A 72089-nucleotide genomic window follows, 5' to 3' on the forward strand; every position below is an offset into this window, starting at 1 on the left:
CCAAAAGACATAAACTGGCTTCCCGAATGGGAAAAGATAGAAATAACTGAGGAAAGTGAACACACAACTTAGAATTTTTGAGAGAGAAGGGGAAGGCCAGACATAATCTGAAATGTACTTTAAATTTTGGAAAGATTTCAGAGCAAACATAAATGTAGATGAGACACTCAACAAATTTACAGACGACACAAAGCTGGAAGGGGGTAGTTAGCACATTTCATAATGGAGTCAGAATCCTGATATGCTAGCACAGTGAGTCTATTAAGATGAATTTAACTTTACTAAATTTCAACACATGGGTTTAAAAAAAGTACCTTTACAAAGTATGGAAGGTATGGAAGTATGGAAGAAGTTTGTCTTAAATTTTCACTAGGAAATATAATACTAATGAGATAGAAAAAATGAGTAGTTGTTTGAAGAGAAATTCGGATATTCAGAGATGGATGTTTAGAGAAATTGACAACCTACTTAAAATTATAAAAGATATATACAGATGTATTCAAGGGCAGGTAAAAGGGAATTTATACAAAATCATGACACAATACTTTAAGCATATTAGGAGTGCTAAAACTCAGAAGAGATTGAAGCTGATAGGAAAAGTCATCAACCACAAAAAGGATGTCTTTCTATCTTTGCTATTTTTGAGGAAAAAAAGATCAAAGAAAGGAGGGTATGACTGCTTCAGATGACAGAGTTGGTGATAACTAATGACAGAGGGAGAATGGAGGTGAACATCTATTATTTTGCTTCTAAGCTCTCTGCCAAGGAGAACTGGTTTTGGACTAGAGAAAAAATAGCAGATAGCTAGCTGATACTTAAATTATAAAGGTAGATAGTCAGAGTGCATTTAGTTGCCCTTGAGTTCAAGTCACCAGGCAGGGTGACTCAGGTCCTCTGGGGCAGCTAGGTGGTACAGTGGATAGAGCACTAATGCAGGAAACAGGAGGACCTGAGTTCAAATCTCACCTCAGACACTTGACATTCACTAGCTGTGTGACCTTGGGCAAGTCACTTAACCCCAATTGCCTCATCCTGAGTCATCTCTAGTCATCCTGATGAATATCTGGTCACTGGATTCAGATGGCTCTGGAAGAGAAGTGAGGCTGGTGACCTGCACAGCCCTCCCTCACTCAACACAAAGTCAAGTGCAAGTCATGTCATCATTTCTCTGATGGCACGGTCTTCTTCGGCAATGAAGGATGTACACACACACCAGGCAGGGTAAATGAAATTCTACTAAAAGAATTGGCTGATGGAATTACTGAGTCTTGTCAATGGTATCATCTTTGGAAGAGTATGGAGAATAGTTGAGAGACTGCAGGACTGGAAAAGTGAAAATGTCTCTTTTCTTTTTAAAAGGTACGAAGATACAGTTTGAATTCTATAGACCAATGAACTTGATATTTTTCCTTGGAAAAAATTTGAAATGTTCTATTAAAGGGATTGTTATCAAACATCTAAAAAAGGAAATGGTGATTACAAAAAGCTAGGATGACTTCATCAAGAATCGGTCGTGCCAGATTTGCATAGTTTCCTTTTTAGCTTGGGGCACCAGTCTGGCAAACCAGGTGAATACTGAGAAAATATTTGTAAAGCACTTTATAAACCTTAAAGTACTAAATAAATGCTAATTATTACTATTATTTTAACATAATGTTTGACAAAGTATCTAATGCTATCTTTGTACATAAGATGTAGAGATGTGAGACCATAATTAACACAAGAGAATAGTCATTAATGGTTCTGTGTTAACTTTTAGGGAAGTCTCTAGTGGATTTCCAAAGGAATCATTCTGGACCTTGGACTATTTAACAGTTTAATTAAAGGCATAGATGGCATACTTATCAAATTTGCAGAGGAGCAAAGGAATAGCTAACATTTTGGATAATGGGTACATTACAAAAAGATCTAAATAGATCTCAGTAACCTGGAATTACAAACTGAATTTTAAAAAAGAATGAGATTTAATAAGATCATATGACCTGTAAGGGATCTTAAAGAACATCAAATCCAACCCACTTAATTTAAATATTAGGAAACTGAGACCCAGAGAGGTTTAGTGTCTTGCTTAAAGTTCTGCAGAAAGTTAGTGGCAGAGCTGGAGGTTAAGCCGGGACTAATGCAAAAATCCTGTGATTTATTTTTTTAAAAAACAAACCACCAAATAGGGAGACATGGCTAGGCAGAAGTTAATGTGAAAATGTTCTGAGAGTTTTACTGGAATGGAAACTAAATATGAATCTATAATATGATATGTAAGCTTAAAGAGGACAAGACCTCTCTCCCTTAGTCAGTCCCATTGTTTTCCATGGCATTGTGTCTAGTTCTGAGTGTCATATTTTAGGCATGATGTTGACAAGCTAGAAAGCGCCCAGAATTAATCAGGATTTTGAGGGAACTTGAAATCATTTTATTGGATGAATGGTTGAAGTAACTTGAGCTATTAAGCCTTCAGAAGTCTTGGATGACATGATCACAGATCATAGGTCTAAAGCTATAAGGGACTTCCCAAAGATATACATACTTTCATGTGTTTAGATCAGGGGTGGGAAACCTGAGGCCTTGAGGCCACATGTGGCCTTCTAGGTCCTTCTAGGCATGTGGCCTTTTGACTGAGTCCAAGTTTTACAGGACAAATTCCTTTATTAAGGGGAATTTGTTCTATGAAGTTTGGATTCAGTCAAAGGACCACACTTGAAGACCTAGCGAGCCCTCAAGATTGCAGGTTCTCCACCTCTCTCCTAGGCCATTGATTCCTTCCAACCTCTTCACTTAAGGACTATTGGGGTGAGTGGGTGGGCCCATCTTTCTATATGACCATATGTGTGATTATATCATTTGTGAGTTTTTGCTCCACCCCCTTCTCTACCTCTGAATTATATAATCTTCAGTACAGTATAATAAGTTTTGACCAAACCCTGGTAACATTTTTGCCACAAGTGAAAAATTCCTAGTTACGGCTCTTACTTTTCATGTGATCTTGGTCAAGTCATTCAACTTCTCTATTACTCAGTTTCCTCCTCTGCAAAATGGGGATAATACCCATGCTAATTATTTCACAAAGTTGCGTGAGTATCAAGTAAGATAAGGCATTAAACAACTTTGTATGTCATTTTCAACAACTACTCTTCTTCATCATTATCATCAATGATATGTTACTGGACAGGCCATTCATTTGTGGATCCAGAAAATATTTGGACCCTAAAACAACATGCAGCCATCTGCCTCTTGAGCAATCCACTGCATGTCCCCCAAAATATGATACTCTTGTTGCATTGGGTGCTTTAGCAGTCAGCAAGATGTTTAGTTGCTATACAATTTTTATCCCCTTTTACTGCAAGCTGGCAAAGAGGCCTTTTCTCCTTTCTCAATAAATCTCCTGAATGGTGGCTTTGTTCAGAAAGTCTCATTTCATGTGGAGTGCCAGCTGGCATCAGAGTTGAACGGCAAATGTATCTCCTTCATCAGCATGCCTTCACTAATAACATTGCCATTCCTAGGATGATGATAGGAGTGCAGGATTTAGTGCTGAGAGGGTCCTTAGAGATAATTAGGTCTAATCCTCATTTTGTAGGGAAGGAAACTGAGACTCAAAGAACTTCAATGACTTGTCCAAGCTTACAAAGGTAACTGGTGGGAGAGCTGGAATTCCTCTAAGTCCATATCCAGGGTACTTCCACCAAACCACAGATGCCTGTGAAATTGACAAGAACCTCATAAATCCATCTCAACAGGCTTTCTTTAACCACTTACCATGTGCCAGGCTCATGAGAAATGAAGAGATGATTGGGTAATCTGGGCACCCTCTTTAATTCAAAGTTCTGGGAGGATCTATCTAAACAATATGAGGGATAGAGAATGAGGTAGACAGTGTGTGCAAAGGCACAGGCTCAGGAGATAGAAAGTTGGATATCAGCAAGGATATCAGTTTGACTGGGTCTAGACTGTAGGAAGGAAAATAATGTGCAATTAGCCTGGAAAAATAGGCTGGAACCAGATTGAGAAGGACTTTAACAATTAAAGGGAGTATCAAGTTTTGGAGCATGGGATAACTGATGGTACCACAGACAGAAATAGTATAGTCATAAGAAGAAGGGGAGGGGAGAGATAATGATATTGTCTTTGGACACCTGCAGTTTGAGACGCTGGTGGAGTATACAGGTAGAGATGTCCTGTGGACAATTAAAACTTGGTTCCAGAGCTCAGAAAAGGTGTCAGGACTAGAGATCTAGATTTACAAATCATTTGTGTAGAATTGGTAGCTGAAGTCCTTAGGAGTGAATGACATTGACAAAACAGAGCATCTAGAGAAAAGAGAAGAGGAATGATAATGAGCCCTTGGGAAATAACTTCATAAAGACCTGGGAAGATAAGGTACCAGTGGAGGGGAAAGAGATGGCGCAGTAAAGGAGGATGAAGAACCAAGAGAGAACTCATGGAATGACAAGCCTGGTTCAAATATCTAATCAAATTTTTAATAACTACAGCAACCATATTATCTATATGATTTTTCTTAATAACATTTATTAATCAAGTCAATATTCTCTGTGTCATTTTAATAACACATTGGAAATAGGAGTCTCCTTAACATCTCTTGGGAAAGACCAAGACATAAGAATAAATTTAGTCTCTCTGCTCTCAGATTCTGGTTTCACTCTGTGAACTATGTCCTTCCCATTGACAAATTTTCTTGGTGGTGCTCTCCCTTTAGATGGATGCATAGAACCTTGTTGCAAGGAGTCTCTTGAATTCATTTGGAGCTACCATCTTTTTAAGTTTGTACTTCATCTATCATACTTTGTGGGTTGCTCTGTTCTCATTTACTCAGTCCTTCTCCTAAGAGGACTAAAAGACTATTTTTGTAACATTTTCATCCCATGATGAAGATGCTTCCTTTGGGTTTCTCTCTTGGAAAGAGTAGGAGATGAAGAATAAGAAGATCCAGTTTCCCATCTGGCTTCCTCCACTTATTAGTAGCTGTGTGGCTTTAGGTCAATCAACATCACCTCTCTGAGCCCAAATTTCTTCATCTATAAAATGGGAAATAATAGTACTTTCACTAATTACCATGCCATATATTGTGAGGAACAGAAATTAGATAACATATTTAAATCACCTAAGAAGTTTCATTGAACGTGGTTTTGATCCCTTATCAAGTAACAAGCATATGAAAGTAATTGGTATCTGTTCCCTCTCTCTCTAGCCCTAATTTTTGCTAATTTAATTTCTCAATTGATAGAGCACAAAAGCTTATGACTGCCACTTTTTATAGAATCACAGAATATGAGAATTTGAAGGGACCTACCTCAACAGTCATCTAGTTCAATTCATAAAAAGAGGACTATTCACTATAACATAGTCTATAAGGGGTTAATCAACCTCTGCTTGAAAATCTCTGAGGGTAGCTGATTCTACTTTTAGACAGTTCTAAATATTAGAACATTTCTCCTAAATTCTCTCTTTGCTACTTCCACTTGTTAATCCTAGTTCTGCTTTCTAAGGATAAACTGAACAAGTCTAATCTTTTTTTTTATGATAGCCCTTTAAATACCTGGACACTCCTGTTATTTCCTCCCAGCCTCAATTTTCTTTTTCTCCAGGCCAAACAAGTCTATATCTTTTAGATAATCTTCATATGATATAGACTCAAAGTTCTTTATATTCTGGTTATCTTCCTCTGGATAACCTCCAAGTTCTCAATATCCTTCTTAATCTGTGGTACACAAGGCTCCAGATTAGATCTGAGGGTTTAGAGTACAATGGGACTATCACCTTCCTCCTCCTGGAAGCTGTGCACCTTTTAACTGCAGGCCAAAATCATATTAGCATTTTTTATCTGCTGCATCATACTGGTGACTCATATTGAATTTACATTCAAGTAAAACTCTTGGATCTTTTTCAAAACAACTGCTGTTTCTCCATGCTTTCTCCATCTTGTATTGATCATAAATTTTTATTCTTTTTTGGACTCAGGTATAAGATTTTACGTTTATGCCTACTGAATTTAATTTTGTTAGATTTAGTCTAATGCTATAGCCTGTCAAGATCCTTTTAGATCTTGATTTGGCTATCCAGTTTATTAGTTATTCATTCCAGCTTTAGGTCATCTGCAGATCTGATGAGCATTTCATGACCATCATCCAAGTTACTGATAAAATGTTAAGTAGCACAGTGCCAAGTTCAGATCCCTGGCATACTCGAAAGAAGAGTTACTGCCATAGTGACATTAACAATTCCTTGAGTTAGGTCATCCAACTATATTCTCATTAAATCACATCTTTTCCACAAAAACAGTAGGAGATACTTTATCAAAAACGTTGTTAAAATCAAGGTAATTGATAAATTAACTGCATTCTCTTCATCTAGTAGTTTAATAATCCTGTCAAAAACAGGAAGCAAGGTTAGTCTGGCATGACCTGTTTTTGATGAAGCAATGCTGGCTGCACATCACCAGTACTTCCCTTTCTATTTTCCAACTCTTTTCTGATAAGTTTAAAAACTTTCCATGTGTCAAGGTCAACCCTATTTGTCTATAATTTGTATATTCTGCTTGCTTTCCTCTTTCCTTCTTTCAAAAAAACAAAATAACTCTAAGACTTTTGCCCTTCTCCAATCTTGTTGTACCTTTGCAGTTTTAAGTGATGACACTGCCTAACTTCATGTTAAACTGTATTTCTCTGCTCCGTGTCTGTGATCTGCCACTTCAGCTTACAACCTGAGGCTCTGTGATCCTGATAAGTGAGGGTTAACTACATATTAACTCAGTCCCATCCCAAGCCACCATTGCCATCTCATTCTGTGTTTTCTTGTTCCATCTGTTGCCTTTAAAATCTCCCACTATAGGGGCCTTGCAGTTTTTGATTGGTGAGAATCTGTCATATCTAGGAGACTACAGGGCTCACTTTCTCTCTCTCTGTCTGTCCATCCATCTATATTTATATACATATACATATGTATTACTTATATGTACACAGATTTATATTGATATATGGATATTTCTGTATATGTGTTTGTATATATACTTATACACATATATGTGTATGTGTGTGTGTGTGTGTATTACTCCTTCCCTATCCCCCAAACTCTCCTTATATTTCTAGTTCTTGGAACAGTAATCAACCAACAATATTATTACTAATAGGAGATGTCAATAAATTGTTCTATGACACTATTCACCATGTCTGTAACTTTTCAGAACAAAACTCCCTTCTTTGGCTGCTACTCCCCTATATGTGTGATCATATCCTTTTAACATGCAAGCTCCTTAAGAGCAAGAACTGACTGTCATGCTTTGTATTTGAATCCCCAGTAAAGAGCACAGGAATTGATTAAGAAATCTTTTTTCATTCATTCTTTTATGAATTCTGAAATATCACTGACAGTGGCTCAGCAATTATAATTGCCAACTTAAAAAAAATACTTGATACAGCAGTTATTTTTGGGCAAGATTTACCAGTGATAGTTAGGTGCTTCCTTACTATCTCCTTATTTATTTTGGGTTGGTCTTCTTCAAAAACAAAGGATGAATAACAACATTTATTTTGGGTATCAATTCTGAGTTATTTATTTTTGTTCTGCCATATCCAATGCAATATAAGACAGCCTTTCTCCTTGGCAGAGAAAGCAGAAGCAGCACTATTTTCCGTCTGTTTTTAGTGATCATTAGTCTATCCACCCCAAGCAAAGGTCATATCCTTTCTTTGAGCCTCTTTTTTCTCAAAAATACCTTAAAGAATACATTTTTGTTATTGTTGTTGTCATATTTAGCTTTTCTTGACAACCTCATGTCCTTCCAAGCATTGGGTAACAGGTAATGGCCATTGAAGTCCCAGCAGCATATGAGTTTGGTGAATCTACTTCTGGAAGTGGCTGATAACATGAAATGGAAGGGCCCTGATCCCTAATTCAGAGCATGAACATGTTGGTTCATTAACTATGAGGTAAAGAAATGGACTTTTGATCAGTTGCTGAGCTGGAAGTAGTTGTGATGCATTCAGAAAGCACTAAATGACTAAAAAGTTTCTGTCTTTTGTTTCCTGCCTTGCTTCATTCAGTTGAGTGAGAAGGCAACAGTTGCTGTAAGCCTCCAGATGGGGAGGAAGAATTAGTGCTGCTAGCCTACTCTCCATATCCAATTTAACATGAGGCCATGAGTTCATGGCTCAGGTGTTGCTTCTGTCCCTGTTACATCTATCCTTACCTGCTTATGTTGACATATTGGCAACTGAATAGCCTAGGCCATGATTTTTGACTTTAAAACATCAGGAAGGTCACCAGTGGTCTGGGAGCTGGAATCTATTCCAGAGTTTGTGGATAGCCAAGGCTAGTCTGGCACCATAGCCCTAAGGAGCTACTTGATACAACCCAGCAGTGAATTGACCCCAAAGCCACGATGCTAGATCCTACAGGGAAGAATTGGTTGGAAGTGAAGTTGGTGAGTAGAAGGCTTTGTAGCAACTGCTTTACTTTGAGCCCAATCTCCCCAGGGACTGATGTGGTACATGGAAACATATGTCCTTGTTTTAGAAGGATGAGTTTGTGCACATATTCTTGATTTGCTCCTCAGTAATTATCCCTATTGTAAGTGATGTTAAATTATTTAAATTAGTTAATTAAATTAAATTGGTTAAATAAGCTAATTCATGTTAAATGATCCTGGGGTGCTAAGCACTGACAATTGACATTATAGAGAATATACCAGGATGAGGACCTGAGCCAATAGCATTAGAAAGATGCCCCAATCCCTCAAGATTATCCCTAGAACTCTGAGGGGAATATAGAGCCTTGATCTGGGATCCAGACTTGCTAGTTTAAGTAAGAGTTGGGATAAGGACATCCAGAATCTATAGTTAGTTGGCCCTGTGGAGATCCATTTTGTCAATGAGAATGTGAGTTGGGACAAGGACTCCCTGAGCTTATAAAGGCTACATTTAGCATTTATGACATTATTATTATAGGATAGTGACATGCTCATATATTTATCCTCTATTATTTGGTTTTGCTTCTGTCTTCCATAAATTTCTTTTTAAAAACTAATTTAGTTGATGAGTTTTTTGGATATACACGGGGAGTTCTTCACCCAAATTCTATTTTTCTTTTTCATTGGAATTGATTCCCTTCATGTACTAAAATTTTCATTCTTGAGTAGCTCTTCACCTTCCTGGGCTGACTTCTCATGTGTCTTATTGGTGCATGGGATATTCTGCCTATCTTTCCTTCCAACCCTTTGAAATATGATTTTCCAAAATCTATGTCCATACCGTATTATGCCTGGATTTTCTTGCTTCTCTATAAATTTAGGAGTAATTAATCACTTCACCTCAGAGGTCTAATTTTCACCTTATTAATCAATTTCCTCCTTATAAGTGAGTCTGAGATTCAGAGAAATAAAATTTCCCCTTGCTGGTTTCACCACCTTATTTTTGAAGGATGAAGTTATCACTAAGTCAATCCAAGAATGATTAACTACACTACTTCTGAAAGAGAGGGAATTCTAGCAATCATTCAATAAATAATTGTTTATAAAGTGATTACTATGTGCCATCTAAGTGTAGGGTATACAAATAAAAGGGGAAAAAATGTTCCCTGACCTTAAGAAGCTTATATGCTACTAGGAGATACATTTATATACATGTGAGACAAATAGGTACATACAATATACATGCAGAGAAAATGGAAATTAATCTCAGAAATGGAGGTGCCTACCAGCTAGGGCCACCAGCAAATAATTTTTGCAGAAGGTGGCAATTGAACTGAATCTTGAAACAAGCCAGGGATTCTAAGAGGTAAAGATGGTAAAGGAAAATGTCTAAGACATGGGGGATAACCAGGGCAAAGGCACAGAGATGGAAGATGGAACAGAGTTTGGGAGAACAGTAGGTCAATATAGCTGGCTAGACCATAGAATTCAAAAGGAATAATGTGCAAAAATTCTGGAAATATTGGAAGAGTCCAGGTTGTGAAGATCATTGCAGAATAAATAGGAATATGCGTTGGATCCTATGATTAATAGGGTCATTGTAGATTAATGGGGAAGGAGGATGGCATAGTCAGACCTGTGCTTCAGGAAAATCACTCTGGCAGCTATGGTGGAGTGGGCAATCACTTTAGTCAAGGAGACCAATTAAAAGGCTATTGCAATAGTCCAGGTAGAAGTGATGATTGCCCGAACCAGAGTGGGGACTTTGTGAATGGAGAGAATGAGACATGTGAGAGATAGGTAGAGAGAAATTGCAAAGTTCAGATGCTAATTAGATATGTGGAGGTGTAACACCAATGCAATATTCACAGCGCCTAGAGTGACCATATTCTGACACAATTCTGAATCACAAAATACAACAGACTCTCCACATAGAAGACAGTGCCAAAACATTTATTCAGACACCAGAAAGTCAAATCCATCATAGCAACAAATAAATTCATACACAACAACAATACAGAGGGCACTACCAGCCCCAAGCCTTCCCTTTGCTAGGGCCTTCCCACAAACCAGATCCCTTGTATAAATCATAAGCTGTCTCCCTTAAACAATCTCTCTTGCTCACACTAGTCAGCTGCCAGCTTGCCTGCATCCCTCCTAGCTCTGATTGCTCTCTGCCCAGCTTCTGCCCAGCTCTGCTCTAGCTCCACTTCTTCCCATTCCACCCTTCCTGCTCCACCTTTTCAGCAAGTTCCTCCCTCTACAGACTTATGTGACTCAAGCTTCCATGTGACCCAGTCAGGTCACATGGGCCTATTAATGAAGGGGAAATATCTTCCCATTTAAATTACCATTAGAAGAGGGAGAGTGAGAAATCAAGGATGACACCAAGGTTACAAATTTGGTAGACTGGAAAAATTACTTTTAGTAGTAATAGGGAAGTCCTGAAGAGGAGTAGATTTTGGAAGGGGAAGATAATTATTTTTGCTTTGGATTTATTAAGTTTGAGGTACCTTTAGCACATCCAGTTTGAAATATCCAACAGGCATTGGTTGATACAAGACTGGAGTTCTGGAGAGAGGCTGGGGCTGTAAATCTGGAAATCATTTGCATGATAATGGAACCCATGGAATAATTGATCCAAATGAGAGAAGAGAGCCTAGGATAGAACCTTTGGACTCTCCCAGTTCACAGCCATGAAGCATTCATGAAGAGACAGCAAAGGAGACTGAGGAGTGGTGAGACAGGTAGGAAGAGGACCAAGAGAGAAAAATGCTACAAAAATCAAGTCCAGCTTCATTGTGATGCTTTTCTGATCCCTTAGTGGCTAATGCCTTTCTCCTCACCCCAAACTGCCTTGTATTTATGTATTTGATACACTTATGTAACTAGGAGAGATTATCAAGTAGGATAAGGTGGTCAACAATGTCAAATGCTGCAATCAGATCAAGAAGAATAAGAATTGAAAAAAGGCCATTAGATTTGACAGTTTTGATTTGGTAATAAGCTTTGAAGAGATTGCTAAATTTTCAATGTGGGCCTTTATACCTCTGAATCTGGGTAGTTATTAAACATACATGAGCATAAGACTGGCTAGAAATCTTCCTTCATGTCTTCAGAAATCAAATAAGGAGTACAAATCCTTCCTCTCACCTTTAGCATTCTGTGTGTAGCAATAAGCAGATAATTTCCACTCCTTCCCATGCCCAGTTTTGAGAAGATAATAACATGTAAATTCTAGAAAGATTACCAACCAGCATAAGGATTGATACAGTACATCAAAATATAAAACAACAACAACCACCACAACCAAATATCCCAATGGCAATGAGGAATTCTCCAAATCAGTTCTCTAGGAAAAAGCGGACTAAAGTTGTTCTATCCCATCTCTGAAAGCAGTAGGGTATCAGCTAGTAGATACTGCCTTCTGTTGATATCAAAAGATTAAAACTTTATGAGTTGATCATATTGGGCCATTCTGTATACTGATTGGTCAGTATCTTTTCCCTTTGTAGTTTCCCTCATGTCCCCAAAGCTGTCTAAATACTGCCAAAAGACTAATGCCTGGTATGGGGGAACCTATGAGTTTATCTCATTTTGTTCTGGATTCAGTCAAAGGGTAACACTTCAGGACCTGGAGGGCCACACGTGACCTCAAGGTCACAGGTTCTTCACCCCTGGATTAATCCATATACTTGGTAGGTTGGTCAAGGTATTCTGATATACTCAGGCGGAACTTGGGTGTCCCAATAACTCTACGAGGGCTCATGTTTCCACACCATTCTATTAGAATCTGGGAAAGGACCAATAAATGGGATCATTGGGTGCTTGGGGATGACATGGGAACCTACTAGAATTTCTCTCTCTGGGGTGGGGTGTGGGTATTGGTCTGGTAAAAACCAACCATTCCTAAACATTTAGTTTGTTTGTAGCCTTTGGGAAGGGTATCCCTGCCTGAATTTCTGAACGCCCTTTATGACCTAGTTCTGTATTTTCTGCTAGGAGTTCCCCAAGCTCGTAAGTTCCTAAAAGTCTGGTGTTGGTAGTCAGGGCTCCTAAACCTGGTTCCAGTTGCTCCTTACCCTCAGACTGCTCCCAAACCTTACACCTTGAAAGGATCGAACTAGGTGTTCTTTGTAATACTGAGTCCCAGAGGGAAAGGGGTGAGGACATGGGATACAAAGCAAATACTTTATCTCTTCTGTTTACTGCAACCTAAGCTGGGCAGGAAATCAATGCATCCAATGTATGATGGCTAGGTAGTTAATGATCCATTCACTATGCTCTTGGAAATGGGATCCTACAAAGAAGGGTGGTCAGAACAAAACCTATTTAATATTCAATTAATATTGACAGTGAATTAGGTTGAAATACATTAGTGGAGCAGGGAGAGCTGCACTGTGGGCTGCCATTCCACTCACGTTGTTCTCTTATTAAAACCCTGATTTTGCCTCCATGTAAGCTCCTGTCTATTGATGTAAATCCCCCTCTTCTCAGGAGGTATGTTTCTGCTCCTGCTGAGGCAAGGGAACCCAAGAAGGAGGAACTAGAAAGCCAAGCCCAGATAAATCCCAAATTCCTAACTCAGAGATGCCAGAGCCAGTGCAAACACAACTGCAGCCTGTTTAATGGGAAAGGAAGCATGAGGAAAAAGGACTATGTTTTCTCCTCTCCTTTCCCTCCATCTCTGAATCCCTTCTAGTACTAATAGCTGCTGCAGCTAAAATGAAGGCAAATTTGTCAGAGCATTGCTTTACAAGATGTAATTCTATGAGTCTTCTTACTGTTTTTAACCCTTCTAGTTAGCTGGGAGGTAGCTAGGTAGAATAATGGATAGTACTTGGGAATCATAAAGACCTGAATTCACATCCTACCTTAGACACTTACTAGCTGTGTGATCATGGGCAAATTACTTGACCTCTCTCAGCCTCAGATTTTCCATCGGTAAAAGGGGATAATAATAGCACTAATGTGGGAAAATTTTATTGTATTGTTTGAACCTAGCTCTGCATGGCTAGAGATCAGACTTGTTGCTTAGAGACCAGATTTGTTTAATGCTTAACTCAGGACTGTAGGGTATACTTGAAGAGGAAGAAGATGTTCAGAGTTGGGATATCTGGAAAGAATTCAGGGGGCAGAGGTTCTTTTAGAGACAACAGGGCTTTATTGGCAGAAACAATGGGCTAGCCCTTAGGAGCACTAGCAGTTTGAAATAAGGCAGGGGCTTACTTTTATATCCAAGTTTTGGGTACTCAGGTAGGGGTGAGGGTTATGCTCCTATGTGGGCAGTTAAGCACAGGGGGAAATGTGAGGAGAGGGGGAGCAGGTGTGTAAGGGGAGGAAGGAAAGGAGATGAAGGTGTTTACAAAACAGTTCAGGGATGTGGTCACAAAGCAGGGAACTTGACTTGCAACATTCAGGGATATGGGCACAAACATTAGGGGTTAATCATGTATACAGAAAAAAACCCCAATCTTTTCTTGTGAACAGATAGAGCACCCTGTTACTGGGAAGATACAGATTTAGGCAAGGCTGTCACTGATGCTGAGCAGAAGTCAATCAGACCATACTGATTATTGACACAAAAACTTTCCGGGGGAGTTGGAGCTGTAAGGAATGGAAGGAGCTTCCTTCCATTACACATTTCAAGTAACCTATGTGCCTTGACTGGAAACTGTCTCCCTGCTGACAATCAGTTGTTTCTTTGTGCCTTTGCTTGAATTCTATACAATATAAACCTTACAGAGGCTCAACAGAAGCTGGTCACTCCGTTTTTTGGCTCTCCTCTCTGCCAGAGGACTTAATCAACTTATTTCTAAAACTTTTTTCAGTTTTGGGTTTGTTCTCCACCAATCTTACAGGAATGTTAAAATAATAATAGTTAGCATTTATATAGCACTAAAGTCTGCAAAATGCTTTACTAACATCTCACTTTAGCCTCCTTGGAAGGTAGGTGCTATTATTAGCTCCATTTTACAGCTGAGAGAACTGAGGTAGACGGACCTGCTCAGTATTACATGGCTAATAAGTGTCTGTGGTTTGGCTGAAATATTTTTCTGACTCCAGTTCTAGCATTCTATCTACTGCGCCACTTGACTGTGAGGATCCAATGAAATTACACATGTAAAACTTTGTGCAAATCACAGAGGGCTATGGAAATTAACTCAAGTTGTATATCTTGAACTTTCCTGAAACTTGACTTCAGCTTTTCAGTTCTCACTCCTATGTGGACTTTCCTTTCATCCTTGTCCCAGATTGGAGGATCTTTCCTCTGGGAGCCCACCTCTACTGCATTCAGACTGACTCTGTACTTATCTAGAGTAGTGGGTTCCCATCTTAGCCCAGATGCCAACTACAACTAAGAAGCTGATTCACCTTTCTACACCTCTCTGTCTCAGCCAGCTCCAGGGTTTGTACCCGCCTGGTTCTCAGTCTTAGCGGAACTCAACAGCAGATGCTCTGTGAGACAATGGGTCGAATTACCTTGTAATCTTCATTCTTTTGCTTCTCATTCAGCTCTTGGTCAGAGCTCTTGGTATAATCACCTGATCATGCTGTAGCCACCATCTCACAAGCTGTAATCACTTTCTCATGATTCTATCCAATGATAGTGACTCAGTCTTGCAACCTCTCCCTGTTAGGATACTGTGAGCTCTGGTGGTTGTTGTTCAGTCGTTTCAGTCAGGTCTGATGCTTTGTCATCCCATTTGGGGTTTTCTTGGCAAAGATACTGGAGCAGTTTGTCATTTCTTTCTCCAGTCCATTTTACAGATGAGGAAACTGAGGCAAACTGGATTAAGTAACTTCCCCAAGTTCACATAGCTAGTAAATATCTGAGACCAGATTTGAACTCAGGAAAATGAATCTTTCTGACTCCAGCCCTCTATCCACTGTGCCAACCTAGCTGCCCTGTATGTATCCTGATACAGCTATCTAGAACTAAAGGAGGTAGCAGTTGTTCAGAGAAAATATTCTAAGGATAACAGCTTTTAATGCCCCTGGACATGTCTGTCATTGCAACCTAAGCTTCCAGTGAAATCATGCATGACTCCAGCACATCAAATGGTATATTCAGAGGCAGACAATATTCTAGGATCGTAATCATTGCAACTCCCTGGCTTGTGGGAGAGTGACCGGCAACGCATATAAATATGCAAAGAGAAACATACCTGAGAGCCTGCCCTCACACCAGCAGGGGTGTGCTTTAATTGGATTATGGGAATTAATTGTTAAATTTTCAGTATGCTCATTCATACCTCAGAAATCCCAAATCCTTATTGTTTCATTCATTTTTAGAAAGTATTAACAATCCAGATTAAATTTTAAAGTATTTGCATACCTCTTCCCTCTCCCTTCCACTTTTTACCAACACACTCCTGTATCATTTGATAAACATTACTTGATCTCAGTACGTAGCAATACTGAAGGTTCAGGGAAGGAAGTCATCACAAGACTGAAGGCCTGATGCCTGGAGGTTAATAATAACAATAATAACTGCCCGTGTATAGAGCATTAAGATTTCCAAAGTGCTTCATATGTATTATCTCATTTGAGTGTCACAATCCCCCTGCCCCTAAGCCTGGTCACCATGCCACCCAACTGATTTTGCAAACTTCGCTTTGCTCCTGCCCTTCTTAATGTATGTAGAATCACAGCACACCTCAGAACTGTAATGGCCAATTTCCTCAAAATTCATCAGCCCCCATTTATTCTTTCCTCCCTTAAGTACCCTGGCCAAATTAGGCCCCAGTAGATGCCTTTCTATGCATTTTCCCCCTTACTACTCTGAAATAGGCCTTTTGCAATCTAGTTTTAACTACTCTTTCTGGACTTGAGTGACATCACTCCTTTATGAACTCTGCATTCAAACCAAACTGGCCTTCTCACAGTTCATCGTAAAACACATTTCATTTTCCGCCTCCAAGCTGTTCCCCAAATTTCGACTAATTGCAGTACTTCCTTCCCTCCAAGACTCAGGTCAAGAGCTACTTCTTACAAAAGACCTTTATTATTCTCTCCTATGATTAGTGTTTTTCCTACCCCACTGGTAAAATTCTGTAATCATTTTTTTATATATTTGGAATTTATTCATCTGTGTTCATGTTACTTTCCTTTGGTAGGTAAAATGTAAAATTGTGGCCTTGGCTATTTTATTGGGTACAGTTCACTAAAGGGGCTGTGATTGCTAGTTTCATTCAATTTGACATTCCTAAATTTCTATATTCTCAATACCTAATTGACTTTTACCTTTGGGATCTCATTGCTTCTTCTTACTTTAAATGATTTTTATTTTTTGGCTTTCCCATCCTTGGTCTACTCCTACTTGAAATCTGCGAACTCCTTGACATTGCATCCATTTGGTGAGAACAACGAATCCCTTAGCATGTGCAGGGAGTTTCAGGTATCTAGACTCTGATAACCATGAAAACTTTAATCTCTATGTCATCTGCCTCTTGCCTGAATATAGCCTTCTTCTCCTAGTTGAAAGGGGTAGCCCCTTAGTAAATGTAGCATTAAAAGACAAAAGCAGCCAACCCCACTTTGTACAGTTCTACCTTTTTGAGTGAGCTTCCTAGGGTACTAGAAAAAGTACTCTTTCTAGAGTTTCTAGGTACCTGGGAGTGATTAGCGAAGGAGAGGCTGAGAACTGTTGGAGACAATGATGCCAATTACTGTTTTGAAGATATCTGTCTATGTGGGTCAGGTAACTAGGTCTGAAAAGGGATGATGAGTAGTGAATTAGTTTTTAAGTTTTACCAGGGATTGCTCAGCAGTGCCAGGCCAATGGAAAAGGTATAATTATAATTATTTTTCAAGCAAACCTGTTGGGTTTCTGTTAATATGGACAGGTGCAGAATGAGTGAGCAGCAGAACATATGTATCATAAATCCCTATGTGTCTGGATTTTGTGTGAATCTTCTGTTCGAACACTTCCCTGATCTGAGGAGCCAACTGAACCATGTAATCTTCTACCATTTGATCCTCATAAAAAGATGACAAAGTTAATATCATTAACCCCATTTTGCAACTAAGAAGACTTAAGTGGCTTGCCCAAAATAACACAGCTAGAATAAACATAGGATCATTGGATTAAGAATTAGAAGATGCCTCAGAGATGCAGTCCATGCCACTTCCTTTATAGATGAGGAAATAAAAACAAAGAAGTTAAAGGACTTGCCCAATGTCACACAGTTAGCAAATGACTGATCCTTGATTGGATGGCAGGTCTTTCACTGAAAATTCAATTGATTCAGTTTGTACCTGTCTTTGGGTTGCTTTAATTCCTTTGGTTCTGAAGCTTCAATTGACTTTCTTTTCCTCCTATCCTCATTTCTCAGACTGACCTCCTGAGGACATCCACAGATCATACTCTTCCATGGGAGTCAGCTTTGGATATGATTGTGGGCTGATTAACCCTTTCCTTTCCACTGTGCAGAATTGTGAAGGTAGTAAATGAACCTGCAGATCCTGGGCTTTGGGTGTGGGCCTCTACTTTTCAGGTGACAAAAATAAAGACAGAGAGAATGTAAAAGGTTGATAAGACTGTGGGTAATAAGAATAGCAGTTGACATTTATCTAATGCCTTAAGGTTTCCAAAGAACTCTACATCTATTATTATTTCACAGCTTTGGGTACATGACCTGCCCTTATTCTCCAAATATTAAGATAGATGGCACATTTTTGAAAACTTAAAAGAGGCTAATTTTGTAAAAATGAGGGAATTTTATTTTATAGAGATTATGAAACAAATCACATGAAAAAATAGCATAGGTTGTAAATACAAATCACTTTAAAACATCTTTAGAGAAATTCTTTTATTAATTCATTAAATAATCAACATTTTCTCTGTGCCTCTCATGTGCCTAGCACTGTGTTAGGAAAGGTATAGGGTGATGGCATACACATTAGTATAAAATCTGATCCATGATCTCAAAATTCAGAGAGAAAGCAAACACAAACAAATAAAAAACTGTCCTATAGTGGAATGAACTCAAGATTTAGAGTAAAGCTGACTTAAGCTTAAATATCAAGTCTGCCACTTCTTGACTATGGGCATTTGGGCACGTCACAGAAGCAGAAGTTTAAAGCTGGAAGGAACCCTAGGATGAATTAATGGATGCATGGATGAAGGAATGAATAAAAAAGCATTTATTAAGTGTTTACTATGTGCCAAGCACCCTGATAAGTGTAGGGGATACAAATACAAAAGCAAAGGTAGTCCATGACCTCAAGGATTGTCATTCTAAAGAGGAAAGCAACATATTGTGGTGGCAGCTAAGGAGAAACACTTGTGTCCAGAAAGTATGAATGGAGTTGTAGGAAAGTTGATTGATATAACCCATCCAGGAACAGTGGCCAATCTGATCATGGTTTGTGGTTCCAAAACTAGAGGGTAGAGGAGCAGGACCCTGAGTCCAATATTAGAGATTAGGATTGTTGACCTGAAAACTTTGTTAAGAAAAGGCAACAGGCTAATGCATACATTTTATGATTTAATTAATTAATTGATCAATTCCCTATTAAAGAAAACAGTAACATAATGCATTATGGAGCCAGAAATGTTCTGGCTACCCAGTGCAGAAATCTTCCGGCTTATATACTTTTTGCCGTGAGAAGGGAACTCTCCTAGTTGAACAAATCATAAATTTAGTAAGACAAGACAATTAACAAAGCAATGTTGGTCAGGCCTTGGGATTCCAGGCTGGATAAACATATGTCTCGGTGATAAGGAAATCCCACCACTAGTGAGTGGCAGGCTTCCTGCCCTAAACAGATAACTGACATAGGAAAGGGTAAACAAAGTTCAATAGAAATTACGACCTAAGATGTCTATATTTTCTTTACCATTAACATGCCATAACATAGTATATGTCTGCAAATATTAAGATATGGAAAACGTCCCATTATTCAAGATAGTGTCTTAGGTTAAAGGTCTCTTAAGGAATGTAGAGTCAGCCTTGGCTGGCTTTGTTGACATAGGAGAGGCATTCTCTGAGTTTGCTTCAGAGAGATCAAAGAGATTATTCCAAAATTTTATATTAAACATTATCAGGATGAAGAGCTGTACAAGGAGGAAATAGGGTTGGTTCTTATTGATGGCTTATAGGATTGTAGCTCTAGAGCTAGAAGGGAACTTAGAGATTATCTACTTTAGCCCCTTCATTTTACAGATGAAGAAATTAAGACCCACAGAGGTAAAATGACTTGCTAACCTCAGATTGTGAGACATTTGAGAACTGAATTCTCATCTGCTAACTCTAGAGCCAGTGCTTTTCCCATTGTACCACATTTTCTCTCTTACAATCAAAGGGAGAGAATCTGTGACAATGGGTAATGAAACACATGCTTTGTATGAGATCAATGGCCATTTAGAGGGTAATGACTTGTCTAAGGTCATAGCAAAGTAAATGGCAAAGTTGTATTGAAAGAAAGTCCCTTTCTCCAAATCACTGTCTTTGTTTATCAGTTCAAGATTGGGTGCTGGCTAGGTATTCCTTGGTGAGAATCTTTAATGCCATAGTAGAAATAGCAGCCCATGCCTGGCTTATTTCTCTGCTTTTTGCAAGAATCAGGTCCACACTTTAATCAATCAATTAATTAAAAAGCTAAGAAATATAATTCAGTAAGTTCTGCTATAATGAGACTTGCATTGCTAAAAAAAAAAAAAAATTGAGCAATAAAAATCAGAGGCCATATCAGAAAATAGAGTTAGGGCAACAAATCTTAAAAACTTCATCAGGGACACATAAAAAAAAGACAGGAACTAATAAAAACAGTAGTACAATTTTATAAAAGGCCATAGATGTTACCACTATTTATTGAAATATACATGTATTTCTTAAGAAGCATTGCTAACAGTAAAGCTAGTGGAGATGATGGAATTCCAGCTGAGTTATTTAAAATCTTAAAATATGATGCTGTGAAAGTGTTGTACTTAATATTCCAGTGTAACAGCAAGGACCCAGGAATATACAGGAGGGCCTGCTGCACAGGTTCTTAGATCTGCTTTTCTAAAAGCAAAGCAACTTTTGAGGGGTCAGCAGCCTACTTTAATCAAGCACATGTATTATTCACATAGTTCAGGGGGAAAAGTCTGCACCCTGAACTTCAGAGAAAATACAGAGAAATAAAGAGCAACAGACAGGGCTTCCAACTGTCTGATCATACATATATACATAATTACGAGAGAGAGAGAAGCTCCAACATCTGGGTTTTCAAAGAGGGAGGAGGGTGGCGAGCCTTAGCAGCTACCCAGAGTTGTCTGGTCAAAGAAACACTTCCAATGAGTAAGTCTCCAAAGTAAAACCTCACCTCAGAGTATATATATACTTTTCAGAGCCAGAGGGCATCACAACCCTCGAGAACCAATGCCTCATTAGAAATTTAAAAAAAGTGTGGGCCTTCCTACAAAACAAATCTCCCCTAATCAAACTTCCCTTAATGAGCAGGCCCATTAATGGGTGGGGAAGATCTTTAATTCTCATAATTAACATTTCACTCAACAAATCTGGAAAACACAATAGTGACCCCTGGATTGGAAAAGATCAGTTTGTGTACCAATCCTAAAGAAGGGCAACCCCAAGGAGTGTTTAAATTGCCAAACAATGGCACTCATTTCACATGCCAGCAAGATTATGCTTAAGATTCTGCAAGCAAGACTTCAGTAATTTGTAAACAGAGAATTACCAGACAAGTGGGTAGTTTTCAAAGAGACAGAGGAACTAGAGACCAAATTGTGGACATTTACGAGATTATGGAAAAAGCGAGGGAATTCCAGAAAAAAAACTTCTCCTGAAAAAAACTATTTCTGCTTTATGAACTACAGTGAAACCTTTGACTGTGCATCACAACAAAATATGGCAAATCCTCAAAGCAATGGGAGGATCAGATCATTTTACTTGTATCCTGAAGAATCTGTACAAGGGCTAAGAAGCAACAGTTAGACCCAAACATGGAACAACTAATTGTTTAAGATTGGAAAAGGAATATGAAAGGGTTGTGTATTGTTACTTTGATTATTTAACTGTTAGGATCCCCATGTTAAGATCATCCCTCTCTTTTCACCTTCTTTTCCAGAGATAAGGCCCTGCAAGCCAGCTGTGCCCTGAGCTTGGCATAGCAACAATCCTTTGTGTGCACCCTCTGGATGAATTCTGCTGCAGCAAAATCACAGAATTGTTTCCAAACCAGCCCCAGGTGGTCCTTGAACTCACAAGCATCTGTAGGAACTATGTTCCAGTCATGAAGCCTTGTTCTGAATCAAACTTGCGTTATTATTGCTATTTCTCTGACATCGTCACCACTACAGCTCAATGCCTGTTTCTTTTGCTAGTTACTATCATATATATCACGGCTCAGCGTTGTTGCTTTGGCTGTTCTCCTAGAGGAGACCCTGGTACATGTGTCCAGTTTCCCTTTTCCAATAGAATAAAGAATTTTTTTTTGGCCTATAACCTCTCTGAGTTTTTTTATTTTATTTTTTTCAGAGTTAACAGTTGGTGTATAACCTCTGTGAGCTATTTGGTATTTTCAAAGTTGATGGTATCATAATCTCTGTAGCTCTTTGATAATTTATTTTCAGTCTGACATAACATATGCAAAGTATGTCATGTGAAATGCCAGGCTGACTTGAGTCAAGTTTTCTGGGAGAAATATCGATAAGCTCAGATATGCAGATGATACCTCTCTGATGGCAGAAAGTGATGAGGAACTAAGAAACCTCTTGATGAGTGTGAAAGAGAAGCATGTAAAAGCTGGCTTGAAGCTTAACATAAAAAAAAAACCAAACAACTCTAAGACCTTGGTAACTGGTCCCATCCCTTACTGGAAAATAGAGGGAGAAGAAATGGAAACAATGTCAGATTTTATATTCTTGGCTCAAAGATCACTGCAGGTGGTGATTACAGTCATGAAGTTAACAGATACTTGCTCCTTGGAAAGAAAGTGATAACAAATATGGACAGCATACTAAAAAGCAGAGACATCACCTTGCTGACAAAGCTCTGGTCTTGACTGTGAGAGTTGGACTAGAAGTTGAGAGTCACAAAATCAATGTTTTTGAATTGTGATGCTGGAAAAGACTTTTGAGAGTCCCTTGATATCAAGGAGGTCAAATCAGTCAATACTTAAAGAAATTAATTCAGGAAATTTATTGGAAGGTCAAATACTGAAGCTGAAGTTAAATACTTTGACCACATAAAGAGAAGATGGGACTCATTGGATAAGATCCTGATGTTGGAAAATATTGAAGGCAAAAGGAAAAGGGGCCAACAGAGGATGAGATGGATAGTTAGTATCATGGAAATAATGAATATGAATCTGGGCAGACTTTAGGAGATAATAGAGGATAGAAGGTCCTGATATGTGATGATCCATGGGATCATGAAGATTCAGACATGACTGAACAACAAAGAATATATTTCTTAACCATTTAATGTGTAAAAAACTGACTATAACTAAAATTTCATGTTTGCTTGTTTTCTAGTTCATCTTTGAGAAATAGCAGGAACATAGAAAACTATACCATTTCACAACAACTCATAAACTACAACCCTTTCATCACCCACTTCTACAAGCAAACTTCTTTTTCAAGGTAAAGATTCATATTTATTGGTAATAGAAATTGTGGTTTGAGGGCTGATCTGAGCCAATATATTCCAACCTTCTATTCCATTGACACCTTCTGCTCTAGGCCATGGGTCCTAGATCCCATGTTAGGAGATGCAGAGCCAAGGTCAAGGCTTCCCCTCTTGACTATGCTGTCAACTTTGCCAGCTCCTGGATGAAATAGAGAATAAGCAAATTTGAAATTCGAGTTATGCTCAAGTTGTTCCCTAATTTATCAAGCATATTGGAAATAAATTCAAGTTTTCAAAACAAGCATTGTGGCAGAATTGACTTTACATATTTTGATCATACCCAAGCCACCCACTTAATGGTTCCATTGGAATCTATTTCCTATGCACTAACTTTCTTGAATGCCATAGTTTCCTCATTCTTCAATAGGGTGCTTACCTACAAGATTAAAGATGATTTCAACTTTCCCCCATCCCAAACTTGCTCTGTTTACTTTACCTTGGCACTGGCCCTATTTCAGTGAGCTGGGTAAAATAGAATATCTCTCTGAAATGTTACAATTATGAAAACTCCCTATGACTTTTCACATTATACAGGTAATCTGTGTAATAGATTATGTTGAGGGAACTTCTCAAAGCAGAGGCCCTAAGATTCTCCTTCTGCCTTGGTCTATTTGATTGAAAGTCAATAAATTCAAAAACAAGAGTTTAATTAGCATCAGCTAATAGGCAGTTAACAGATAAATCGCAGTGCCAAGGAATAGTGGAAGACACTTGCATATATAGGGTTTTACAAAGCTTTAGGATGTCATTACTGGTTGCAAAAGGAGCCTATTAGGTTCAGCCATTCTCTTATTTGGGAGATTAAGTAACAGGGACTTCATGACAGGTGATTTTGGGGAGAATGTCCTCACCCTGGGGTTATAACATTTAATCTTGGTTGCTCAGAAGTTGCCAAAGGTCTGGTTTGTTCTAGTGGGTATGTTTTCTCCATAACCACTGTACTACTAATGACACATCTTTTGGTATACAAATAAAAAGAATAAGGCATTATAAGAGCAAGCACCCTGGAATATACAGGAGGGCCTGCTGCACAGGTTCTTAGATCTACTTTTCTAAAATGAAAGCAACTTTTGAAGGGTCAACAGTCTACTTTAATCAAGTACATATATCATTCACTTGGTTCAGGGGGAAAAGTTAGCATCCTGAACTTCAGAGAAAATACAAACAGAGAAATAAAGAGCAACAGACAGGACTTCCAACTGTCTGACCATAAGCAATACATACATCACAGATCAACAGACAGATCCAGCTATCTGACCATAACATACATACATAGTTACCAGAGAGAGAAACATCAACATATAAGTTTTCAGAGGGGGGGGGGGGGGGGCTCCTTAGCAGCTACCCAATACATATAGATAGGGTATATATATATATATATATATATAAAAGGTATGTATATGTGTGTGTGTGTGTATATATATATACATATATATACCTTTTTCAGAGTCAGAGGGCATAAAGACCCTTGAGAACCAGTGCTTCATTAGAAATTAACAAAAGGTGTGGGCCTTCCTACAAAACAAATCTTTCCTAATCAAACTTCCCTTAATGGGCAGGCCCATTAATGGGTGCATTAAATAAAACAAAAACACTCCTCCATGGAGTGCTCAGCGCTTGCCTCCTGCCAGTCCCCCTATCTATCCTAATCTTTCTTGGGGGACTTTAAGAGACATTCCAAACTCCCTCAGTACCTGAAAATCAAAAGAGCATTAAAAAGAAAAGTTGAATTTCTGGGCTCCACATGGAGGCACAGTCTGTCCAAAGAGAAAACTGGCAAAAGAAGAAAACAGCCTTGTTCTCCATCAAAATTTCTCTTGTTGTGTTATGAGTGGTATGCTGTATTCTGTATCCTCCAGTTTGTGTATATCTCCATCTTACGTATATCCCTGCCATTTCATCTTCCTCCTCCTTCTTCACAAAGAAGAAAGCCTGCCAAAGAAAGACGGCCAAGAAGGAAATCTTCCCCCACCCTGTTCTGAACCATATATGGCCTTAAGTTAAGAACTGACCAATTGCTAACTTGATTTCTGTAACTTCCTGCTTGCAAAAACCCTGACCCTTAGTCCTGCCTCTTATGCCTTTATAAACCCTGACCCTAACCCTGATCCTAACCCTGATCGAGACTGCTCCATTTGGGTTTTCACCCCGGGCAGTCGCATGCTAATAAAATCCACTTCCAAATTATATACTGGATCTCACTTGTTAATTCTTGGCACAATAGTTGTTAGTTTAGGCCTTTTCTGGTCTAGTCCTTCAAGTCCTGAGCTGCTCCAGGCCTCCCACTTTGCTGTTGCAGCTCTCTAGGAATTGTCTCCACTTGTCTTTCACTGTGTGAAGCTTTGGGAGTTACAAAAAATAGCTAGCAGTAGGTAGACAGGTGATTAGGTGTTGTAGGCAGTTAGGTAGTTCAGTGCAAAGTGTTAAACCTTAGTCATAAAAAGGCTAGCTCATATCTGGCCTCCAGCACTTAGCTGTGTGACTCTAGGAAAGTTCCTTGATCTATCTGGTTTAGTTTTCTAACTAAAAGGGGAAAATAATAACACCTTTTCCATAAGGTTTTTATGACAATAAATATGATGATATTTGTTAAATGTTTTGAAAACCTTAAAGTGCTATATAAGTGTTAATTGTTATTATTACCAATAATGTATCAAAACTGGCCTACAACGGTAGCAGGGAAGTCTCTTCAAGAGCCCCAAAGACACAAACTTGGGGATGTTGGTAAATATATACCTGTATACATTTCCTACCTCTTCCATTCTTTTCTCCAATCAACTTCTAGGAGGTGTTAGAAATAATAGGAAGAAACCTTTGTGAAGTCATTAAGTCACACTTTTCATTAGTTTTTATAGAATTCCTTTTGATTTTCTTGCCTATTTCTCTCCTTGGACAAAAACAGAAGGGAGAAAAAACATTACATCAACATGTCAAGGATTTAAAAACTCTCTCACCATGATTTTTTTTCCTAATTAAGGGAAAGTTCCCCTTACCAGCTATCTCATTTGCTTCCTTGATTTTTACCTTGTTAGATGATCACTGATTAATTTGTATCAAACAATGGTCACTAAGCAATTTGATTCTCTATATTAGATTTAGAGATTCTGTTAAGGGGCTCAGAGTCAGAAAAGACAAATCCTAGATCACTGGTTTCCCAACTTTATCCACACTTTTTAAACCACATATTTTAATGTCCTACTGTACTCTTATCATAAAACAACTTATGTAAATGTTTTTCTTTTTCTTTAGTCATGTCTGATTCTTTGTGACTTTGCTTGCAGTTTTCTTGGCCAAGATACCAGAATGATTTTTGAGTTTCCTTCTCCAGATCATTTTGCAGATGAGGAAAAACTGAGGCAAACAGGGTTAAGTGACTTACCTAGGATCACACTGCAAGTAAGTGTCTGAGGCCAGGTTTGAACTCAGGTTTTCCTGACTCTAGGCATTGCATTCTATCCACTGACCCACCTAAATTATAGTAAAAGTAATGTATCACTTAATGTAAATAATCTTTCTGGTATACATACTGTCATAATACCATAAGAGCAAAGGTTCACAGATTCAGAGATAGAAGGGATCTTTGAGATTATCTAGGGAAACCCCCTTTATATTATTTATATTTATATATAATAATATATATATATTATTTATATATATTTATATATATATATATATTTTTATATATATATTTATATATATATATATATATATATTTGTATATATATATATTTATATATTATATATAAATATATATATAATAAATATATATATTTATATATATTTATATATAATATATATTTATATTTATATTTATATTACAATTGAGGAAACTGAGGCCCAGGGAACTTAAGTGACATTCCTAGGTAATTCAGGGAGTAAATGACAAAGCTAGGGTTTGAATATCGGTTTTCTGATTTACAGTTCAGAAGTCTTTCCACTGAAGTAGGTTGACTTCCAAGTACAAAAGGAAAACCACAATTGTGGGCAATTCTTGTGGTAGGCTATACCATTCCATGTCTAACTATCTGCATACCTCTGTTGCCTGGACACCTATATTGTCTGTACCCACAGAGGGAAGGAAGCCTGGGCTTCCAAGTGTGAGGCATCAATCAACATTGGATGCTCTGTTTGGGGCAGCTAGGTGGCACAGTAAATAAAGCACCAGTCCTGGAGTTAGGAGGACCTGAGTTCAAATCTAACCTCAAACACTTGACACTAGCTGTGTGACCTTGGGCAAGTCACCTAACCCCAATTGCCTTGCCTCCCCTGTCAAAAAAATAATCTTAGGAAGATGGGGAAGGGTTTCCTTCCTTTCAGTGAAATCCCTTTCTGTCACCCCAGATACCTGGAAGAAGTTTTTCCTGTGAATTTTAGTTTGTTGATTTTGAATTTACTCTTTTTTTATTAGAAAAAAAAGGGTGCCTCTATGTAGGAAATATAGATTACTAAAAGAAAAAAAAACCTAATAATTTGGCCATAGTTTCCTTTTTCTTTTGAAAGAGTTTCCTTTTTCCACAATTTGGGAACTTCGACCTAGATGACTTTTCTTTTTAAGATGTGGTACTGGGAGAAACAGGCTGTGTTTGGGATCAAATAATGTAGCTCTGCCATTTACTACTACTATGACCTTGGACTTAACCTCTCTAGACCTCAGTTTCCTTATCTGCAAAATGAAAGAGTTCGAACAGATGATTAATATCTCTTCTGGCTCTAAATACATGATCCTTTCCTCTAAGTAAACTGAAGATTTTCAGTTTTACAAGAAGCAACATTAAGTTTGCTTTTCCCCAGGATTCCTTTGACAAGGACTTAGATAAAAGGTATCTGTCATAAAGGAAAAGCCCTCAGGAGCTATCCTGCTGTAACTCAGAGAAGACCTTGAGTTTTGACCCTAAGAAGAATCATTTAGACAAGAGAGAACTGCTAAAAAGCCTGAGAGTCTTTCTGTGAGAGCCTCTGCTAAAAACCTTCCCCAGGATTCTTTGGGTTTCTAGAGGTCCCAGTTCATTGTGTTCATTAGGAGAAATAGCTGCTAGGTCTGTCTGTGTCAGAGACAAATGAGGAAGAGAGGGAGGAAATTTGTGGTCTCAACCCCAAAGCAGTAACTAAAACAATTTTTGTCTGTCCAAATCGCCATCATTCATTTCCTCCTTAGTCCCTTCAATCTTTCTTTAGTCTTTTCCACTGGCTGCTAAAACCACTCTTTCTAAGGTCACCAATGACCTGATTAATAATACTGTTCATAACATCAACAACAAGAATAGACTAGTACATAACTTGATGTGACTGACCACCTTCGAGTCAAGAAGACCTGGATTCAGTTCCTACCTTGGACACTTCCTGCATCGGGATGACTCTGGGCAAATCATTGCCGAAGGCAAGTCCGCAAGGTTAGAAATAGCAGAGCAGGTTCTGACTTGCATTAGTTGAGGGAATTTTCTTAACTGGTGTTACTATACTAAGGAAATCAGAGGTCCTGACTCCTTTCCCCAAAAGCCCTCCACAAATGAATAAACTAATTATCTGTATAGTGCTTTACAATTTGCAAAGCAATTTAGATATGTTATTTGAGCCTTATGGCAACGTTTGAAGGTAGAGATGACAAGTGTTAATTTTCCTGTTTTATAGAAGAGAAAATAGTCTCAGAGGAAACTTGCTGCTCATGATCACTCAATGAGTGTCAGAGATAGGATTAAATCCAGATAGTCTTGACCCCCAGTCACTTACTCTATCTGCTACATCATTGTTGATCAGGTCCTCTGTAAGAGACTCTCCTCTCTGGGCTTCTGCAGCACAGCATAGTTCTGATCCTACTTCTATGCCTCTTTTGTTGGCTCTTTTTTCTTCCTCTTGTCCCCACATAGGATGTCCCTCCAAGGTTCTGTCCTATGTATTACATGTATTTTATATTTACGTTTTCCCTCAATTAGAATGTAAACTTCTTGATAGTAAGGACTCTTTCTTTTTATGTCATGGTTGTACAGCCTGAGAGACAACATGGTGGAGTGGATAGAGACCCTAAATCAGAGTCAGGAAAAACCCATATTAATGTCCTGCCTCTGACATATACTGACAGTGTGAGCCTAAGCAAATCACTTGAACCTCAGTGCCCCTGGAAGCTCTACTTGACTATAATTACAAAGCAGTACTGGTAGAGATAATTTCCTCATGAAATCACTCATTTAGCTCCCAGACAACAACATTCTTAGAGCCAGACAAATACAGGTCCTCTGTGTTCTTCTATTCCTTTGTGTTTCACAAGGGTGACAGCCACCAAAGGTGTGTGGCAGAGAGTCCCATGTACTCATTTCAGATGATGGGCCAGTTGTATCTATTATTAGGGTTATTGGACTTTTTCCCTCTTTGGCTTTGAGGATGGAAGTTGAGAGATTGTTGGAAGTTGAGGAAAGAGATATGGAAGATAAGCAAAATCCAGAAAAAGTTGCTGGGTCTTCATCTTGACTTTCTTCTTGGGCATTAATGCAAACAGGGGACAAGAAGTATGCCCTATTGGCAATGAAGCAAACATGATGTAATGACCCCGAATAGGGGTAGAAAAAGAAACCTTTCATCTTTCACAAAAGGAAAGAGAAGCTTCTCCTCCCGCTCACAAAAAGGGCCCATAGGTTGTGAGTCAAACATCTTTCTATCCTTGGATTAAAGCGATGATTTGTTTTTAATCCTCAGCTCAAATCTCTCCTTTCTCCAAGGGTAGGCAAGTGGTTCTTAAGACTGAAGCAGCTTTCTGTGGTCAGCTTTAGGGTACTCTCAGCAGTAGGGGTCATTTAGCCTCATCTCAAATCTGCTTTTTTTAAAAAAAACCAATGCATCTGAGCTAGGCACAGTTCATTCTTTCTCAGTTTACTATCCTGAAAATGTACTTCAATTGACACTATTTTTTTTAAGGTAACTGGCTTGACAGTACAACATTCAGAGATCTGGAGATGAGCTGCCCCTTTGAGAGTGATTCATAGTGGAAATAGTTCAGGCTGATTTGAGGCCTAGCAGTGTGTGGAAATAATCTGTTCATTTTGGTTTGCGTTGTTCTAGAATCTGGTCAAGTCTCCTTTTCAAACATTACATGAATATAAAGCCGCTTTGCAGAGAACTTAACTGTAGTTTATAAGAGAAAGACAATGTAAAAATCCACATTTCTCTTCATTGGCCCACCATCCTTTTCTCCATTTTGACTAACAAGCAGCTAGCTGTCTCTAAGGTTGCCACCAAATGCTATGATGTTTGAAAATGAAATGAGAGACTCTTTAGAGACACATTTATTTTTCTGGACAATCATTGCCCATAGGACTGGTCATCTTCTACAGGTTTTTGTAGCAGAAATCTCTTGGTAGCTTATTAGACAGTACTTCTTGAGATGAAAGACCATACTTCCTTACTGTTGAAAAAGAGATTAAAAAAAAGTTCCGTTACCTCATAGGCTAACAGAGGAATGCCTTCCTGCCCTTAAGGAAGAGTCCTGGGTTACCTATCAGTCATTCTCCATTCCATTCCAGTAGCCATAGCAGATCACTTCTCTCAAGAGATTGTCATCCATATCTCACTCCTTAATGGATGGGGAATGAACTCAGTACGCAAATAGAGCTACAGGGCAGCCCCTGGGATGGTCTTTATTCTTTCTAGGTTCCCCATTTCCATGCAACTTGTGTTCAGATTCCAGAGGACTACAACTGACCAATCACCACACATTTAGGTATGTTTGCATAGGTATGGAGGGGCCACATACAGACCTCATATGCCTTCTGGCCACCTCTTAATTGGATTCAATCTAGAAGATATTTGTTCATCATTTACTGCATTATAGGAGCTCTAGTATGCTCATAGGATGTAGTTTTCAAAAGGAAATGTTGAGTATCAAATGAATTTCTCAGAGTCTGGGCACCTTCACTTATAAGTAACCAGATTTAAGCTGTAGGTGATGATGAATGATCCTGAAAATTTGTCATCTAGATTCTACATGAGAAATAATTAACCTCACATCCATGAACTTTATTTTTTGAAATATTTTGATAACTATGTTTCAGTATAATTGGTTTTCATTGTAATCCTAAATATATTATTTTATACAATTAAAAACATTCTGAGAAGGGGTCCATAGGCTCATCAGCCTGACAAAGGGGTCCAAGACATAAAAAAGGTGGAAAATCTCTCATCTATACCCTGAAGGGCCTCCAAAACAATAAGAAAGTGCCATTTGCACCATCACTTGGTCTACTTTCACAATTTTTCCTTAAGGGCAGAGATGTTTTCTTTTTGGTTTGTATTCCCACAGGTGAAGAGACAAAACTTTAGAGTCAGGGAACCATGTGTTCAAGTCTTGCCTTGATACGTACTGTCTGTGTGATTCTGGGCAAATTGTTTAACTTCTTAGTGTCTGAGGCAAATCTCTAGTATTAACAATAATAAGTAACATTTATATAGTGCCTATTATGTGGCAGTCACTGTGCTAACTTTACCAATATTATGTCTTTTGATCCTTACCATGATGCTGGGTGTGGGTATAGGTGCTATTATCATTCTTACTTTACAACTGAGGAATTGAGATTAAATGACTTGTCCAGGGATCCACAGCTAGTAGATGTCTGAGGCTAGGTTTGAACTCAGGTCTTCCAGATTCCAGGCTTGGCATTCTATCCACTGAGCCACTTGACTGCCCCTATTTAATCAATTAAGGAACATTTAGTAAAGAACTATAACATGCCAAGGGCTGTGTGAAACAATGGAGATATAAAGACAAAAATGAAATATTACCTCCACTCAAGGAACTTACATTGTATTGGGGGAGATAGCATTTAAAATAAAGTATATAAAATTATATATATGTATATATATAATATATAAAATTAATACAATGTAAATTTGGAGGAAGGCACAACAGGTTAACAGGATAGGAGTCATGTAGCAGGTTATATTTGAGCTGAATTTTGAAGGAAATAGGGTGAAGAGGTAGTATATTCAGGCTTAGCAGATGGCCAGTATAAAGGCAATAAGATGAAAGGTGGAATGTTGAGTGTGAAGGGCATGAAGAAGGACAATTTGACTGGACTTAGATGAAGTAAAGGGAAGTAAATATATTGACTGGAAAGATTATGACAGGTCTCAGAGGCCAAGCAGAAGAGTTTAATAATTGACCCTCAAGGTAATAGGGAGTCAGTGGATTTTACTAAGCAGGAAATGACATGGTCAGACCTGTGCTTTAGGAAAATTACTTTGATAGCTATATGCAAATGGATTAGAGTGAGGAGAGACTCAAGTCAGGGGGACCATTTAGGAAGTTATTTCAATAAACCAGGTGAGAAGTGATGAGAGTCTGAACTGGGTTGGTGGCTATGTGAATAAAGAGAAGGGAACAGATGTGAGAGTTGTTCTGCAGTTAGAATCAACGTGACTTGGCAATTGATTGGGTATGTAAGGTGAAAGAGAGTAAGAAGACAAGGTTGAATCAAAGATTGCAAGCCTGAAAGACTGGAAGAGTGGCATACTTTCTACAGTAAGATGGAAGTTAAAAAAAAAAAAGGTGTGCGTTGGGAGAGAAAGATGAGTTCTAGTTTGAGTCTGAAATGTCAATTAGATCAGCTCATTTGAAATGTCATATAGGTAGCTGGTGATATGGGACTGGAATTTAGAATAGAGTATAGGGTTGGATATATAGATCTAGGAGCATCTGCATAAAGATGATAACTTGATGGGAAGCATTAAAGTCAACAACACAGAAAGGGTAGAGAGCACTGTTGGTCAACTCCATCAAATCCTGGAGAGAGGTCCAGGGGGTGAGAGTTGAGAAAAAGGCATCAGATTTGGTAATTAAGAGGTCATTGAAACTCATCATCATTTCTATATATCACCAACAAAACCCTGTAAAAAGAAATAGTAAGAAATAATCCATTTAAAATAACAACAGACAGAATAAGATTCCTGGGAGTATACCTGCCAAGACAATACCAAGAACTACCTGAACATAATTATAAAATACTTTTTATGCAAATAAGGTCAGATTTAAATAATTGGGTGAACAGAGCCAATATAATAAAAAATGGAGATTTTACCTAAACTAATCTACTTATTCAGTGCCATCCCAATTAAATTACCAAAAATTGTTTAATTGAGCTAGAAAAAATAATAATGAAATTCATCTGGAAGAACAAGAGGTCAAGAATATCAAAGGAATTGATGAAAAAAATGTAAAGGAAGGAGGTTTAGCAGTACCAGATCAAAACTATCTGGGACTGGCTTAGAAATATAGAGGTGGTTCTGTAGAACAGAGTAGAAATACAGTACATGGTACTAAATGATTATAGTAATCTTGTGTTGGATGGATGTAGTGATTTAAGCTTTTGGGGTAAGTTGGTAAATATTGTTGTAAAAACTGGAAATCAGTCTGGCAGAAACTACATATTTGACCAATGTTTTATACCATTTACTGAGATAAGGTCAAAATGGATACATGACCTAGATAGAAAGGGAGATATTATAAGTAAATTAATGGAACACATTACCTATCAGACTTATGGAGAGGAGAAGAATTTATGAATAAATAAGAGCTAGAGTGCACTGTGAGATATAAAATGGATAATTTTGATTATTTTAAATTAAATAGGTTTTGTACAAATAAAACCAATGTAGCCAAGATTGGAAGGAAAGCAGAAAATTGGGGAAAAACTTTTTTTTATAGTTTCTTAGACAACGGTCTTGTATCCTAAATATATAAAGAACTTTGTCAAATTTATAAGATTATGAGTCATTGCCCAATTGATAAATGGTCAAAAGATATGAACAGGCAGTTTTGGGATGAAGAAATTAAAGTCATATGAAAAAATGCTCTCACTATTGATTAGAGAAATGCCAATTAAAGCAATTTTTGAGATGTCGTCTCATACCTATCAGACTGGCTAAAACAATAGAAGGGGAAAATGACAAATGTTGGGGGGAGTGTGGAAAAATTGGGACACTAATATCCCATTGGTAGAACTGTGAACTGATCCAACCATTTTTGAAAGCAATCTGAAATTATGTTCAACTTATAAAACTTTGACCCAGCAATGCCACTATTAGGTCTATTTCTCAAGGCGATCAGAGATAAATGAAAAGAATCTATATGTTCTAAAATATTTAAAGCAGTTTTCTTTGTGATGGCAAAGAACTAGAAATTGAGGGAATGCCCATCAATTGGGAAATGGCTAAAAAAAATTACGGTTATGATTGTGATGGAATACTATTGTGCTGTAAAAAATGATGAGCAGGTTGATTTTAGAAAAGCATGGAAAAACTTGAATGAAATAATGAAGAGTGAAATAAATAGAACCAAGAGAATGCTGTATACAGTAACAGCAATATTGTTTGAAGAATAACTGTGAACAACTAAGCTATTTTGAGTATTATAAATATTCAAATCATCTACCAGGGACCTATGAAGGAAGGTGCTATTTACCTCCAGAGAAAGAATAGAAGTTTGCATAATATAGCTTTACATGTATATACATATGTACATATATGTATATATCTGTGTTAAATTGTGGTCTTCTCTACTGTGGTATTGAGAGGGATTGAGAGAAACAGGAAATTCTTAAAAGAGGTCATTTTTAATTTTGGAGAGAGCAGTTTCAGTGGAGTGAGTTAAACTCCAGATGTCAAGGGTTTTGAGAAATTAGTGGGAGAAGAGGAAGTGGAGGCTGTGAGTATAGAAAAGTTTTTCTTTTTTTTTTTTTTTTGACTGAGAGAGGGAGGAAAGATATAATGTAGGAGGATAGCTTATGTGTGTGATGTGGATTTTGGAGAGTTATTTTTTTTAATGGGAGAAACATATGCATATCTTCAGGCAGTGGTGATGAACCAACAGTAACAAAGAGATTGAAGATGATAGAAGGGTGGGTGGTTGTAGGGGCAACCCACTGGGGGAGATGGAATCAAGGGTACATGTAGAAAAATAGCCCTTGGTGAGAAGGACCACTGTTTCAGTAGTGGAGCATGTTAGAGAGAATCAGTGAATGTTAAGGTTGGGATGTATAGTCCCAGCTGGTGATAGGCAATTTGGTGAAAGTGTGAGAGAATGCTGAGGGACGTTAGGCTGTGTGTTCTGACTGTTATTGATCCTTCATCTCTCTCTCACAGTACATGGTAGAAACACTAAAATAATTTCCTAAATTGCTGCTCTGGATATCTACCCATTTGGGGTTTAAAACTACTCACAATAATGCTATGAGCCCCCATTTGACTGAATCTCCCTGTTATACGAGGCCGAATGTAGATTATTATATTATGCTGAGAACAAGAACTAAATTTCACTAAAATACAAAGCACAGTGACATCAAGAAAAATGATAAATTTTATAAATTTCAGCAAATGCAATCATCATCCCCCAAATCTCCCAGCCCTTAAGGATATAAAGTTAAGAGTATTGCATCTCTAGTCAAGTGACTGTACTGGAGTCATTTTCACTCTATAGGGACATGGATAGGTATGATAGGACTGCCCACAAATAATCATTAAAGATTCCACTTGGATCAAAGGCCATGGAAACATAAACCAAAAACTAATTGGAAACTAAACAATCTAATTCTAAAGAATGAGTGGGTTAAATAACAAATTATAGAAACAATCAACAACTTCATTCAGGAGAATGACAATAAAGAGTCAACCTACCAAATTTTATGGGATACTGCAAAAGCAGGTCTTAGGGGGAGTTTTACATCTTTGAGTGCCTACCTGTAAGAGTAAATGTGCTCTTCCTTCATTGCCGAAGAAGACCATGCCATCAGAGAAATGAAGACGTGACTTGCACTTGACTTTGTTTTGAGTGAGGGCTGTGCAGGTCACCAACCTCGCTTCTCCTCCAGAGCCATCTGAATTCAGTGACCAGCTATTCATCAGGATGACTGAAGATGACCCAGGGAGAGGCAAATGGGGTTAAGTGATTTGCCCAAGGTCATACAGCTAGTGAGTGTCAAGAGTCTGAGGTGAGATTTGAACTCAGGTCCTCCTGACTCCTGCACTGGTACTCCATCCACTGCACCATCTAGCTGCCCTAAGTGCCTACATGAATAAAATAGAGAAAGAGGAGATCAATAAATTGGGCATGCAGCTGAAAAAGCTGGAAAAAGAACAAATTGAAAATCCTCAAGTAAATACCAAATTAGAAATACTGGAAACCAAAGAAGAGATTAATAAAACTGAAATTAAGAAAACTATTGAACTAATAAATAAAACTAGGAGTTGGTTTTGTGAAAAAAGCCAATAAAATTGATAAACCTCTTGTCAATTTGATTAAAAAAAGAAAGAAGAAAACCAAATTACCAATATCAAAAATGAAAAGGGTGAACTCACCTCCAATGAGGAGGAAATTAAAACAATAATAAGAAATTACTTTGCCCAACTGTATGCCCATAAATTCTAAAATCTAAATGAGATGTGTGATTATTTTAACAGATATAAATTGCCCAGACTAACAGAAGAGGAAGCTGAATACTTAAATAACTCCATCTCAGAAAAAGACATTGAACAAGCCATCAACGAACTCCCTAGGAAAAAATCTCCAGGGTCAGATGGATTTACAAGTGAATTCTATCAAACATTTAAAGAACAGTTAATTCCAATAATATATACTCTACTTGGGAAAATTGGGGAAGAAGGAGTCTTTCCAAATTTTTTTTATGATACAAATATGGTTTTGACACCTAAACCAGGAAGAGTCAAAACAGAGAAAGAAAATTATAGACCAATTTCTCTAATGAATATAGATGCAAAAATTTTAAATAAAATTTTAGCAAAAAGATTGCAGCAATGTATCACGAGAATAATATATTATGATCAAGTAGGATTTATACCAGGAATGCAGGGCTGGTTCAATATTAGGAAAACTATTAACATTATTACTCATATCAACAACAAAATTAACAGAAACCACATGATTATCTCAACAGATGCAGAAAAAGCTTTTGACCAATTACAACACTCATTCCTATTGAAAACACTGGAGAACATAGGAATAAGTGGAACTTTCCATAAAATAATAAGCAGTATCTACCTAAAACCTCCAGGAAGCTTTATATGCAATGGGGATAAGCTAGATGCATTTCCAATAAGCTCAAGGGTGAAACAAGAATGTCCATTATCACCACTATTATTCAATATGGTACTAGAAATGTTAGCTGTAGCAATAAGAGAAGAAAAAGAAATTGAAGGAATTGGAATAGGCAAAGAAGAAATTAAGTTATCCCTCTTTGCAGATGATATGATGATATACTTAGAGAATCCCAGAGAATTAAGTAAAAAACCAATTGAAATAATAAACAACTTTGGCAAAGTTGCAGGTTACAAAATAAACCCACACAAATCTTCATTTCTATAGATTACTAACAAAGCCCAACAGCAAGAGAAAGAAAGAGAAATCCCATTTAAAGCTATGGTAGACACTATAAAATGTCTGGGAGTATATCTGCCAAAACAAACCCAGGGACTATGTGAACACAATTACAAAACACTTTTTGCACAAATAAAGTCAGATCTAAGTTAGTGGTAAAAACATCAATTTCTTGTGGGTGGGCCAAGCCAATATAATAAAAATGACAATTCTACCTAAATTAATTTACTTATTCAGTGTCATACCAATCAAACTATCAGATAATTATTTTGTAGAGCTGGAAAAAATAATATCAAAATTCATCTGGAAGAACAAAAGGTCCAGAATATCAAGGGGACTAATGAAAAGAAATGCTAGGGAAGCAATGCTGCTTCTAGGACTGTATCCCCAAGAGATCATAAAAATGGGAAAGAATCTCACATGTACAAAAATATTTATAGCAACACTCTTTGTGATGGTCAAAAACTGGAAATCAAGGGGATGCCTATCAATTGGGGAATGGCTGGATAAATTGTGGTATATGAATGTAATGGAATACTATTGCACTATAAGAAATGATGAACAGGAAGTCTTCAGAGAGGCCTGGAAGGACTTATATGAACTGATGCTGAGTGAAAGGAGCAGAACCAGGAGAATTTTCTACACAGAAACAAGCACAATGTGCTAGGATTTTTTCTAGTGGACTTAGAACTTCATTGCAATGCAAGGACTTAAAAAATTCTCAGTGGTCTCAAGGCAAAATGTCCTCCACATGCAGAGAAAGAACTATGGAATTTGCAGAATATAGCAGATCATTTTCTTTTGTATTGCGTTTTGGTTTGTTTTATGACTTCTCCCATTCATTTTCATTCTTCTATGCAACATGACTAAGGTGAAAATGTATTTAATAAGAACGTAATGTGTAGAACCTATATAAAATTGTGTGCCATCTCAGGAAGGGAGGGTAGAGGGAGGGGGGAACAGAGGGAGGAAGGGGGAAACATCTAAGTTATATGGAAGTTATTGTAGAACACTGAAAACAAATAAAATAGTAATAAAAATACATTAACAATAAAAAAAAAAGATTCTGCTTGGACCAGCAGTGTGTCTTGCCATAGGAAAGGTGAGTCTCTACCTTGATTGCCTCCACCATCACTTGCCCTTTCACTACGAGTCCAATACCACAGTATTCTACCTGAAAGGCTGTGATCTACAAAAACTTGGTCTGACATAAGCAGAAATGAGAGAAACCTAAGCCTCATTGATCTTCCAATGAGCTGTTTGAACAGCCCTCAGTCTTCTCATGAGAAATAACAAGAAAATGTAAATATCCGCCACATGTCTCTCTACTTTCATCTCTTTCCTTTTCTGCATCTTAACCTTGGCATCCCTTTTCAAATTTCCAATCAGAACTTGAATGAGAATATTAACTCAATTAGCCAATCTTTAGATGAGTAGACTCTGAAGCTATGCCAGAAATATCTTTTAATGAACGCTACTGGGAAGAGAAACTTGGGCAGTTTTTTGGACATGCTACTTCTATGGATATTGGGGAGCTGTGCTGAGACGCCTAGTTAAATTCTATCTTGGACAGCATAGCTAAAAAGCAAGTTTCCCTTTAGCCTCTATGTTAGAGGTTATGAGGAGGATATAGAGCATGTAATATAAATGAAAAGTTCCTAATTTTTTCATACAGTCAGGTTTAATGTTAAATCAACTTTGTTGAGTTATTTGCTCTCACTCTACGGTTAAGTTAGTTCTAGACTGGAACAGGACTCTCAAAAGTCTATCTAAGAAGAGATTAAAATGACAAAACTTCTCAGATAACACAATCTACTCTTGAATGGATCACTTATCTCCAATATGCATATAATCAAGCAACAAGATTGTGTAGTGTAGGAAGGAAACAAACACTTATTAAGTACCTACTGTGTACCAAGTGCCATGCTAGCAGATGTTACTTCATTTGATCCTCATAACAGCCTTGGGAGGTGGGTGCTATTATTATTCCCATTTTCCAGTTGAAGAAAATGAAGTAGAGGTTAAGTGACTTGTTCAATTAAGTGAGTTAAAGCTACAGAGTGAGTGTCTGAGCTTGGATCTGAACTCATCTTCCTTATTCTTTGCCCAGCATTCTATCCACTATGCCAGTTAACTGTCAGATATCTCAAGCTCATGATCTGACAGTTTTTTTGGGGCTGCTTCCCTGCAGCACCCCACCTTCTCCTCCCCTCCTTTATTATATGGTTCTGAACTTTGTTAAAACACAGTTTAATCCTATTGGGCAGCAAGGTGGTGCAGTGGATAGAACACCAGTGTAGGAGTCAGGAGGACCTGAGTTCAAATCTCACCTCAGACATTTGACACTCACTAGCTGTGTGACCTTGGGCAACTTAACCCCAATCGCCTCTTCCTGGGTCATCTCCAGTCATCCTGATGAATATCTGGTCACTGGATTCAGATGGCTCTGGAGGAGAAGTGAGGCTGGTGACCTGCACAGCCCTCCTTCACTCAAAACAAAGTCAAGTGCAAGTCATGTCATCATTTCTCTGATGGCATGGTCTTCTTCAGCAACGAAGGATGACGAACACACAATTTAATCTTATTCCCAAGCCTTTATAAGAAGCAGGACAAACTGATAAATGGCATCACCTTACAAAATACAGGAAATTTGCATGAGACAAGTGCCCTAGATTTTTTTTGTCCTAGCAGAGTTCAGAGGAAAGTGACATTAATAAGGACTGGAATAGTCATGGGAGATTTCATAGAAGATATAGAATTCAAGCTGGGTTTGGAAGCCAGAATATGGTAGGATGTGGATAGGTAATTTTCAGAAATATTCTTATATTTTCACACGTGGCCCTTGAGTGATTCTTTTCCACCCACATTTCAGGACTAATTGCTGATCCCTAATTTAAGCATCATGATTATGCCTCTTGGTATTTACCCACAGTAGTCACAGGGATGTGCACTCCAATGATACATCTGAGGTTAGTTAGTCACCCTGAATGATCTGCATCTATTATCAGCCATATTTTCCATCTTAATAGATTTGCAAGAACTCATTTTGGCAATTTGTTGCCTGGAAGAAGCGGCAGGAGCATCATTAAATCATTTCTGATGAGCCGTTGCTTTGGCTAATGTGATCTTGGGCTGCACTAAAAGAAGCTCAGTATCCAGAAGGAGGGGAAAGATATTCTTGCTGCTCTGTACCTTGGCCAGACCATGTCTAGTGTATTGTGTTCCTTTTTGGGTCCACCAGTTAAGAAAGTACATTGATAAGCTGGCGAAGGATCACAGAAGAGCACCTGAGATGAAAAAGAAATAGAAATCTGGTCATGTAACAAGAATAGCTCCCATTTACGTAGCATCCTTCCTTGCATTTCAATGAGGTAGTCAGGATAATCAGAGAACCCACTTTCATACCAAAATTAAACTCTTCATAGGTTACCTTCATTCTATTCACTCCTCTTCTCTTCTCTCTGGGTCTCTGTCTGTCGATCCCTTTGTCTGTTTTTCTCTCTCTCCCTCTTTCCTTCCCCGTCTCTTTTCTAGTGCCTTCCCCCATTGTCTACTAATATTGCCCAGATTTTTCCTAACTTCAAAAATCTTCCTCTTCCTCTTGTCATCCATCCTAAATTAACATCCTACAGCTGCCTTCTTCTTCTTTGTGAAAATCGCAGAAAGGAAAGTTTACATTCACTGTTTTCATGTCCTCACTACCCCATTCTTTCTTCTGCTGCTGTCAGGCTTCTGTCCCACCACTGCTCACACTCCTCTCTGGATTGCCATATCTAGTAAATTTTTCTTTCTATATTTGATACTCTTGACCATCCTGTCTGTGAACAGTCTCTCCTTCCTTGACTTCCATGTCATTGGTCTTTCCTGATCCTCCTACCTATCCCCAAACTCTATCTTGATCTCCTTAATTAGTTCACCCTCTTCTTTCTGCTGCTTAAGGGAGAATATTTCTTTTGCCCCTTTCCTATCCTGCATCATATGGTATCCATCTCTTTGATCTCTTTCCTTCCACTTCTCAATTAGAATGTAAGTTTTTTAAGCTTGCCAATCCTTGCATTTGAAAAATCTTTGTATCCACGAGGCCTTTAACAAAGCAAGAATATTCCATTTCCTTCCCACAGGCTATTTGTCCTCCATCTTTAGAATGGAGTTTCCCCCTCATCTCCATCTATTAGCATGTCTAATTAACTTCAGGGGCAGCTAAATGGTGAAATGGACTGGGCTTGGAATCGGGAAGATTCATCTGAGTTCAAATCTGGCCTCAGACACTTACTAGCTGTGTGACCCTGGGCAAGTCACTTAACCCTGTTTCTTCATCTATAAAATGAACTGGATAAGAAAATGACAAAACACTTCAGTATCTTTGCCAAGAAAACCCCCGAATGTGGTCACAAAGAGTCAGATATGACTTAATAACAACAATGACAATTAACTTCATGGCTTAGGCCACATGCAACCACCTAAAAGAGGTTCTTCCAGACCCTCCTAATTGATAGTGATTTTTTTTTTACTTAGTTACTTATTAGTGGGCATCTAGGTGGTGCAGTAGATAAATTGCTGGACTTGGAGTCAGGAAGACCAGAGTTCAAATACAGCTGCAGAAATTTACAAGTGGTATGACTACAGGTTAGTCACTTATCCTCTGCATACTTCAGTTTCCTTGACTGTAAAATGGCGATAATAGTAATACCTACTTTCCAGGATTGTCGGAAGGATCAAATTAGATAACATGTACGGTACCTTGTAAATCTTTAAGTACTGTAAGTAATACTGACTACTGCGACCCCTACTGCTTGGAAGGAAAAGTAATATTTCACCCCAACCCCCAGGATTCTTTTGGTACCCTTAAGAGGGTTACCTGTCTAGGTTCTCAACAAGTGACTCCAGCACCCACTGATGGTATACCCCAAGAGAGGGAGTCTCCTATACTCCATTTCAATTTAGCCACTAACAGCTAAGTTTTACAAAGAAATCTTTACTTCAAAAAATAAAATCGCAAATATACACAACACAGAGTGTCTCTCCACCTTAGTGTCTAAGGATAGCACAGTACTTGGCACGTAGTAGGTACTTAATATAAATTTATTGATTGAATAATTGAATGGGGAGGAGGGGATTATTAGACTCCTAGCTTAGTTTAGTTCCTATAGAGACCTGTCCCAGTTCCAAATCCCATACACTCTTTTAGCTCAAGTCCCCAGCTCTATGGCTTCTTCCTTGCTGGGGTGGCTAGCTAAAACCTCCTGTCTAGAATCCTGGCTCCAAGGTTGCCATTGCTTGAACTCTTACTTCTAGTGAGGATCCTTGCCTGTCTCTGGAACTGAGAAGGACAAATGACACAGAACAGAAATAAACTCCTCTAGGCTCATTTCTTGGAGCTGGGATAAAAGAGGAGAACAGAGGAAAGAAATCCTTCTCTCACTACTGCTATGTTGAGGAACTGGGGTCTTTGCCCTATGGTTGAAGCAGGAAAGAGAATTGTAAGGCAGAAAGAGAGCCACTGGCTAACTCTCTCTAGTTTTATTGACTCAGAAGGTTCCAGTATGTAGCCAATCAGATGAAGCCATAGGCAACAATGTGGTAGGGGACAAAGAGTGCCTCTGTTTTAGGAGGTCTGAACATGCCATAGCAAGCCCCATCAGGTGTGCTTCCATAATAGTAATGTGCTCAAAGACCTGCTGCACACATAAATGCTAACTAGCATTATTATTTTCTGTGTACATGATACATTCTCCTCTCCTCTCCTTCCTAACAGAGTACAAACCACATGAGGGCAGGGACATCTCCTTTTAGTTTTTGTGTTCCTTGTATCCTGGACATGACTCTCTAGCATATCCTTAACCTGGGACTTTCTCCTCCTCATCTCTTTCAGCTTTCTTTTGCGTGTTGTCTTCCCCCATTAAACTATAAGCTCTTTAATGATTGGTATCCCTAGCATGAAGTGCAGTGCCTGGCAAATGGTAGGCCTTTAACAAATGTTTGTTGACTGGAATTGGATTAACAAGTGCTGTTGGTTGAATTTAATGATTCCACTTTTATAAGCAAGGAACCAGAGAATTTAGTATTTTAGATAATGTCTATTAACTCCAGGTCCTGAAGGTTTTGGGACTTTTTCTCTTCTCCCTAGAGGCAACTGGGTGGTTCAGTGGATAGAATGCTGAACCCAGATTCAGAAAGATCTGAGTTCAAATTCGACCTTCAGATATTTATTAGCTCTGGACAAGTCACTTAATCTCTGCCTGACTTAGTTTCCTGAACTATAAAGTGGCAATTATAATAATATCTACCTCATAGGTTGATTGTGAGGATCAAATGAGATAATATTTGTAAGGTGCTTAGCTCAGTGCCTGGCACATAGTAGGTCCTTAATAAATACTTATTCCCTTCCCCCCTTCTCCCTCTACAGTATTTCAATTGCTGATCTCCTCAGTTCTCATCAATGATCATTTCTCTGCTAATGATTTTTATATCTATTTATCTGGCCCTAACCTCTCTTCTTATCTTTAGTTTCTATCCCCAGCTGCCTACTAGACATCTTGAACTGGATGTTCTGGAGACATCTTAAATTCAACTGCCCAAAACCAAATTCATAATATTTCCCCTCAAACCTTCCCCACTTCCAGACTTTGTTATTGCAGTCAAGAGCAACACCATTATCCCAGTCCACCAAGGTTTTAAGCCTGGTATCATCCTCAACTCCATGTTGCTGAGGTCTGTCCATTTTCACTCTGCAGCATGTCTTGAATATAGTCCCTTCTTCCCTCTGATGCTGCCACTGCCCTGAGACAGGTATTCAACTCATCATCCTGACCATCCTTATGTATGTAATGCTTTCCTTCCTCATCTTTACCTCCTTGGGTAAGCACAGTGCCTGGCACATAGCACACACTTAATAAATGGTTATTGACTGACTGACTAGTCCAGCGCTTGGGCTCTCTATCCATTATCCCACACTCTTGGTACTTGACCAGTTTATCTCCCATACTTCTTCAGTGACATCTTTTATGCTACTTTATTTGCACAAGTAGTTGCTGGCAATATGAAGGATCTTCCTTGGCCACAAGTCATTGCTGGTAGTAAGTAATCTTTCTATTACCCTTAGGATCACCCATAATTTTGATAGTTTTGGAAATTGTAATTTTCCAAATTAATTTCTAAATATCAGTAGGAGAATGATATAAAAACAATGGATAATTGTGGATAGGAGTATTTGAGAATGTTGAAAGCTCTACATAATTCCTCAAATTCTGTCTAGCCCATTATCTTCTTATTCAGTCTTAAACCTAACTCATCTCTCATTTTCAGTTCCTGTCCAAAATATATGTGTTGATCAAATAATTCAGTAGGTTTCTCAATTAACTGTATATTATAGTCTGGACACTAGGCATTTTTATCCATTTGGTTTTTCTTGTATGGATATCTTTTGAGTGAATCTCCTAGAGGAATCCCTAATAGAATTTTGGGGCACAATATAGCAGCACAGTGTCATTTCCAAACAGGGACATCTCTCTCTTCCTTTACTTGTTCACCTATGATTCTCCAATCCTAGAAATCTCTGACTTGAAGGCTCAATTCAGCTGCCACCTTCTATCCAAGGCTTTTCCTGATTGCCCCGGTTTAGAGTTCTCTCCACCCCTCTCCTCAAATTACTTTGAGTATTTGTTTTAAATATAGTTTGTACATATATATATATATTCTACCAGTAGAATGAAGGGCAAGGATTGTTTAATTTTTGTTTTATATTCTTAGCACCAGGTACAGTATCTGATTTGCTGAATTAAATTCAGTTGAATGTCTGGAGAGTATTAGCATCTTGAAGGAATTTCTTGAGGACTTCCTTTTCCATTTGAACTTTTGTGGGATATTTGAGAGAAAGGGCATGGTGTAATGGATAAAATACTGGACTTGGATTTAGGAAGACTGAGGACCTAATCCAGCCTCAGATATTCACTCACTTTGTGACCTTGGGTAATGATATTTAAACTTCCTATGTTTTGCTATTCAAAGGTATGTATTTTTGTGAAGCTATTAATTGATATAAATATGCTCTCATTGAGAAAAAATACACTCCCTGGTCATCGGTTTCCTTATCTGCAAAATGGGAATAAGGATTAAACTTCTGATGACTTTCTTTGGGTTGTTATGAGTGAAGGGGTTGTGAAGAATAAAGCACAATAAGAAATGAGATCTAGTATTAACGCTGGTTATTAATATCAAGTTTAAGACAAAACAGAGACATTAAGCTTCTTGAAAAATGTTCCTCAATCCTGTGGAGGATGAGCATAGATTAAATCTGAAAGGGACGTTAGAGACCATGGAGTTCCCCTCTACCTCCTTTATCCCCTGAAGGGGGTAAGTAACTTGCCCAGGGTCATACAACTAGTGAGACACAGATCCAGTTCTCAAACCCAGGATCAGAGCTTTTCCTATTACACTGCCCTATATTGTGAGTTATGGTCTAACATGTAGGGAGGCAGTCCCTTCAGCTAAGATTAGACCCTGGGCAATGACACTATTTTTGTCATAAATGGGAACAGAACTTAGTATTTGGCCAATGTCCTTACAACACCACAGAGCAGCTTATAAGAGGCTAATAAGCCCTAGTTCAGTGGAGAGGAAATGATGGTTTTTTCCTTTTAGGCTTTTCATTGGTGGCAGGGTGGTAATTGATAGACTCTTGAATGAGAATCTATCACAGGTAATTTTGCATGTGCGTCAAACTACCCTGATTGCTTGGAATTCATGTGGGTATTATAATATCTCTCACAGAAATGAGAAGCAATTGAAGCCATATGAAAGAGCCTATAAAGAAATATCCCAGGTCAGAAGGGAGGCAGCATTAACAGCTGCATCTAACAGAACATGATGAAACTCTCTTAGAGAGGGTCTGAGGTTCCTATCTACCTTCCATCTGGGCAAGTTCACAAGTCACAAGTAGTTGCCCTTGGGGAGGCCAAAACCAGAAAATCAACATACAAGGGCCCTGAAAACTGATTTGTAAGGAAAGTGGGATTGGGAAAGGAAACTGATGTTCACAGCTGAGACCTAGATCATATTCATAAACTTTCTTATTCTCTAAGCTCATCCTAGTGCTGGGGGCTCCTCTTTGCTGTAAAGAAACACAGTATGGTGAAATTTGGAGTCACAGAATCTGGGTCTGAAACATGAACATACTAGAGCTAACTCAAACTGGCTTGCAAAATTTTTAGTGTGAGCCTTGGAAATTCAGCAAATTCTTTATAAATTGGGACTTAATTTATTGTTTTGTGGATGTCTAGACTTGGTAAAGTGGTAGAAAATGTTAGTAATGCAGACTAAATTTAAAAATGTTCTATGCATATATTCCCCTCCTTCCTTTCCACCCAGAGAGCTATTTGTTGAGTATTTACTAGTACACCACTCATGTGAACTCTCTGCTTCTTATTATCAGTGTCAGATTGAGTAAGTTCTCAAATGTAACTGCCTTAGTTTCATCATCTATGCAATAAAGGGGTTGGATAATAGATTTAGAGCAAAGAAAGGATCCCAAAGACCATCTACTCTGGTTCATTTTATAGATTAGGAAACTGAGATCCTTACTGGTTGAGTAACTTGTCCAAGGTCACACAGGTGGTAAATGACAGAGGCAAGATTTGAACCTGAACCCAAATCCAAAAGTCCTTCCACTGTACCTCTCTATTATCTGTATATTTTCTCTAATATTTTTTTTCCAGCTCTAAATGCTATGTTCCCTTAGTTCACAGCCAGAGATAAGGCATATATTTTAGGTCATCAAGAGAAGAAAGAACATAAAGGAGTAGTAGCATCAGAAAATGGAAACAATGGCTCCAGAAGTAGCAAGGAGAGGGAGCTGGAAGCTAGAATCCAGGGTACCCAAATTCTTCCAGTCCCAGTTCTACCACTGACATATTTATACTTGTATACATGGGCACTTGGACAAGTAATACCCTCTTTGAACCTTAGCTTTCTTCACCTCTAAAAAGAAGTTAATGACTTCTGCCTTCTTTCTACAGAAATATTCTAAAAATTCTAAGTAAATTTGTAGATTCTCAGAAAGGAATGTTATACAAATACAAGAGCAATGTAAGGTGTAAATTCAAGGAAGGAAGGAAGAAATCAAGAAAGTAAAGGAAGGAAGGAAAGAAAGAAGGAAGGAAAAAAGGAAGGAAGACATTAAGAGAGGGAAGGAAGAAAGGAAAGAAAAAAGAAGGAAGTAGATTTCCAGGAGCCAGGATGGTAGAGTGATTGGTAAGTGCTCTACCCCTCTCCTTGTTGACCTTGAAAGATCCATAAAATATCTCCCCAGGAAAAATTCTGGAACAGTGGGATCAGTCAAAGGGGTAAACAGTCTCTTAGCACATGAGGCTAGGAAAATTGCAAAGGGGGTCCCTCTTGCTATGACTGAATGGGACCAGTGCAGGACCAGAGCTGTCCCAGACAGCTCCACCTCAGCAAACCAGGAGGTGATCCTGAGCCCCAGAGGGGTGGAGCCCTCACCACCAACACCAGGGCCCCAGGCATGCCTCGGCACCCCAGGGGAATCGGGAAGACACTAGTGCAGATGCGTGCATCAACCACTGAGCTTACTTATACTCTAGCTTAGCAGAGGAGACTGCCTGTGGCCAGACCACCCCCTCCTCCACACTTAATGCAGTTAGCTCCAGGGTAACACTGGGGAAATACAGAAAGACTTCACCTGGCCTCTGCTTTCCAACACCAGCCAGCTCAGCACCAGGTAAGCTGAAGCATTTTAGCTTCTAGCTGAAAGAACCAGAGGCCATAACACACAAAGTCTCAAGTTCAAGGCACAAGAACTGTGGGACAGGGCCCCTTGTGCCTCAGAAGCAGAGGAAAAGGGTGATCATCATGAGTAAGAAACAAAGTAGAAAAGAAAAGATCATAGAATCTTTCTATGGGGACAAGTACCAAAACGTGAATACCAAAGAGGTCAGCATTGAGACTGTACTCCCATATGAAACTTCAGAAGGGAATATGAACTGGTCTCAAGCCTAAAAAGCATTCTTGGAAGAACTGAAGAAGGATTTTAAAAGCCAAATTAGAGAAATGGAAGAAAAACTGGCCAATGATTTTAAAAATATGAAAAAAGAATTCACTGAAGAGAACAGCTCCTTAAAAAGGAAAATTGGACAAATGGGAATGGAAGTACAAAACCTAACTAGGAAAAATAACTCCTTAAAGAAATAATTGGACAGATGGAAAAGGAGATGAAAAGGTTGAGGAAAACAATTTGATAAAATTTAGAATTAGACAAGTAGGAGCTAATGACTCTATGAGACATCAAGGATCAGTCAAACAGAATCTAAAGGATGAAAAGATAGAAGAACATGTAAAATATCTAATTGGAAAAACAACTTCATTCAAGAGAATGACAATAATGAGACAATCTCCCAAATTTTATGGGATATTGAAGAAGCAGTTCTTCAGTGAAGTTTTATATCTTTGAATGCCTATATGAATAAAATAGAAAGAGGAGATCAACGACTTGGGCATGCAGCTGAAAAAGCTAGAAAAAGAGCAAATTGAAAATCCCTGAGTAAATACCAAATTAGAAATACTGAAAAGCAAAGGAGAGATTAACAAAACTGAAATTAAGAAAACTATTGAACTAATAAATAAAACTGGGAGTTGGTTTTGTGAAAAAAGCCAGTAAAATTGATAAACCTTTTCTCAATTTGATTAAAAAAAGAAAGAAGAAAACCAAATTACCAATATCAAAAATGAAAAGGGTGAACTCACCTCCAATGAGGAGGAAATTAAAACAATAATAAGAAATTACTTTGCCAAACTGTATGCCCATAAAATCAAAAATCTAAATGAGTGGATGATTATTTTAAAAGACATATATTGCCCAGACTAACAGAAGTAGAAGTTGAATACTTAAATAACCCCATCTCAGAAAAAGAAATTGAACAAGCCATCAGTGAACTTCCTAGGAAAAAATCTCCAGGGTCAGATGGATTTACAAGTGAATTCTATCAAACATTTAAAGAACAGTTAATTCCAATACTGTATAGACTTTTTGGGAAAATTGGGGAAGAAGGAGTCCTACCAAATTCTTTTTATGATACAAATATGGTTCTGATACCTAAACCAGGAAGAGACAAAACAGAGAAAGAAAATTATAGACCAATTTCTCTAATGAATATAGATGTCAAAATTTTAAATAAGATATTAGCAAAAAAAAAATATAGCAACTTATCACGAGAATAATACATTATGCTCAGGTAGGATTTATACCAGGAATGCAGGGCTGGTTCAATATTAGGAAAACTATTAGCTTTATTGATCATATCAACAACAAAACTAACAGAAACCACATGATTTTCTCAAAAGAAGCAGAAAAAGCTTTTGACAAAATACAACACCCATTCCTATTGAAAACATTGAAAACACTGGGAAGCATAGGAATAAATGGAACTTTCCATAAAATAATAAGCAGTATCTACCTAAAACCATCAGCAAACATTATATGCAATGGGGACAAGCTAGATGCATTTCCAATAAGATCAGGGGTGGAAGAAGGATGTCCAGTATCACCACTGTTATTCAATATACCACTAGAAATGTTAGCTGTAGCAATTAGAGAAGACAAAGAAATTGAAAGAATAAGAATAGGCAAAGGAGAAACTAAGTTATCACTCTCTGCAGATGATATAATGATATACTTAGAGAATCAATTAAAAAAACTACTTGGAATAATAAACAACTTTGGCAAAGTTGCAGGTTACAAAATAAACCCACACAAATCTTCTGCATTTCTATATATTAGTAACAAAACCTAACAGCAAGAGATAGAAAGAGAAATCTCATTTAAAGCTATGATAGACACCATAAAATATCTGGGAGTCTATCTGCCAAAACAAACCCAGGGACTATATGAACACAATTACAAAACACTTTGTGCACAAATAAAGTCAGATCTAAGTAAGTGGAAAAACATCATTTGCTCATGGGTAGCCTGAGCCAATATAATAAAAATGACAATTCTACCTAAATTGATTTACTTATTCAGTGCCGTACCAATCAAACTATCAGATAATTATTTTCTGGAGCTAGAAGGAATAATATCAAAATTCATCTGGAGGAACAAAAGGTCCAGAATATCAAGGGGACTAATGAAAAGAAATGCTAGGGAAGGTGGCCTAGTGCTACCAGATCTCAAATTGTATTATAAAGCAGCAATTATCAAAAACACTTGGTACCAGTTAAGAAACAGAGGGGTAGCTCTCCTCCTCCTCCTTCTCCTCCTCCTCTTCCTCACCATCACAACCATCCTCTTCCTCCTCCTCCTCCTCCTCCTCCTGCTCCTGCTCCTGCCGCTGCTGCTTCTCCCCCCGTTCCCTTGGAGCGGACCGTCCTGGTGCCTCTTTTGTGAAGCGGCGGCTGAGGAGACCCCCGGACTCGCCACGGCCGACGAGAAGCCGAAGGAAGGAGTCAAGACTGAAAACAACGACCACATTAATTTGAAGGTGGCAGGGCACGATGGTTCGGTGGTGCAATTTAAGATTAAGAGGCACACACCACTTAGTAAACTAATGAAAGCCTATTGTGAACGACAGGGTTTGTCAATGAGGCAGATCAGATTCTGATTTGATGGGCAACCAGTCAATGAAACAGACACACCTGCACAGTTGGAAATGGAGGATGAAGATACAATTGATGTATTCCAACAGCAGACAGGAGGCGCTTACTAAAAAGAAAATCTACAACTGTACTCCAGAACTGTGCTCCCAAGGAAGACAATACATTCACAATTAGAAAACCAAGATTTGGTTCATCCACATCCTGACTACTGCAGTATAGTTTTCTCTCTTCTTTGATTCCCTTCCCCCATTCCTTTATTGTACATAAAGTAACTGGTGTATGTGCACAGGCATAATGCGTATTTTTTTTTTTTTTAACTAAATGGCTGATGGTATGTTTTGATCAGCATCAAATGGAGATGGGGAAGGGAAAAAACAAACTGGTTCTGTGAAAATATCCCTTTTCTCCATTAGTAGCATGCTCATTCAACTTTTATCTTTATATTCCAGTAAGTTATTTTGCTCTCACTGTTTAACAACAACAAAAAAAAACCTACAAAAAAAATCCTTGCATACCTTGTTTGATTGGATAATTTCAATGTTTTTCTTTTATCATTGTAAAACCAAGGACGATTTTATAACTTTTTTGTACATAGCTGTTACATGTAGGGCAATCTCTGTCTCTCAGTAGGGATAAATTACTATAAAGAAATTGATCCTAGATAGTTTTCCCTTTAAGTCAAACATCTTGTTGTTTAAATAAACTTCTTGTTTAAAAAAAAAAAAAAAAAAGGAAACAGAGGGGTAGACCAGAATCCTGAACTCTTGTCCTCTGACTTCACAACCAGTAAATATGCTTTTCACTTCTATTGTCCTGATCATGTTCCCCAACCCTTCTGTCATTTTGCACCTTGTAAGGAGAAGGGCAGCAATGTGGTGCAATGGATGGAGCACTGGGTGAGCCTGAAATCAGGAACACTCTTTTTCAGGCTTGTTTGATTCTTTGTGAACTCATTTTGGATTTTCTTGGCAAAGATATTGGAGTGTTTTGCCATTTCCTTTTCATGCTCATTTGACAGATGAGGCAACTGAAGCAAACAGGGTTAAGTGAATTGCCCAGGGTTACACAGCTAGGAAGTATTTGAGGCCAGATTTAAACTCAGAGATGAGTCTTACTGACTCTAGGGCCAGCACTCTATTCACCTAGCTGTCCCTACCATTTATAGGTGCATTATTGTGAAAGGATACTAATCATGATGAAGTTGTGGATGCTGGTGAAAAGTATCAGAGGAGAGGTTCAAAAAATGTTCCAGGAAAGCAGGGATCTCTTCTAGGTGGAGGTTTAAGAGAAGATTTCATTGAAGAGGTCACTTTCAAGGTGACACTCAAGCCTTGAAGGACTGCTCAGATTTTGTTAGTGAGCATTGCATGGCCAGGGAATGATATAAACAAGGCTAAAGAAGTACAAAGGTGCATAGAGTTCCCAAAGGAAAAGGTTGAAAATGGAATTAGAAAAGAAGGAGGGATCCAGAATGATGACTATTCTTTCCCCTGTTATCAGGTTGTTGCAGATATGCCAATGAATCCACAAGTGCAATATCCTGATTGTACTTGTAATATATTTCACATATACATTGCCCCATTCAGCTGCATTGAGTTTTGATAGGCTATAAGAGCCTGGTGAGCTAATCGTCTTTCTTATAGGTTGTTCAAACTGGAAGGATTCTTCATGGTCATTTACTACAACATCTTTTTTTTTTCCTGGCAAGGAAACTGGGCCCAGGGAACCAAACAATCTCTCTAGAGTCACACAGCTACTAGGTAGCTGACCTAATTTGTGTGACTTTAAATCCAATTGTAATTCTCTTGTTCTTGGACCTCTCTGGCTTTGACAAGCAGTGGATAATTAAATACTTTGTCTGAGTTTAGCAGCATCCTCTCTTCCTTGTTAGTTTAGTCTTTTAGGAAGAGGGTCATACTTATCTATAAAGTAATTGACTTCCCTTTGACTTGACCATGTCATTTAAAAGAAGGGTTGACTTCCCCATTATTGGAGTGCTTTTTATACAGAAGCAGGAACCTTCCACCTCTAGGACTCTATTCCCTCAAATGTGTAAAAACCCTCAGAAATCCAACTTGGGCTGAACAGAGGTTCAGCAGTTTGTACGCTCCAGAATTAAATGAGGTTGAATGTAGATCTTGGAGTGGGAGGCCTGCTTGAAGTCCCCAAAGGGAAATCCGATTAGTTACACCATATTTACTGGGTGTGAAATTGGTTTTTAATCCTCTACTGTTAAAAATGAGCACATTCTTAGTTGCAGTTCAAGTTTCTCCATCCCTTAACATATTTCCTTCAAGAGGCTGCCCTACCGCAAAACCCCTCTGGCCAACAGCACCATTCCTCAACCTTAATAGCAGTTGTGGTCATGCACAGATGAAGGTCGCCCTTAAGCCCATGGCAGAATTTATCTCCCATCCAAAGCTGACTGCCTGATAGGCATTAGTCATAGAGAATGTTGATGTCATGAACCACTGGGTATCTCACTGGGTCTCCCCTGAAGTCAGAAAAAAGGTAGCATGTTACTATTTAAGAATCACAAAGGCTTTATGTATGTTATCTTTTGGAGGCTCATAACAACTGAGTGTTTGATAATGCCAGAGTTATCTTTGTTTCACAGAGTCAGAAACTGAGGCACAGAGAGAAGTGACTGGTCATGTAGCTCCGAAGTGACAAAGTGGTGTCCAAACCCAGGTTTTCTGTTGGTTAAGTCTATAGTGTCTTTACTTAAGCCAGGCATAGGAAGTTACATGGACTGGTAAGTCTGGGTATATTGAAATTCATGTCAATATCCCATACATCCCATTGCCTAATCTAGTTAAAATGAACTACAAGGGATCAATGATTCCCTTCTCTCTAAATTCAGTTCATCATGGGACAAAAATTAAGGCTATCCAAGCATGTGGATACTCATCATCAAAAGTCATTTAGAAGATTTGTAAATTATTTTAGGATCATAGAGAGGGAGGGCAGACAGCTGAGTGGTTGGTATAAAAATAATAGCCACACTTGGAATTTATATAGCACTATGTCTTGGGATATGTTGAAGTCAGCTCCAACTAGCTGCTTTGAGAAAGCGTTGGTTGTTCAATTTTCATTGTGAGCATTTATACCTCAAAAATTGGCAATTGCTACAAATCAGGGCTTGATTTGTTATTCTGTTGCAGGGTTGGGGAATCTGTGGCCTTCTAGGTCCTCAAGTTTCACAGAACAAATCCTTTTATTAAGGGGATTTGTTCTGTGAAGTTTGAATTCCTTCAAAGGGCCACACTTGAGGATGTAGAGGGTTACATGTGGCCTCAAGACCACAGGTTCCCCACCCCTGGTAGTCTTAAGAAAGTGACAGAGAAAATGTTAGTAATGCAGATAAAATTTTAAAGTGTGTCACTTGTACATTTTTTTGGATACCCAATTGTTCAACATTTACCAGCATACCACTGGGCTTATATCCCTTCCAAAAGGGATTTCACATACAGTGAAACTTAGTTGATTCTACAATATCAACTTAGGGTGATGGAAAGAGTGCTGAATTTAGAGCCAGAAGACCTGGACTTGAGTACTGGCTTTGTTACTTGTTACCCACTCAAGCAAAATAGCTAACATTTAGCCTCTTTGGACTTCAGTTTCCTTGTCTGCAAAATGGAAGCATAAATAATTTCTGAATCCCTGATCCTTAACGACAATCCCATGAAGTTCCTTAGACAATCCCTTTTCATATCCTTTTGTTTCCTCTTCTCATATGCACATAGACGTGAATGGGGAGGCGTACTCAGGCTGGGGTAGTCTATCCAAGGTTAAGGTGGTGTATGTACCAAGGCCAGTAACTTTGCTTAGACACCCCTCTCTGAATTGTAATTTCTCATGCTTTTGGTATTGTGGTCAGTGACACTTTTCAGGCACACATCCCCATGTTAAATTAGAAATTATTCCCTTTCGGGAAATCCTGGAAGCCTCAATCATTGCCACAATCTGCCCGATAATTAATAAACTGAGCAATCAATCAATTAATCAGTTCAGTAGATGTTCATTAGTTATCTACTATGTATAGAATGCTGTTCCCCAAATTAGAGAAGAGATAAAGTTTGGGTCAAATTTTAAACTGGAAGGAACCCTAAACATCAAGTTCAACACCTTAATTTTATAGATGAGTTAAATAGAAGAGAAATTACTTGTCCAAGATCACATGGCAAATTACTGAACTGGGATTTAACTTCCGATCCTTGAGTTCTAAGTCAATTGTATATTTCACCATATGTTGAATTCTCTCATCTAATGAAGTTTAAAGTCTAGAAAGAAGACAAAAGACTGACACTGGTAAGTATAACTTTAATAACTTAATGGATGCATGATCTCATGAATGTGGACATTTTCTCCGCTGGTTCAAATGATAATCTATCCACATAAGAAGACGATTATGAATCCATCAATTAATCAAGAAGCGCTTATCACAATGTGCCAGGCACTGTCCTAGACACTGCGGATACAAAACCACAAAGAGAAAGGGAAAGAAGAAAAAGGAAATGCTCTCTATCCTTTCTTATCCATATCATCCCCTAGCCCTTCCACAGAAAAGCTGGCTAATATGGTAGAAACGTTCTAGGACACAAGTCTTTTTACATTTTGTGGGTGCCAGTGAGCTGCCATACTTTCCATCTGCTATCCTTTGCTCTTCATATTGGCCCACTTCATTTTCTGATTTATATATTTCCTGGATGATATCCCACCTTTAGTGCATGGGTCATTGTTTTAAATATAACCTGTTTGTTCCCAGCATGTTTCTTTCCATTATCTGTTGGACTTCCTACAACTTTGATTTGACTTGGTTTGTTGTGTTGTAAGATTCACTTTCATTCAGCATCATTAAGAAAACAATGGTATATATAAAAGATAAGCTTTTCTGTTGAGGAGCAGCTTGGGACTGTTCAAAGCAATGCACAATTTCTCAAAAGAAACCTGCCCTGTCCCCTTGTTCCTGTTCAGTTGTGGGTTCAGTTTATTATCCATGTAGAGTGCCTATCTAAAATGTCTGCACTGATGGATTAAATCAAAGAACTGCACATGGAACTGTAAACAGTAGTATAGATAGTGAACATGCTTCATTCATTTGACTTTTCCTGTGTGGTTTATTAGGGTGGTATCTTTTGGGTATTGTGGATCTCAATGATCCACAGCACAGATATCATTCTTTCATTCTAATGCTTTAGGTGAGTCATTTAAGCTCTGAGTTGTGGTTTCATTATATATATGTATATATATATACACATAGGTGTTAACTAAGATAGCCTCTCAGGTTCCTTTCAACTCTAGAGTTATGAGCTTATGATTCAATGAACAGTAATACAAAATAATATCTAAGTGCATTAGAGTGATGGAAAAGAAAATGCTACCTGAGGGGGAAGGTTGCTTTTGATTGGAGGGATCAGGGAGCCAAGAAAGCAAAAATAAAGAGGTTGAAAATGCTGCTGAAGGGTAGCAATGCTGGTGCCTTTGCCGGTTCTTTTTTTCTATAGTAGGAAATGTGGGAAAACTTAAAAACAAGCAAGCCAATTTAATCCAGTAAAGATTTATTAAGGAGATTACAGTCTAAGGGGGAAGATAATACACAAAAGGAGGCAGAAAAGCAGGGGAAAGGGTTAGGGGAGGGCTGGGCACCAGGGGCATCTGGTATGGGGGCATTTTGTTCCATGGAGTTGAAACCAGGTAAAGTAGCACATGTCCAGTGGATCTGAGAGTGCACTTTCTGCCCTCTCTGAAGGAAGGCATTGAGAGTAGTTTGGAACTCTTCCCTCTAGCCCTCCAATCACAGGGGAGAGGAGACTGAGGGAGGTGGAGGCAACTAAGATTAGAGTTAGCAGCCTGGTAGTGAGTTTAGAAGGGATGAGCTTATCCTGGAAGGGGCATCTTGTTTTGTAGCAATTGTTCCAAACACTAAAATGATAGCTGCCAACTAACATCCCGGCTTGACCATCAGTGTCCCAGAAGATTCTCTGCCCCCACTGTTAACAAATAAAGCCATGAAATTCTTGCTTATACCTCTGACCTTAAGGCTGAAGTTTCTTGCTTCATACCTATACTTCTCTTCATAAGGTTTCATGACAATATAAGCTCTTGTGACAGTAACACACTATCAGGTTAACCCTGAGAGCCACAAAAATATCGCTAAAAGTGTAAGGATAGGTGAGGCTACAGGCCATTGACATGTTAGGCAATTATGGGTCCAAATTGCAGGGACAGAGTCTAGTTTTGACCACTTGGATTTTGGACATCTGAGAGTTAGTTGGTTCTTGAAGTTTCTATTTGACACATTGAGGTCAGCCTATTCCTAGGTTCTCCTGAGAGCTCCAAGAAGTCTATGGGAGGCAGCCTTAGTGTAATGGTATCATGATTAGACTAGGCAGGAGTTGGGAGATCTTTAACCAGAAATTCTGGCATCTAGTAAAACTCCATTTGGAAGAGAGTCTGTTCTTGTTGAGCACAGTTAAGTAGGGAGAAGGGAAGATCTAGGGTAGGTTAGGGCAAGGAAAGGCAGCTTGGCCAAGGACTTGTGGGGGAAGACATGGGTAACATTCATACTCCATGATGGTAGTTATCCTGAGCACCTTGAGATAAAGCCTTGGTGGTAACCCCTTTCTTAGTTATGCATCCAAACTTTGGTCTCTTGGTCCTTCCAAGTTTAAGAGACTTGGACAGGTTATTTCTGCTCTGTAGGCATCAGTTTCCCTATTTCCAAAGGGAGACACTTTGACTAAATGATCCCTGAGGTCTTGTCTAATTCTAAAAAAAAATTCTCTTTCAAGTTTTGATTTGCTGCTACATCTTGTCTAGGCTAAATTTCTCCTCCTCTTCACTTTCTCCCCTCTTCATGCCCCAGCCCCATCATCTACTAAGGATCATGCCAGAAATATCAGTCTTTCTCTCTGTAGCTTTGAATTGTTGACAGAGTGGCTATGGGTATTCTTTTGAATGAAAACCCATCAAAGGTAATTTTGTGTTTGCGTCAAACTCTCCATCCCTGTGTCTCTTCTGGTCTCGTCTTCTGAAATGAGTTTTTCTAACTACCCTCTCTCTCCTGTTAGACATCCATCTTACCCTCTGATCTACTGTTCTCTGTACTCTCAGAACCAGCTGTACTCTGGGGGAGAACTATTTTCAGGAGCGCTTCCTTTTTTTTCTCCTCGAGTACTCAGACTGCTCTTGTTTACCCCTTAGCAAAGAACCTTTACCATTAAACTATTGCACGCACACCCACAAATATGCTCACACAGACACACATCTGCCTTAGAAATCATCCCAGATGCACTGGAGGGTGATTCACTGCAGACAGGATGCTAAGATGATTCCCTGAGTGTCCTGGAAATGTGTGTTTATCCATCTTTGACTAAACTTTTGCCTCCTGAGTGTGAAGTAGCTATCGTTACACATCTGCTTTGAAAGCATAATTGACCTCATAAGTGGGTTGCCAATCTCTTAAGAACCTTCATGGATCCAGGAAATGGTGAGGGCCTTTGCTTTCCCCTAGGATTCCGTGCCTCCTCCCATAATTTGTCACTTTGCCTGGGCCTTCTAGTTTCTTTGTTTTTGCTAAAGCCTCTTTCTTTTCTCTCTATCTTTGCTCATTGAATTCTTAATTGTGCCTTCAAGTCCAATTCACATGCCTCCCCCCTCCCCCCCCCACCAACAGGGGATCTTTCTCAGAGTTTGTTGTTTGGTAATGACCTTCCCCTCTTTAGGTCTCATACAATATTTTCTTTGACTTTCTCTCTCTCTAATGCACTTATCATATAATATTGTATATTATAGTTTTCTGCAGGTTTTATCTCCCTCCTAGACTGATGAAGTGTGAGGGCCGGGTCCAACCTAAACTTTGGCTCTCCTCTATCTTCAAGTCTTCACCTATTAGGCACTTCACAAATACCGGTGGAAATGAATTAGAGAAGAGGGAATTATTCAATTTACAATTGGTAGGGAACTTAAGGGGCTGTTAGACTGGTGCCCTCATTTTACAGAGGAGCTTACTGAGGCCCAGAGAGGTTAGCTAATGTATCTGTATGGCCTAGAGACTTTTGAGCTTATTTAACTCTAAAATGGGTCTAATAATAGTACCCACTTCACAGGTCTGTCGTGTAGAGAGAATAAAATCAAGCATATCAAGTGCTTCACAAACTAACGTACCACACAAAAATGAGTCATCATTATTTCAGCTAAATTTGAATCCAACTTTGCTTTTAAAAGACCATTTGGCTGAGAAGGAAAGAATGAAGATTTAAAATCTCCCGTCAAGCAAAGCTTCTCTCTTCCATGCAGGTATTCACACTCTACAAGACGTGCTTATAGATGTGACCACAAAGATACCTTTCTGAACAGTCCAATTACCATCACTACCAAGAAAGGCACCAAATAGAGAGACACATTCAACTACAGTGTTTGCCTCTATCATGGCGGATGTCCTATGTAAAGTTCAACTAGAAAGGAAATCCTCTCTCCCAGGTAGATTCTCCAGATGCTTCTGAAACTCTGCGGATGTGATTATGCTGATTGCATAGACTGCCAATTTTTCAAAGACTTTCCAGTGAAATCCATTTTTATTTGAAAGATATGGATCTAACCACCTACAATAGAAAAATAAATGAATGCAAAGCACACATTGAAACAATTATGATATGTTGTATATTTGACAGTTACTCTAGATGGAAAATTCGAGAATGGAAGGGGAAGGGGAGAGGAGACTTCATTGCTTCTGGGAAACTGTAAAATCCTTTCAATGGTCATAAGCTGTTCCCTATTACAAAAAAAAACTCCATTTTTTTTTTTAAAAGAACCAATATTTTTTTTTGGTGATGCCCCATGGCTATGCATCATGGAACATTATGTGTTCAGAACAATCAGAAGTGGAGATAATCCAAATGCTGATAGTGGATGTAAGGTGGCTGTAGTATATAATCAAAATGACTTGTAAGTAAGAGAAGGCATTACAAATGAATCAAAACACCGTTAAGGACATTTATGATGGGAAAAGGGGGGGTAAATTGGGTATGTAGTGAGAATAAGAAACAATAAATAGACAACTTAAGTGTAATATTGGTACACAAACCAGAAGAAAGCCTCTGGTGTAGTAGGCAAGTCCTTTATGGAGTATTTATAGAAGAACATGGATTAGGATTACGCTGATTGGGAAGGTATAGAGAAGTTTTGATCTACTTAGGAAAAGGGAGTACTAAAGCTTATGAGATAATGGGAGTATAACAAACATCTAGGCATCTTGGCAGTTCTGAGTTCAAATTCATTACAAAGGAATCCTTTTTATATTCATTTTATGATTAGCCAAACTTTTAGGAATTCTTAGTCTATACTCATTGTCTCTACTCCCCATTCCTTCATCCTTTGCTGTGTGGCTTCTCTCTCCAAATTGGCCAATGATCTCTTCACTGAGAAATCTGATGATTTTCCCTGTTTTACTCCTCTAGCCCTCTCTATTGCATTTGACACTATTGACCATCTTCTCTCTTCCTAGATATGTTCTCCTCCCTGAGTTTTGACATGACAATAGTTCTCTTTCTGACTCTCTCATTTCTCTTTCCCAATTTCCTTCGCTGCATCATCACCCACATTCTGTTCCCTTACCTGCTCCCTTGGGTTTTATTATTCATTTTAATAAAGCTGACTCCCAGATTTATATATCTAGCCCTAGTTTCTCCCTTGTGATTCAATCTCACATCTCCAACAATCTCTTGGCTACTTCAATGTCCCAGAGACATCACAAACTCTGTATTGGAAAACATAAACTCTATATTAGAAAATAAAACTCATTGTCTTTCCCTCTTCCCTCCCTAACCCTCCACTGTCCCTAACTCCTCTGTGTCCATGGAAGGTACCATCACCCTCCCAGTTATCATGGTTTGTAACCTTCATTTTTTTCCTTTGCTTCTCCCTCTCCCTCCTTTGCATTTCTACCTCTTCAACATGTATCAGATCTGATCCTTTCTCTCTACTTACACAGCAACTGCCTTAATTGAATCCCTTATCATCTCCCTATTGCCTTTAGAATAAAATAGAAATTCCTTTCTTTGACTTTTAAAGCCCGTCTTAATCTGTCCTCAACCTGTCTTTTGAGCCCCATTATATATTACTCACTTTTCCCATACTCCATGCTTCAACCAAACTGGGCTTTTGGCTGTTCCTTGAACCCGACTTCCCATCTCTCATCTGTATATTTGAACTGTCCTCTATTCTTGTCTCAAAGAATCCCACTTTTTCCTTCAAAATTTAGCTCAAGCAACACATTCTGTGCAGTCTTTCCTGATCCCCTCCATTTGTAGTCCTATCGTTCCTAACTACCTTCTATTTAATGGCCATGTATTTATTTTGTATCTATTTATTTTGAATTTATGTGTATATATGTACACACTGTCTTCCCCATCAATTAGTCAACAAACATTTATTAAATGCTATGTGTTATGGGCTGGGGCTACGAAAAGGGACAAAACACTGCCTATACCAACAAGGAGTTCACGATTTAATGGATGCGTCCCAAAAGAGTGTAAATTCCTTGAGAATAGGGACTGATAACTTGAAAAAAATATTTATATTCCTAGCATCTAATATAGTGGCTGGCTGGCACATTAGGTGCTTGATGAATATTTGATGATTGATTGATTTTGTGTTTTATGTTCTGAGGTCATTTCAGACTCTGAAATTTTATCTTATTTCCTCTACCTTTGGCATTCTGTGTCTTCAAGTCCTTTCTTGTTCTAGACTACGTTTTATCTCTGACACTCTATGCTCCATATTCTCATCCAAAGTTTAAATTCTATATAACAGAAAAGAGTGAATTTTAGCTTAGGTTATTTGTGATACAGAAAAGGGGATTTTAGTCCCTCTCCATGGATTAATAACCATTTGGCTTCAAATCCTCTTCCAATAATCAAATGCAAAAGTTAACTTTCCTTCCATCTTTCCTCTGACCTTTTCTTTGAATCATTTGCTATTTTTCAACTTTCTCAGCCTTACACACTGGAAACAGATATTTTATCGGAAGAAAGTAACTTCCTCACCTTTTTCTCTGCTGGATAAATCTGGGGCAGAAAGCAGCACGGATGTAGGATGTTCCAAAAGGATTATCCTGTGAGACAAAGTCAGGAGTTTCTGAAAGGTTATGACCAGTTGTAAATATGAGCAAAGCACTTCCTCATTTAACAGAGGAAATGGATCCCAGAAAGGTGTCATTGAGAGCCCCTACTTCAAAAGTTCCTCTGAGAAAAGGAATAACAATGGACCTTCTGTGTTAAGCTGTCAGCTCAAGTACATCTGTGTGTTTATGGTGTTTGCAGAAGTGTGAGGAGGGGAGAGTGGGAGAGCAAAGAGATTTATATAGGAATCGAGGGATAGCTTTATGGTAAGGTTTACTTTTTTTTAAAGTTTCACCCCTAGGGCTATAAATGAGCTGAAGGTGGTTTTTAAAAATGACTTTGTTGTGTTGTGTTTTGTTTGTTTTATCTTCAGACTGGGAAGGATAGAACAGAAGTGGTTAGGTTATGGCAGATGGGGGCAAGGTAGAAATTGAAAACCAAGGTAAATGAAATGACTGCAGAACGTCTAGCTATGTCTCAGGGCAACCTAAAGAACTGGCAGAAACTCTGCACTACCATAAACCTTTCCTGCCCCACCAAGAGCAAGTGAGAGGAGGTCCCACTTTGGGAGATGTTATCTGAAGAGTTGCCTTCACACCAACATCTTAATTAAAACCTTGGGGGCTACTTAAGTCTATACTTCTGGTTGTAATTCCCCCACTCTTTTGAATAGCAAATTCTTACCTCTGGATTTTCTGGTCTCTGTGGTTTAGAACCATATGCCAGGGTGAAAATCCCTTTTGCTAGTTACCGCTGTTCATGACCTTAACCCTATCTAGGTCAGCTCTTGATGTTCCCATCCTTCTCATTCATACACTTTCATTGTGTCCCTGGAACCTCTGTTCCATTATGAACCAATCAACCAATCAAGAGGCATTTCTTAAGCACTTATTATGTGCCAGGCACTATATTCAGCAATGGGAATACAAAGAATAAAAAAAAAATGAAAATCTCCGTTAAAGAGCTCAGTTCTTTCAGGGGAAATCTCACGCATGCATGTATGTAATTACAAAAAAAAATATAACAAATAAAGTAATTTTTTGGGGGGATTCACAAGTCACCCAGGTGAGGGAGAGATCATAAAATACATCATATGGGTAATATTGCTTGAGATCAGCTTTGAGGAGAACTAGGGATTCTATGAGGCAGAAGGGAAGAGAACATATTCCAGGCATGGGGGTATAGCCTTTGCAAAATCGAGTCAGTTCAAGTTAACATGCATTTATTAAATACTTCCTAATTGCCAAATTCTGTGCTAAGGGATAGGAGTCTAAATATAAACACAAAAGGAGTCCTTCCTTGGCCTCAAAGAGCTTACATCCTAATGGGGGAGGACAACACATAAAAGGGGGCAAAACAGGACAGGGATTGGTGGTAAAGCTTAGAGAGTAAGGAGTAAAGCCAAAAGAAGAGGTGAAGATGGGTGGCCTGGGAGCTTCCTCAAAATGGAGGCTCTAGGAGGTACTCACCAGTGGGGTAAACAGGCTACAGGGATGGAGGGATCTTCCCAAGTGAGAGGGCAGCAGAGATATAGTGGTAAAGTCTGGAGAGTTAGGAGTGAAGGATGGCTGACTTGGGCACATTCTCAAAATAGAGACATAGAAATAGGAGACTGAGAGTACATTGGGTGAGGGACGGCAAGAAAGCCAGTTTGGTTGGACCATAAGTGTGTGTGAAGGGGAATTACGAGTAATAAACCTGGAAAAATAGGTTGGAGTCAGACTGTGAAGGACTAACTCCGTTTCATCACTGATCTTTTGCTCAGATACTTCTTCTGACTTCTGGGAATAAGTGAAACATCCCCTAACCCCTGAAAACCTTATGTCTTTTATCACCCACTTCAGTGATAGACATTTCTTTCCAGCAGAATTTGGCACACTTGCTTACTACTGAATGAAAGAAGAAGCATTTGTTAAGGGCTTACTATGCTAAGTGCAGACAGCAAGGTGGAGCTGTGTATAGAGCACCTGGCCTGGAATCAGGAAGACCTGAATTCAAATCCAGCTTAAGATATGTACTGGCATGTGACCCTGGACAAATGACTTAACCTTGTTTGCCTCAGGTTTCTTACCTATAAAATGAGTTGGAGAAGGAAATGACAAATCATTGTAGTATCTTTGCCAAGAAATAGTTGGACATGACTGAAACAACTGGACAACAACAGCATGTTAAATGCTAGGGGTACAAATACAAGCACGAAAAATAGTTCCTGCCTGTAAGGAACTTACATTTTAATGGGGGAAGATAATACATAAAGAGGAGATAGAAAGGGGTAGTGGAAGAGGTGAGGGCATACAATGGGGGGCATGGTTTGGGAATCTCCCAGAAATGATGTAGATGCCTCATTCTGGACAACAGAAGGCAAAAACTCACCTATCAAAGTAACTGATGGCATACTGTCAATAGAACTCTGAATTTTCCAATCATTCAGGAAAACAATTTAAAATTTTGTGATAGAAGTGACTTTAATTCAGAGATCTCACTCCTAGACATATACCTCAAGGAGGCCAAAGACAAAAATGAAAGTACCATATATACCAGAATATTCATAGCAGCACTGTTTATGATAGTAGAGAACTGGAAACCAAATGGGTGCTCATCAGTTGGGTGACAGTTGAACAAATTTTGGAATGTGAATACAATGCAATATTATTGTGTTGTAATAAAAAAAAAGAATGTAAAAAAAAGGCATAAAAAATGGAACATTTGTGTAAAGTAAGCAAAACCCAGAAAATAATATGAAGGATCATTGATCACTACTGTAATGTAAATGAAAGGAATAATAAAAGAAAGTCTGATGTTATATAATTATAATACACCAATCTTGGGTCTGAAGAGGATATTAAAAAAAGTATCTCCCTCCTTTTATTGGAAAGGTGGGAGAGACTATGTATAATGTTGCACACATATCAACTGTGCTTACGATGTTTATGTAATGTAAATGTAAGACAGTGTAATTGTTTTTGTCAAATGAGATCATACATATAAAGCGCTTTGCATATTTTAACACGCGATATTATTGCTGTCATTATTATGTGTTATTACACTGAGAAATAAGGGGCATGGATTTGTTATATAGAATCAAAAACATTAATGAAACCTAAAATATATGCAAATATAATACAATACAACATATGATGCAGTGATGTGGCATATATAATACAATGTGATATCATACGGTACAATACAATATAGTATGATATCATTTCCAGTTTTAAAGTAGGTCATGTCATGATCACCTTGGTTTATTTTATTTTTTTAAAGATTACTACACTGCCAGATAGGTAAAATGCTGTAGATATGATTTGCCAAGATTTTAGCCAAATACTTGAAAAAGTTCTTAATGTTATTTTTCTGGAAAAAGACAACTGGATGTGGGAGACATGAATTTACCTAACTGTTCTGTAGTGCAGTTACATGAATTCAAAACTTGTTGAATGTCTGGAACTAAAGAATAGTCATGAATGGATCAAGTTCAGCTTGGAGGGAAGTGTCTAGTGGAGTGCTCTGTTCTTGGTCTTATGCTAATTAAAATTTTTGTCAAAGATCTGGATAAAGATATAACTGTAAATAAATATTTATTAAGCTCCTACTGTATGCCATGCATGGTGCTAAGCATTAGAGGATACAAATCTGAAAAAGAAAGACAAGATCCAAAAATAGCCTAAGAAACTCAAGCACTGGGCCAAATTGAGTAAGATTACATTCAATAGGAGTAAGTGTAAATTTCATGTAACTATCAACTTTACATATGCAAATTGAGGGAGGGGAGTGAGCCTAATGACAGCTTACCTAAAAAATATTTGGCAAATTTAATGGCTTGCTAGCTTCATATGTTGTACAGTGTGATACAGTAGTCCCCAAAAGCTAAATTGATTTTAGACTGTTTGGAGGCATAGTCCCTAAAACGAAAAGAAGGATGTTCCTGATGTAGTCAACTCTGGTAAAACCACATCTGTGGTTTTGTATTCAGCTCCAGGGGTCACATTTCAGGAAGGACGTATATAAGGCAGAGGAAATACAAAGAGGGCAACCAGGGTATGGAAGGGTCTTGAGATCCTGTTTATAATAGAATGATTTGAAGGAAATGAGAATGTTCAGTGTGAGGAAGCAGAGACCCAGATGCAAGGATGTGCTGGAGCCAGTTCATGTGTCTTTTAATTGTAAAATTTTAATGAGAACATTTACACCTGGGAAATTGGCAAACACTACAAATCAGTGCTTGACTTATTGTTTTGCTGGTTTCCTGGACTTAGGAAAATGATGTATTAGATGTAAATAATGCAGATTAAACTGGAAAGTGTTTCATGCATTTGGAGAGTTGATTGTTAAACATTTGCCAGCACACAACTGTGTAGAGAAGACACTGTCTTCTGTTTTATGTACAATAGAATTCTTAGAATAGCCTTACCCAACTAGTTTTTTAAAAAGTCTAGTAGATGTTTCTCAAGTCACTTTTTATTTCTGCTGAGTCCAGTACAACTGACTATTTGTTTATATGCCTTTGTCCTCCTTTAGGGGATATCCTACTTTTAGACTGAGTGGGCATTATTTTTAGCCAACATATTTATTGCTCAGGTGTTGTCTCTAACTTTTTGCTAAGCTAAAATAAGACACAAAAATAGGATTTTGCTGCATATATATATATAGATATATACATACAGACATGTACAATGTACATATATAGAAGTACATAGATATATGTATAATGTATGTATATGTGTATGTATGTATGTATCTATCCATCTATCTCTATGTTAGGAACGTGAATCATCTGAATTGAGAAAAGTGACCTCATTTTCTTTACTTCTATTTTGTTCTGACTCACATTCAATTGCAGGTCAAGCAAGAGAGGATCTTAGGAAATTCTAACCCTAAGTCATCTGGGTCAAGAGACTGATCACATATTTAAACATTGGTTTTAAGAAGGAAATAATTCATCTTAGCGTTGGGACAATTTCCCTAGCTTAGCATGATCTGGTTGTTAGTAAGAGCTAGCCCATTGTCCTTATCAGGAAAAAGCTTTCTAGTTATCACATCCTAACAAACTGGAGTTGAGATGTCTGACAGGTTGGCCTGAAAAGGTCATTGCCACAAGCTGATATCAGTAGGCACTGCCCATCAGAGACAACAAAATCAGTAAAGTGATAGGCCTAGTAGAGAACAGAGAAGGTCCAGGGAGAGTAAGGGGAGAGAAATAGAAAACTGATGTCTGGTAGGAGATCATCAAAGGTGATCAGAAACAGGACACATCTACAGGATCAACCAATAGCAGTACTTGAAGCATTCCAAATCTTTGAATTATAGAATTATTCTTGTGTCAGTCCCCAAGACTGTTACTACTGAGGAAATTATCTGAGTTTTAAAAAGGAGAATTAATTTGCTTAAGGTAATATAAATAAAGACTTTCAAAGTTTCTCCCTCCCATTTGTTTATTTAGCATGGACTTATGATTTCATAGGTGTGGGGAATTCTTCAGTGTTGCAACTCCTTTCATCTGTAACTTGTCATCATCATCATCATCATCGCTAACATTTACATAACACTTACTACATGCCAAGTGCTATGCTAAACACCTTACAATTATTGATCCTCACAACCATCCTGAGATAGAGGTGTTATTATCTTCCCCATTTGATAGATGAGGAAACTGAGGCAAACAGAGATTTAAGTGATTTGCCTGAGGTCACAAAGCTAATAAGAGACTAAGGCAAGATTTTAACTCAGGGCTTTCTGATTCCAGGTCCAGTGCCATATCCATTGTGCCACTTGGCTATCTGGCTTAGAGAACAGGCTTGTATCCTGAGACCAGGAAGCATGTGTTAGAAGGAAGACTCAGGACTCTGGTCAGAAAGACCATGAAGTCTTCCTGACTCCAAGATGGGACTGCTGTCTACTATGCCATGCTATCAGGTTGCAAACAACTTATCTCACATCTTCAGATTCTATTCCTCTACTCTTAGCTAATTAAAAACCTCTTTAATCTATAAAGAGGGGATAACAATCAAAGTTTCATAGATTTGGAGCTGGAAGAGACCTCAGAGGCAATCAAATCCAACTCCTTCAGATGAAGAAACTGAGGCATGGGAGGAGGGAGGGAACAAGCATTTATTAGGTGCTTACTGTGTGCCAGATACTGCAGTAAGTGCTTTACAAATATCCCATTTGATCCTCACAACAACCCTGTGAAGTTGGTGCTATCATGATCCCCGTCTTAGGGGCTTATAGGGTGCTCAGGGAGGACCAGCACCTCTGGTGTGAGGGCTACTGAGCCCTTGTATGGCTGCTCATCTACTTTTGGTGTCTACCTTTCACCCAACTCTCACGTGTGGCTCCAATGAGCTGTAGCATGCACAGTAGCCACATCCCAATAAAACTCTCTAGGTAGATGGGCTAACCCAGGTTGAGGGTACCTGACAGGCCTCTCAGACCCATCGGTGAGTTAGGGAGGGTGCCTACCCCAAGCATATGAAGACTTCTCCAGGCAGAATGGGAGGGTGAAACAATTTGTTCCAACAACACAAAGGCAGCTGAAGTAGGCCATGTGAAGTGCTTAGAGCTTGGTCAGACTTCAAAGATGCCGAGGTCATCCACTGGATCCTGGGCCATCACCAGCCATCCAGACTTTTTTCTTGCCATTGAACTTTGATAGCTCTGGAAGAGTGAGTGAGGCTGATGACTTTGTGCAATTCTGCCTCACTTAGCTCCTATCCAGGCACAATCAAGACATCACCGTGGAGGTCATTGGTCCTCTTAAAAAATGAAGGACAAACAGCATTTAAAGAGGCTGAGGCAGAAGGAAGTGACTTGCCCAAGTTCACACAACTAGTAAGTGTCTGAGGTTAGGTTTGAACTCAGGTCTTCCTGATTCCAGGTCCAGTACTCTATCCACTGAATCAACTATCTACCTCAACAGAAAAATTAAGCGATTTGCTTATGGTCTTAAGTATGTATGGCAGGATTTGAACCTAGGTTGCTTTTCTGTCCTTCTGACTTCATAGGATTACCATGAAGATCAAATGAAGACAGTAAGTAGAAAAGACTATGCTTGGAATTAGAGTTACCTGTGTTTGAGTTCCAGCCCTGGTGCGTACTACCTGTGGCCTTGGGGAAGTCCTTTAAATCCCAACATGCTCCATTTCTTCTATAAAATGTGGACAATAATACTTAATATCTCCTGGAGTTATTGTGATGAGAAAATGAAAGAATGCCTGTGAAATGTTTTATAAACATAATCTACATGAATGAAAGCTCATTATAAACTATAAAACCACATGTTATTTGTAGTAGTAAGCCTATTTAAAACTATTTCATAGGTTGTTCTCAGTGACCCCAAGCCTTGCCACATAGTCATCTTTTTAATACCAATCTCCTCCTAATCATGCTATATGTTTGTGAACCAGGAATGTCATAATTTTAGAAGAATTAAAATGGCAGATGATTCCAAGGTCAATTATGCGTATCAGTAGTATTCTTTATGTTAACAATGACCTGTTTATGAAAAGTATAAAAGATTTCAACAAGGAATGACTGGAAAAAAGGAGATTAGCTGGATCGAGTGAGGAGTGACAGCCAGCCAGAATTTTGTACTGGTACCTATAGAATGTTAAGAAAAAAAAAACAAAACCCCAACACCTGAGGAAAACTTTTGGGATATTGGTTGGATCATCCAAGGAAAATTTAGGGAAAATTGTGAACAATTTCATGGGATGAGAAAGCAGACAAAGCTATAATTTGCAACGATGGAAAGGATGTTAACTGAGATCATGGATCCCTCAAAGTGAGTGAGTAGTTTATTATAACTAATTATAATGCTGATAAGAAAGGACATCTGATTTCTCTGTCTCTTTTTCTGTCTCTTATTCTCTCTTTCTGTGTCTCTGCCTCTGTTTCTCTCTTTAGCTAGTGAGAGGGTAGGGATAATGATGATGTAAAGAGTTGGAGTTAAGTCCTGTGGGTATCATCGATAAGACTTCTGGAAAACAACTGCTAAATTCCCAAACCCTGAGACTCCCTGCCCTCACTGCCCCACCACCTCAAAATAGCCTTAATTCCCAAGAACCATTGAACATATTTAATTTTTGATTTAGTAGCAAGGATTCCATTTTTCCAACCTTGCAAATTAAATTATTTTTCAACAATGATAGGAAATTATTTCCTTTACCCATAAAAGTCATCAACAACAGTAGCTTTCCTACTACTTTCTAGCAATATGGCATGGTAGGAAGAGGACTGAAATGACAGTTCAGAATCTATGAAACTGACAATTGCTAGCTACATGATCAACAGTAGGTGACATTTCTTTGTGCCTCAGTTTTCTCCTGCTCAAAATGGGAATTCTTGTGCTTACATAGCCCAGAAGATTGATGTGAGGAGTGCTTTATAAAGCTCTGTAAAAAACTATATAAAACTGAGGCATTGTTATTCCTAATGCTGTAGCATATTTGTATCAGCCCTTTTAAAGGTCTTAGGGTTTCTACTGATATGCCCAACTGAGAAATAATTCATGACCCACTGTGAAGGCAGCTTCACAGCTGCCAGACCTAACTGGGCTAGAAATTAAATAGCTTTTTGATGGATGGAAAATCTTGGCCTCTTTACATTTTATTCTTGAAAGGAACCTTAGAACACACAACTTAAAACATCCAAAGTAGAAGGAACTTTAGAACATTAGACTGTCAGAGCTGTAAGGGACCCTAGAGATCATCTAATAATATCCCTTCATTTACCAGAGGAGAGAACTGAGGTCTACACAAGTGAAATGGTTTTGCCCAAGATCACATAGCACATTTCAGAGACAGTAAAGCCAGGGACAGAGTAATTGCAATAATCTGTGGCAAAGTGAATGAAGGTTTTAAACTCATCCAGACATCAATCAGTACAGAACTATGAACTGTTAGTGAGAAAGCTTCTAGCTACCTTTACTTACTCAGAAAACTAAATACCCTCAAGAGAAAAGAATAATCATTACACAATATCTTCTTTTGTTCCATGCTTGATACCGTTAATTTTGTTATCCTAAGTCTGTGAAATACAGGAACTGCTATAAAAAGATGATCTCTGGTGGCTATGATTTCACAACAAAGAAAGTATTTTTTCAAAGGGATTTCTAAGGGGCTAAGTAGTTGGAAATTTTTGAAAAGCACATTAATAATAACAATGAAAAATAATTTTTCTCTTTGATATTTTTGGGTTTTTTTTGGTAATAAACTAAAACTAAAATAGCAAATCTAAGAATTACAGTGAATTCTCTTTCCCTCATTTGTAACAAGCAGTGAAAGAACCACGGGTAACTATTACAAGTACTTATATTTATGGAATATGAACAAACATTAGTGCTTAATGAGACTGGCAATAGAGAAAGATATTGAGAAAAATAAGATAAAAATAAATGAAAATAAGATTAAAAATAGCAAGATTTTGAGGAAAAAAAACACCTCAAAAACAAGATCATGTTGTGGTTAAGAGAAAGAGCTGTTAAAGTGGCCAGTATGTTCATATTCTTTGCGCCAGAGATTGAAGTCAGTTACGACGTATTTATCAAGTGTTTACTATATGCCAAGCACCACATCAAGTGCTAGGGATACAAAGAGTGGCAAAGACAGGTGTTTGCTCTCGTGGGACTCACAATCTAATGGGGGAGACCATGTAAGCAACTGTGTTCAAACAAAATATGTTCAGGATAAATTGGAGATAATCAAAAGAGGGAAGGCGCTAGCATTAAGGGACAAGGGGTCAGGAAGGGCTTCTTGTAGAAGGGAATGTTACATGAGTAAAGGAAGCCAAGGAAGCCAGGAGGCAGAGATGAGGAGGGAGAAAATCCTACGCCTGGGGGCCAGCCAGGGAAAATGACTAGTGAGGAGGTGGAGTATTTTATTTGAGAAGCAGCAAAGCTAGTTGGATCACAGAATGTGTAGGGGTGAAGAAGCCTT

General features: G+C 38.4%; 1 pseudogene; it reads left to right on the top strand.

Annotated features, from left to right (window-relative positions):
- The first annotated feature begins 8392 nt into the window (after positions 1 to 8392).
- Positions 8393 to 51413, top strand: LOC140519310 (small ubiquitin-related modifier 2 pseudogene; annotated as a pseudogene).
- Positions 51414 to 72089: the final 20676 nt, after the last annotated feature.

Source organism: Notamacropus eugenii, chromosome 1 (assembly GCF_028372415.1).
Source record: "Notamacropus eugenii isolate mMacEug1 chromosome 1, mMacEug1.pri_v2, whole genome shotgun sequence".
NCBI classification, from domain to species: domain Eukaryota; kingdom Metazoa; phylum Chordata; class Mammalia; order Diprotodontia; family Macropodidae; genus Notamacropus; species Notamacropus eugenii.